The sequence below is a fragment of the Anguilla anguilla genome, chromosome 8 (genome assembly GCF_013347855.1).
Source record: "Anguilla anguilla isolate fAngAng1 chromosome 8, fAngAng1.pri, whole genome shotgun sequence".
Taxonomy (NCBI): Eukaryota; Metazoa; Chordata; class Actinopteri; order Anguilliformes; family Anguillidae; genus Anguilla; species Anguilla anguilla.
In genome coordinates, this window is record NC_049208.1 from 31,606,536 (window position 1) to 31,678,624 (window position 72,089).

The 72,089-nt window shown below is 39.1% G+C and overlaps 2 protein-coding genes across 3 annotated transcripts; one reads left to right on the forward strand and one right to left on the reverse strand.

Annotated features, from left to right (window-relative positions):
• Positions 1-28,329: 28,329 nt before the first annotated feature.
• Positions 28,330-32,820, reverse strand: nrsn1l (neurensin 1-like). Its single transcript, XM_035430537.1, has 3 exons — positions 32,674-32,820; positions 30,268-30,456; positions 28,330-29,496 (listed from the first exon to the last, which is right to left on the reverse strand). Exons 2-3 carry the CDS (start codon positions 30,448-30,450, stop codon positions 29,101-29,103), a joined length of 579 nt encoding a protein of 192 aa, XP_035286428.1. The 5' UTR covers positions 30,451-30,456; positions 32,674-32,820; the 3' UTR covers positions 28,330-29,100.
• Positions 32,821-41,195: 8,375 nt separating this feature from the next.
• LOC118234151 lies at positions 41,196-49,660 on the forward strand. 2 transcript variants are annotated; one of them, XM_035430535.1, is made up of 11 exons: positions 41,196-41,475; positions 43,398-43,537; positions 43,815-43,968; positions 44,196-44,242; positions 44,710-44,760; positions 45,883-45,909; positions 46,391-46,420; positions 46,552-46,729; positions 47,417-47,516; positions 48,537-48,572; positions 49,138-49,660. In XM_035430535.1, exons 1-11 carry the CDS (start codon positions 41,325-41,327, stop codon positions 49,157-49,159), a joined length of 936 nt encoding a protein of 311 aa, XP_035286426.1. In that variant the 5' UTR covers positions 41,196-41,324; the 3' UTR covers positions 49,160-49,660. The 2 variants fall into 2 exon arrangements, with proteins under 2 accessions (XP_035286426.1, XP_035286427.1); XM_035430536.1 differs by having other exon boundaries at positions 41,475-41,604; positions 49,138-49,251.
• The last annotated feature ends 22,429 nt before the right edge of the window (positions 49,661-72,089 follow it).

Consider the following 72,089-nt stretch of genomic DNA (forward strand, 5'->3'; position numbering starts at 1 on the left):
ACACTTGCTTAAATGCGAGAATTGCTTAAGGGGCAAAGCACATTATGGTTAATTGGATACAAGTGCAAATATATTAAGTGATTAGTGATGCAGATTTGCTGATTTTTTTTTAATGACTGAACTGTTGTGGACCAAAAAAAAACAAAAAACAGAACACTGGCTAAATGAATGAACAAACAGTGACAGGAGATCTTATATCTGAGACAGTTATGAGTTATGACGATGACATTTGATTTTTTAAGAGATCCCTATCCAAGTATGTTTTTTTTAATTGTCGTTTTTTTCATCAGCAAGATAAACGTCTGCTTAAAAGTTTGACGTGTCACATGTAGGGTGGAAACGGTCTTTTGCCTGCCTTTTTCTACATGTTGTTTTACGGTTTTAAATGAATGATTTTTTCACATTGCTGGAGCTCAAACTCAGATTATAATAAAAAATAATGGTGTTTAAAACGTTTTGGAGAGGCCTGTGAAACGGCAGTTAATTTTTCTCCCCTTTCTGATTCTTACACGTGAACTGCTACAACTATAACAATGCCAGGAAATCTACTGATAGAAGTTTCTATTATAATGTCTTCCAGTTTTAATTTTTAGATGTGGTTTATAGTGATTGTTATCTTTGGACAAAATAGTGAGGGAGAAAGGCCCATGAGTCTGGCTTTTAAGCAACATTTTTACCTTTAGTATTAAATAAGCTTTGCACCTTTGTTTAGATTGGCACCTTTTTAATGCATAATGCTTTATTTTAAACCCTGTGTGAATAGCCCCCTTGATCAAATGGGTCTTTTCTTTGAATTGATCTCTCTGAACGTTTTCCCAAATTTATAAAAGTATTAATTGGTAAATAACTTTTTTTTGTATTTGTGGTTTAGAATTTTGAATATTTAAATGTAAATTAAATAAGGAAGAAAAAAGAAACAAAGGTAGGATTCCATTTCCCTGTCAGCTTCTGATATTGAAAATGTATTCTATCTTCGGCTACCGGTGCAGACAGTTAATTTTTTTCCTCCATGAATTTTTGCTCTTCTGAACATGGTATTATCTACATTTTGACCAAATGGCAAGCAGACGAACATTTAAAGATGATAATTTTACCATGTCCGCCCTTTTAGATATTTAATACAGAGGTAATTTGATTTATGTATTATTATTATTATTTGAAATAGAGATGAGATGAACGCCCAGGGGTTTCAGATTGTAAACTTGTGTTCTTTTTCTTAACGTTATTTATTTTTAGCACAAGCTAAACTGATTAAATCTAATGGCTGGTGTTTTTACCTTTACATATAAATACATAGCTGTGTAAAGTTTGGGTGCAGCAGCACCAGTTGTGGTTAACATTTGGTTCAGGGAGTCAAATTTAGTCTGTTCTGTTTAGATGCCCCCAAAACATATTTCTAAAACGGCCGCAAGTAAAACACTTTAAAAGCTCAAGTCTGCACTAGCAGGGAATTGGAATCACACTATTTTGGCGTTAGCCGCAGGACAGACGGACCAGGCACCGAACCTGCCTTTACACTACCCCATTGAGCACGGACGTCAAGCTCAAGTCCTGGAAGGCCACGGTGTCTGCAGGAATTTAGAGTTTCATTCCATTCAGCAGAAAATGAAGGCCTTGAGAACCAGGTGTGTGGATTCTTTAGCCAATCAAACACTGGTGCTGAAGTGCACCGGAAGCCAGCACACACTGTGGCCTCCTGGGTAGTATCCTGAGACGCGTGCCCATGGAAACCATGCTCAAAATATGTACAAATGAATGCTTAGTAGCATATCTGATTAAGTCAAATGATGGAAAAATTATGTTTCAAAACTGATGCAAGACCTCGAAAATCATCTTCCAATTCCTAATAACTACCTGTGAATTCTCCTGGCTTGTTTATAACTTACACATGTTGCTCATTGTTTTCATGACACGATGCTATATATCCATGAAGCTGCATTGACATACTGTAGGTGGTATAGAAAGCATGCTTTTATTTTTTTCTCTTGTAAACCTGACAGTACTCCTGTCTTATGGACCTAAATGTCCAATTCATGTTTGTTGGTGCATTGAATAGTATTCAGAAGAAAGAATAAACGTACCATTTCAAAGCTCACATTACAGTAAAAATATATTTTAACTTTTTTTTTTTTTTTTTGCTTTGACACTTCTTAAGAGATTCTTTCAGTGTGTCATTTTAAATTTGAGTGATGTGTATTCCGAACATTCCAGCTGCAAGACATTCTGTGAATTTTAATGTTTATGAATGGACCTAGATTGTATCTCCCTCCACCCCACTGCCATGGCGATAGATCGTTAAGTGGAGTGAGCAGTGAGCTTATTTGATATGTGCTGCTCGTTGGAACATAATGCTTCCCTCACGATGACCTTTGTGAGATATTGCAGAAACTGCATTTTCTTGCGTATTCAGCTGTATGAACTGTACATTGTTACTATTGATATTATTCCAGTTACCATTACTTCTCATTGTCTTTGCCATTCCCGTGTATAGTGTTGTGGTTCTTTTAAGTTGTTAATGATAGCAGTGCTACTAGCAATATACAAAATCTCCTGTGGGTGGAAATGAGGCTATAACTGCAAGATACTGGGGATTTTTTCCCAATCATTGCTGCCAGTGATTTGATAAACAACATTTTCTTTTTATACCCAGCCTATTTGATCTTAATAAATCTCTTCTACATGGAAGAAGTTGTCAATGGAGTACTAATAGCATTTCAGAAACACTGAACCGTACCTTAAACATTGTGTAACTTGTGTTATTGTAAGAGGAATGTATCCAATATGCAATCAATGTCAGTCACAATCAACACTTGTTGGGGTAACAAAGATATTTAAATAGCATTGTAAATGTTTTTTTCCCCTTTTCTTTTTCATATTTCACTCTCCTGTTCTCTTGGTTTATCGTATATGTGCCTCGTGGAGGTACCTGCAGAAAAAAAAGATGTCATTTTGGCCTGGAGTGTTTTTTTCTCGCTTAAATGAACGGTTGAATTAAATGATTGTCTGGCCAGTGGTCCTTGAGGAGCAGCTGCTTTGCGTATGATGGGACCGAACCCTGGCTTTCAGTGTGTGCGCACCTGTTGGTAATTCTTCACTATTTGCCTCTTGTGTCCAGTAGTATGCATCTTGCTGACACGTGGACCTTTTTTTTTTTTTTTTTTTTTCTTGCTTTTCATTTTTCCCTGTGAAATGTGACAGAGAATGTTATCTAGCATGTGAAGGCCTAGGATTATTGTAGACAAAAAAAACTGAACATGAATGGTTTACCTGCATTCATTGAGTATGTGAACGTGTAACTATCTGAATCAAGGGGTTTTATTTTTGTTTCGTTTTTTAAAGGGAGTGTTTTCATGTGTAACTAACCATGTAGTCTTGTGCTCTATCAATTCTTTAGTGAGTGCATTGTCTCAGGATTATATTCAAGTGAGTTTATCACGGGAGGAATGCAGATTTAAATATCCAGGAGTTGTTTGGTGTTGATGAATTTGACTCTCAGTGTACCGCAAGGCTTCGGCTACCTGCCTGGACCAGACAGTCTGGGGTTGTGGTTGTGCTTTCTACTGCACAATGTCAGAATATAGCATTATGCAAAGCTGCCATCTAAAAAGAGAAACCAGGGCAAGACACGATATGAAAGACTTAATTCCAAAATGGTTGACTGCACAAAGACTCCTCGTTTAATAGAGCTTAAATTTAGACATTTATTGAGGGATACTTGATAGGGTCTGGAGCATGTGGCCGTTGAGGTCGGGTTGGGGGTCCACTGAATGGATTTCCATGTTTACACATTGTTTCATTGAGTTTTTTTCCAGTCATTTTGTGGCCAGAGGGCACAGGGATCTATTTTATTTTTGCTGTAACACTTGCATTTCTGGATAGAAATTTATCATGGATGACATCGATTGTTGTTCCACAAACAGAATGATATTTGGGAGGTCTGTTTCACTCCCCCCCCCATCCTGAGACCATCTCTCTTGACAGTGCGTCAGGTCAAGACAGTTTTACCCTCTGAAACGCAGACATTTAGACAGTCAATCCAACCCCTTCATCTGTGATGTCTCTTCCATTTATATACCTCATGAGAAGGAGCTCTCGTTCTTGCTGTTTTTATTTTTATTTTTAAACTTTATAAAAAACAGATGTGTTCTTATTTATTCTACTGTTGCCTGCTTCCTGTTATGTCCTACTGTAAGCTGAACTTAAGACGAAAGAAATGCTGTCTGCTCCTCTTGCTCGGAGCACTCTCTGTCTTTCTGATGGTTCACACTGAGGACCAAATCGCAGAATTTATCCTTACTCCTCCCCCGCCCCCAAATTATATTTTTGATGTATTGAAATGAGCTCTTCAACAAACGAAAAAATATGATTTGATACGTTGTTTCTTACCTTAAAAGAGAGAGCAAAAAAAATAAAAAATCTCCCATGTTTTAATTGATCCCTCGCACCCCTCTAAACAGATTGTGTTTAGGGTCTGAGGTACAAGGAATGATTTGAGACATGATTGTTTTCTATTATTTTTTAGGTATGGTAACATCAAATTATAGTTTTTGAAGAAGTTTTAAGAGTCATTGCTCAAGCTATCTTGAATTGTCTGGTGAGGACTGCTATGATTTAACTTGTTATTGTGAAACTTAATAATAAAAAAAATTGAATCAAACGTTTTTTTATTTGCCTTGAGTTTTTCCGCCCAATCTGCTGTCCAATGTGGCATTTTACTGTGTTTGTTTAAAAAAAATAAAAAAAAATACATGAAAAGTATTAAAAAAAGTAAATAAAATTGTGTATGAAGTATTGCAGAAGGATGACGATGGTTATATTGTGAAACCAAACCATTGCCCTGAAGAGAATGCACTATCTCTTGGGTGTGTGCGCGCGTGTGCGTGTGCATGTATGTATACAATTTGCATAGGGATATTTGCAGGGAATATACAATGATCTGAACTCAATAACATTTCGGACAAAGACATTTCTTTCCTTATTTGGCTGTGTAAGTCTGTATTACTCAATTTTAGATTTGTAATCAAACAATTCACGTGTGGTTAAAGTGCAGAGTCTCAGCTTTTATTGAAGGGTATCTTTAAACATTTTTCTTTCGCCATGCAGAAATTACAGAAGTTTTTATACATGGTCACATTTCAGGGCACCATAATGTTTGGCACAAATGGTTTCACAGGTGTTTCTGATTAGTCCGATGTGGCCAATTGCTTCCTTGGCATAGGTGTAAGAGAGCTTCCAGTATCTAGTCTTGATTCTAGGCTTTTGATTGCCTTTGGAGTCTGTTATTGGCGTTTGTCAAGGAAGCCATTATGAGGCTGAGAAATAAGAAAAAAGAGAATTAAGCAAAACTTTACGCTTATCAAAATCAACTGTTTAGAACATCATTATAAGGAAAGAGAGAACTGGAGAGCTCAGTAATTGCAAAGGAGCCCCCCCCCCCCCAACTCATCTGTGAAACATGGTTGGTGGGGTTATGGTTCGGGCATGTATAGCTGCCACAGGTGCTGGCTCAGTTTTCTTCAGTGACGATATAGCTCCAGCAGCAGAAATAATTTTATAGAATTAATGAAGTGTACAGAAGCAACTTATCTGCTCAAATTCAACCAAACAGCTCCAAACTCTTTGGACAGCGCTTTATCCTACCTCAAGACGATGATCCAAAACATACTGCTAAAACAACAAAGTATTTTTTCAAAGCACCAAAACTGGAAAATTCTTTACTGGCCGAGTCATTCTCCTGATCTAAATCCAATTGAACACGCATTTCATATGCTGAAGAGAAAACTTGAAGCAACTAGACCCCGAAGAAAGCTGGAAATGAAGACTTGCAGTACAGACCTGGCAGAACATCACCAGAGAAAATACTTAGCATCATCGGTTGATGTCTGTGGGCCTGAGATGGGTCATTTCTACCTGGTGAAACCAAATTGCATAAAAATATCCTTTAATTAAAACTGAGAATCTTCACAATATACAGATCACTATTTTTCTTCTTCTACTTCTCCTTCTGCTCCTTCTTCTCCTGCAGCTCCTCCTTTTTCTCCCTCTCCACTGTGGCTTACATAATACTGATAAGGTACCTTGCTTAAGGGTATAACAGTTCTATCCCACTTGCGTTCAGAAGGCCTGTTCCTGAACAGCTATATCCTGCTGCCACCTCTGTTCAGACTTACTGAAGATCCGTTATGTGAGAGGAGTAAATATTATATTTTTAAATTGTTAAATGCCTGCGTGCTTCTTTTGTTGGACTGCATGTGGGAGGACTAAATATAATATTTTAAAATTGTGTCAGATTGGTATCTGGTGTGCAGCACTGCTTAGGAGTGCAGTGATGAGAAGCATTTCGGTCGTCCGCCCACACATTGAAGTGGCTCGCCAGGTGCAGGACATGGCAGCAGAAATAAAAATAATAACAGTTTCGTAGCACTCGCAGAGCGTACAGCACATCAAAATTCAGCTGGATTTCAGCGTCACTGTTGACTTAACACTGAAGGTTACAGGGATGCATGCGGAGCCCTACCTCTCGATAAATGTAACAATATGCACGCTTCTGAAGAACTGACACATCACTGTGCACTGATGCAGTGGCCATTTTGTGCCTGATGAGTTCACCGCTACAGCAGGACAGTAAATCTTTACAGTCTTAAAGGTCACCGGGGAGAGGCAAATTGCCTCCGTAAGCACCTGGTAATCGCAGAACACGAGATGCTGAAGGCTATTAGCCGTACTTCCCTCCACTCCCTGCCTGTATCCAAACTGAAAAACCTATAAAAGGATGCAATCTGACTGGCAGTACAAAAGACTGATGTTCGCCATAATGTTATTCATCACCCACTGGTTTTCCAATACTGTACAGCAGGTGGCTTGGGTTTCAGCTTGAGTTTTATGACTAATTAACGTGCTGGATTTACGTTTTATGTGGTTCTGCACACTTCTGTTGCGCTGACCTCTAGGAAAATCCCCCCAAAACACCAATTTTCCAGGTTTCCTTACATATACTATAAAAGCATCTGAAAGCATGAAGCAGAACCGGGGAAAACATATCTAGCATCCATCCTGCTGAGAAGGAAGAGAAAGAACCTATATGTGTTTTTTTCTGCCTATAATATGTGCCTATTGACATTTGAATATGAAAATAGGTGTTTGCATTGCAAGATGGAGTCTGGTTTCTGAGGTATTCTGTTTCCATATGCCATTGGGCAGGTGCTGAAAGGACGGAACTGAGTAAGAAATGTTTCGGTGTTTCCCAGCCGAAGGCAATGTCTCCTTTTCAGCAAGTAACACTGGTACAGGTGTAGCCATGTTAAACGTATCTGTGGGCAAGCTTTTCCATGTAAATGACTGCAGGAGTAGTGTAAAGGATTATGGGATCTTTGTGCATTTATTTCTTGTTTTTATAATTTTATAGTGAATATTCATTTTTGTCCCTTCGGTTACTCTCTAAAGGTAAAGGTGTCATATCTGTGAGAGTATAAGGACAGCAGAAAAATGAACATAGTGCCTTGATTTTATGTAACGTTAAACTTTATAAGCTGTTCCATGAATAATGGAGAATAGAGTCTAAATTATCTATTCAAATGGCTTAAGCAATATAATTTCAATTTTAAATCCATTTTGATTGTGTCAATCAGTCATTTAGTCTCATTTATTGGACACCAACTGTTTACATGCACTACATGGCCAAAAGTATGCGGACACCCAAACATCACGCCCATATGTACTTGTGTACAAAGTTGGAAGCACACAATTCTCCAAAATGTCATTGTATGCTGGAGCATGAAGATTAAGGGGGTCTAGCCCAAACCATGGAAAACAGTCCCAGACCATTATTCCTCCTCCACCAAACTTTACAGTTGGCACTATGCATTTGGGCAGGTATCGTTTTCCTGGCAATTGCCAAACCCAGATTTGTTTGCCAGACTGGCAGATAGTGAAGTGTGCTTTAAACCACTCCAGCCAACGCTTGGCATTGCACATGGTGTTCTTAGGCTTGTGTGTGGCTCCACGGCCATGGAAACCCATTTCGTAAAGCTCCCAACAAACAGTCGTTGTGCTGATGTTGCTTCCAGAGGCAATCTGGAACTCAGTAGTGAGTGCTGCAACCAAGGACAGACAATTTCTACGCAATACACGCTTCAGCACTTGGTGATCCCATTCTGTGAGTTTGTGCGGCCTACCACTTCGTAGCGGAGCTGTTGTTACTCGTAGACGTTTCCACTTCACAATAACAGCGCTTACATTTGACCGGGACAGCTCTAGCAGGGCATAAATTTGATGAACTGACTTGTTGGAAAAGTGGCATCCTATGACAGTACCATGATGAATGTCACTGAGCTCTTCAGTACGACCCATTCTACTATTCTGTTCTTCAATATGACCCATTCTACTATCTATGTTTGTATATTGTCTATTGATTTTATGCACCTGTTAGCAATGGTTGTGGCTGAGGTAGCCAAACCCACTAATTAGAAGGGTTGTCCACATACGTTTGGCCATGTAGTCATAGTAAATTAGGTCTATGCGAAGCACATTTAAGTTGTGGGTTTCTGCTTTTGTGGTTTACAAATAAAGACAAACATTTACGTTGTATGTACTTAACTGGGTTTGATTTGGGTGAATATTTTACACAAATGTGAAATTTGGCATGGGCATGGTTTTGTTCTAAATGATGAAATAAATGTTGTTCTGGAAAAGGATCCTCAGTCATATTATCAGTGATTTTTCATGTGACATATTAGCCTTAATTAAGCCCTTTCCTGCCTTGGCTGCATTAGAAAGCATACGCGGAAAGCCAGGACAGCTGGGCAACAATGCACATCAAAAAAAATAATAAAGGAGATTACAATTGGACACGTTTGCAATGGCTCTTTCATGAAATTATCCCACATTCAGCAAACAGTGTGTCTGTCATCTTTGCATCGAGAGTGGTTATTTTGGCTAATAACAGCTATTTTCCTCCATCTTTTGAGCCAATCCCTGGGTGTTTTGGACCTTTGGATAGAGTCTGCCAATCATATCTGCGTGGGAGTTTGGTTTTGCATGCAGCAGTTGTAGCTTTTTCCAAGTGCTAAATATAGCTACCGCAAAACGGCAAACTGCTAGAGATTATACAAAGTCCTTATCCGAGATTCTAATTTGGCAGCCGTCACTTTGTGTGTGTTCATTATTTGCAACGCACACCGATGGCAATTTCACCACAAGGTCAAAATCAACTGTTGTTTTTCCCCTGAAAAACACACACCCACACAAAATGTCGTCTATATCTTATCTGAAGTAGCCCAATCTATTTTTTAATCTTTTTTTTGCGTTCAACTATGCTGCAATGGAAACTATGGATGTTCCAAGGGCCTGACAGACAGAAGTGCTCAAAAAATATTAGACCGTGGGATTTTCTGGGGTGGTGGGCCCCAACATGAGGTCTTTTCATGGGGCCCTTAAATCTCTGGTGGCACCTGTGTGTGTGTGTGTCTCTATGTGTATGTATGTGTACAATGAATGTTGAAGTAATCCATATGTACATTTACCTTACAGTCACTTAATTTTGTTATCTGGTTTTGCAATCCAGATTCCATGGAATCTGTTAATACACAACACAGTAGCCTATCCATAGTAATGACATACCATTCAAATTAATTCAAGCCAAATTTGTCCCTCAGTTTGGGATACATTACAAAAATCAACAATGCTCATGTGCAAAATATAAATTAAATGTTCCCTGCCCCGGAACAACACAGCTTAAATCACGTGGAACATTTTTTCCAGACAAACAGCCATCTAGAGTTTCTCACAAGTTGGCCGTTGTTAGCAACACTGTCAATTTTTGCCAGACATTCTAATTCCAATTGTATTTATCTATGCAAATAAATCTATTCCTTGTTTCAGAATTAGTGATGCCTTCGTCGAAACTGACAGGAAATCTACAATGGGCTAATATTGTGCAGGGGATGCAAGCAGTTTTGAGAAATTTGAGACAAAAATGAAAGAAAAAGATGATATTGAAAGACCACAGTAGTACATACTGTATATCACCGTGTACAGTGCACTTTCAGTTATGGACTACTTGTAATAAAACATTCTCTTTCCTTTTGGAATAAATTGTCACAGTGCCATCTTGTGGTAGTAGAATAAAGTAAGTTATGTGAGACCTTAAGTGAACACAATTAGGACTAAAACACAGAAATGCAGCCAATCACATGCAATCACTTACCTGAAATGCACAAGTGTTTTAAACCCACAACCTTAAATGGAGTACGCAAGTCTGAACACATTTACCTGCTTGTAATCTTTGAGTCACACTGACAGCTCTTTGTCGTTAAACTTCAACGACATCATTTTAATCAAATATATCAATATTCAATTCAATCCAAATAACCAGCATGATATTCTGGGTTCCATTTTTGTATGGGTAGTTCAGTGTGTGAATCACCTTTGACATTAGCTGTGCACACAACAGACATTTAATGAGAATCTGTGTAAGCAGCCCTTTTTAAAATTTTAAATTATTTGAATCCATTCACTGCACTTGGGGTATAAATACATGGCAAACAAAAGTACAAATATTGTGCTAATTAAATCCAGTCTGTATTTATTGTAGCAAAATAAAACGTAAAACCAATAACAGCATTTTTGCACTTGGTGCACATTCGTAAATGAATCCATAGAGGGCGATATTAACAAGCAAATTGAAATAAAATGTACACATGCACACAGATATTTCCACAAACAGTTTTAAACTATTACAATGATCATCATTATCCATATGGATTATCTTTTATGTTTTGCTGCAATTTGTTACAACTGAAACTAATTATTTCAAGACACAAATGCAGATTTGACATTAGACAGTTATTGAATCCACATTGACATTGTTTTTGACATTATTATTATTATTATTATTATGAGTATTTAATAAAATACTAATAGACTATACCAGGGTGAATTAATGAATGAATGAAAATGCTCTTATCTCTCAGAAGGGATGGAGAAAATCTTTAAACCTTGGTAGGCTTATTAGGGATGTGTGAAATTGCAATCTACTAGAAAATGGCAGCAATTGACCTTGTAGTGGTACAAAAGCACTTATTTAGCATTGTCAGCCAGTGCTCCATCTGAAAAAATAATACTTAAAAATGTTCTTCTCATGAAGCATAAGTCTGATCAGCATGCCATTTGGAATATGAACACTTTGTTCAAATGCCTACGTGAATTGTGAAGAAAAAGTTTCTATGTTCAAACATGGTAAAATGACAGTCATATTTCAGTACATGACAATTAGCATAGGATGCTAAGTCGCAGCTTTAATTCTTGGTCTGGTCTGTTTAATTCCAGACTTTGCAGCAATATTTATTATAATGATAATAAAAATACCAATACCGCTACTACTACTACTACTACTACTACTACTACTACTACTACTACTACTAATAATAATAATAATAATAATAATAATTATTATTATTATTATTATTAATATTTCTCTTCTTTCCTCAGCTTAAAATACATCCAGGGCAGAACGGTTGTGCAGTGGGTAGCACTGGGTTCGAATCCTGGCCTGGGCCTTTCAGTGGGACATTTGCATGTTCTCCCCGTGTTGTGTGGGTTTCCTCCCACAGTCCAAAGACATGCAGGTAGGCTAATTGGAGATCCTAAATTGCCCATAGAAGTATGAGTGTGTGCGTGAATGGTGAGTGAATGGTGTGTGTGTGCCCTGTGACCAATCCAGCGACCAATTCAGGGTGTGTTCCTGCCTCTCGCCCAATGCAAGCTAGGATAGGCTCCACACCTCAACCCCAACAAGTCCATATAGAAATGGTTTTGTCACGCTTGGTATAGAAGAACTTGACTGGCCTGCACAGAGCCCTGACCTAAACTCCATCCAACACCTTTCGATCAAATGGAAAGCCAAATGTGAGCCAGGCCTAATTGCCCATTCAGTGCCCGACCTCACTAATGCTCTTCTGGCTGAATCACAGCAAATCCCTGCAGCAATGCTCCAACATCTAGTATAAAGCTTTCCCAGAAGAGTGGAGACTGGTGTCCGCATGCTTTTGGCTATGCAGTGTATTTTTTTATTAAAGCGTGTTTTGGTGTCTTTTTTCAGCAGATACAGATGGACCTGTCCAGATTATATTTAAACTGACCATTTCAGATCCATTAACAACAAGTTTCCAAAAACCTAGAACATCAGTTTGCACTGTCTGTCTCTGGAGTTCAATTAGCATCAATAAAAAGAAGACTGAGCACATCCTACACTTTGAACCAAGAATTCCACAACTGAGCACTCTATTTGAGCATTCAACATAGCCTGTGGTTGTCTTTGTGCTCCAGTTCTGAAAACATTATGGAAATTTCAATGCCAAAACACTTTAGTTCTGCTTCATTTATTCTCTTGGGGGAATTTGATGTAAGAATGCCCCAATAATATGTATCATTTAGCCAGCCACTGAGATGCCCCCTTTACAATTCAGACAATTTTCATAAATGCTGTCAAAACAGATGTTTCCTGTTTTAAGAGTCTGGGGCAGCAAGAAATAAACAGCATGGGTCATTTAATTAAATCCAAGGACAAGATACAAATCTGTTATTTATTGTGTCCTTGCTCATGAACACCAAACAGAATAGCAAATTGCTTTTTGGTGGCTAATGGTGTTTTCGTACTTATAAAATAATAAATTCACATTCCTAAAGCATGGTCGTTGTTCTTATGCAAAGATTGAATTAACCTGCATAACTCTTAAAGGTAATTTGTGATATATCATATGTAAATGGAAAGCAAATTAACCTTCCCACCAACAACAAAAGATTCAAATGTTCTGGAAAACTGTTCTGAAATGAAGGATTAAATATTGAATTATTCCCCTCTACAGTGAGGGCTGGAAACACGTTATGATGGGGGGGTGGGGGGGGGGGTGGGGGGGGGGGGGGTGGGTGGGTTGCACTCAGTTTCTTTGCAGAGGTAATGTTGTAATAAATGTGCTATTTCAATGAATCGCAAACACATCATTCTAGATTACCTTTTTTTCTAGTGCATTTATATCAACTACATCAATGCAGCAGATACATCTGTTCTCAGAATGAAAATGTTTTATGACCATAGTCATGAATATGTTTGAGTTTAGGGGGCACGGTCATCTAGGCTAATGGTTCAGTGAGGGTCGAGCTCTAGTTTTAGAGGGCATGGTTCAGAGTGTTTAATCACGCTCGTAAGGTACATATCATAAAACATGTCAAATTTTAATTTCTAACCAGAGATGTTGTCTCACGGGAGAAAGGGCCTGGTGGAGTCAGTAGCTTGTAAAAAATGTAATCAGGAAAAAAATAATAATAATAAATTGCAAGGACAATAACAACCCAGCATAGCACAGCAATCCAAACGCAATTTCTATTTATTTATTTTTTTAACCAGACCAGAATCTTAGTGGAGCAGGGAAAATGTGTCAAGCGAGAATGTCAACCACGTGATTACTCATGAAACCGCAGTGCAATGTGCTAAGAGACATAACTTAAAGCCAGTGGTTAATGTCCCATCTGGTAATTTTACCACAAGTGAAGTAAAAGCTGGTTTTATTAGCAAAGGACCTGATTAAAGTTTACCTTCTCCTCTAGTAAAAGATTATGCTTTCTTTGGGAATGACCAGACTGCTGGTTGCTGCATAGTAGGTTGCGTCTTGGGGGGGTGTGATATAAAACATAATCAAACACCAGTGTTTCTTCATTGCGTTTAAAAAGGGTATTCAGACAACCAACAGTTATCCCACCTTCCGTCGCCTCCAGGATTTTACAAGTAGGCTATTTTGTTTTGCTAACCTCAGAAAGTGGCTTATTGGATTCATTAGAGAAACAGCATTAATCTTAAAAAGCATGCTTCACAGTGCTATGGGCAACATGAAATGAATGTGAAGGCTTGTGCTTATTACGATTGTTGATCTGTGTGTAGCCTATGTTGATTGCAGTGTTTGTTGCTCTCGGAGAAAAGTGAAATGAATGGCCACAATCGAGGTCAGAGCAGCACAGTGACCTCAGAACAGCTGTGCATCAACTTGAAGTGAAAGTTCAGGGTACTGGGATGGCATATCATGGCAGGTGTGCCATCCGGCAAGTTACGGCCTGGCAGCGTGTGCCCCATACTTATACAGCACTGAGAGTTTGGCACTTATCAGGGTTTCATACAGAAATAACCACAATGACTATAGACTCTCAGCCCTTAAGAACATTAAACTTCTGTACCTTCTGTCCTCATGTAAACACACATAATTGAGATACAACTTCACATGTCGACATAATAAAGCTTCGAACTTGGGATATTTTGCGATTTTTTATTTATATTATTTTATTTATTCATCACAAATGCTGCAGTCCCACGCATAATAATTCTCCCTATTAACCATTTAGCTTCAACCTCTGTCAATAACAACGTCATAACATCGAAGTAGTCTGATCAATGTAGTCAATTACAGGACACTCGGATACATGCAAAATGACATCAAATGAAGTGCACATGTGATGCTATTTCAGCCAATGGAACACGTTTTTAAAAACTTGGTGATCGCTTCGCCATCTTTATTTGTGTGGAAGAGCTTGCTTGACAACTTTAATTAGCTAGCTTGCTAACTGTACCTGCTCTCACTGATTTAGTCAACAGAGCGTGTGTAACGTTCGTGAAGACGGCACCGAAATGAAGCACCGTAACATGTGTTGCAATTCAGTCTGGGTAGGTAGAATACCGGTTGTATGTGAACATACATTGTATGTGTGTGCGTGCGTGCGTGTGATTTGAACCAGCTATATTGAGCTTCGATCTACACGCTGAAGTGGTTACTCACGCTCACCGCCTTGACATCCAAGCCCGCTGCTCCCTCCCACCCGTGGCTAATGGAACCGGAGTGCTGTGACCCAGGGGTGGCCTCCTGCTTCATTTCACTCAAGAAAAGCTGTTATTTATATAGCTCGCGTCAGTCCCGTACAATTTGTAGAGCTAAAGTTACCAAGATAAATTAGCACCGACCGTAGCATTCGCAATTACGTTTGGCCTGTTGTCCTGTTGTGTGCATTTCTGAAATGGGCCCACTCCCCAGCCATTGTCCGTGTCCATCTGGAACGGTAAAATATCAATGGTACTTCAATGCTTTTATCTCTGACATATTTGGCGTTGTGCAAATGGAGAAAAGCACTGTCGCCTGGACGATCGATAATGTTTGGTACGGAAGTATAAAGAGTCGTTTTGTTTAGTTACAGCTACCAGGAGAATATAAATTTCTGGGCTGTGCTTAGGTCTATGCTCAGCAAAACAACGTAGTTGACAGAATCAGCGCATTTTGGAACTAACTAATGAATCATACCGTATTCATTTAATTTGTATTGGTTGTTGTGGATAGGGAAGTCCAACTTAATTTGGGTAGGGATAGGGTGGGAATGTGGAGTACGCTAAATGTGGCATTCTTATAGCCTATATTCTGTGGTAACAAGGTGAATTGTAAGCTAATTCATTATCAGGGATAATAGTATTATCATATTGTAAAAATGGAAATTTGATTTATAATGTTACAGAAGCCCTGGGTCCTAGGGTACTATGTGTTACCACAACCCAAGATTCACACACAACCTTCTGGATACTGGCTTAGCTCCCCACCTCCTATACCCCAATGCCACCTGTGAAATGGTCTGATTTTACCCAAGGGTGTGCTCAAGCACTGCAGCATTAGGTAGTCAGAAGTGTATCTCAAACGGCAATTAAAATTCACAGTAGGCTGCCGTATTAGTTTTACTAACACCCAAATGCATAGTTTTAAGAGATTTAGGCTGTAGTGAGGCTTGGGATGTTTCGCCTTTATGGACCCTGCTTGGCAGTGACGTATTTTCCTCATGCCGTGGACTGGTATCAGATCTTTCATCCTGGTTATAGTGTTCAAGTATGCATAAGTGACTTGTGCGTAGCGTGATAAGCTATCCTTATACAGCACTCATTACATTGTGGGGATATCTCCATACTTGCCCGTGGTCTTCCAGCTTGCTTGTCACCTGACTATGAAATGAACCCAATAAACCACTGTAACGATAAGAGTTTTTCCCTGAATATAGAAATAATATCACCAGTGCAGTTAATGCGTTTATCTGTCACAGAGTGAAATTTGATGGGTTTGTGTCAGTTGTGTTTAATAACATTGTAGCAAAGGTAATACGGGTAGCAATAAGCATATATTAAGGCGTGAAAGATCCTTTGGATTAATTTCCCATGTGGAATATTGCTTTTTGGCATGATTTTGACTTGTGGTGTTTTATGCTAATAAGCTGTCTCTTTAGCATTTTTATATATGTAACAGAAATGACAGCAAGGGTGAAGGAACACATTTTAAGACTTATTTTGTGTTGGTGTGCGTCTGTCTGTCTATCTGCATTTGTGAAAAGAGTAATTATTTTGTTGTTGATTTTAACAGTGACGAAATAAACCATAAATATTGGGTTTAATTTAGTAAACAGAATGTATCTGCATATGCTTTGAGTCATCCAGGAATCCTGTGAACCATTACTATAAAAAATTGAAATTGCCCTTTTTCTGTGCTCAAAGGAATATTCAAACTCAGCTAGAATATTTGGAAAATGTATTTACTTCTGAGATATCAGACTGGAAATATTCAAATGAGAACGTTTGATGCTGAAGCAATAAGTACAGTATGAACTCTGTGTTTTATGTCTGGGGTAGATATGGAGCCCACATTTTCCTTGGGAGCAGACACAAAATATATTGAATTTGTTAGTGAACAGATAATTACTTTATAAATTGGCCGTTGGGAGACACTACTGATGACACTATCTCCGGAAATTGTGTTTCAGAGGGACAAACATAAAACAACCAGTCATTCTATTTGGAAAAAGTAATCCGTCAGATTTAATGAAGGCAAGATTTTTCATTTTCTATCTTGATTTAGCATTTTTATTTGGCCAGCTCCGTGCTAAATCACATTAACAATGTTTATAGTTGCATAAACATTTCTGCTTGCATTTGCACTCACATTTAATATATGCAGCTGATTTCCATTGTGAAAAATGATCAAGGAACCCATTATTGCCATGAAATGACAGCCATGCAAAAATATATTAAGTGTATTGGTAAAAAGTTGAGGGGTTTCAGGGAACTTTATGGAAACTGAACAGCATTGAACCCATTGTTTAGCTTGATTTACAGTCTCCTTAAAAATGATTGGCACCCTTGATAAGACAAACAAAAATATTATAAAATAGCCTAATACTAGTGCCAACCTATATTGTAATTTTCCAACATGTAGAATATATTTTACTTACTGATGATTATTTTATGACATATGATGACATTTGATGGAGTCAACCAAAATTACACTTTTATAATTATTTCCTAAATGTCACAATTATTGGCACCCCTGTTTTTAGTAGTACTTTATGCTGGGTGGACCTTCTCCTTGCAAGGATAATGGCACTGGGCCCTTTTGTAATGTCTTATGAGATTTAAGAACACATTGGGAGGGAACTTAAACCATTTTTTCCATACAGAATATTTCGAGTTCCTCGATATCATTTGGCCTGCTCATCAGACCATGGATCATTGTCTTTCTGCAAGGTCCACTTGCTGGCCTGTTTCAGCCTCCTGGCAGAGTCAACCAGGTTTTTGACTAAAATGTCTAATGTTGACTTAAACATGTAGTCACATCAAAAATTATTGTTAATCACACTTCTCATTTTAAATTGTAGCTCATTTAAATACAAACATTCTTTTTTTGTTGCATGTTGGAAAATGCATGGGTTAAATGTGGACTTAAATCTTAATGTCAAGCATCAGGAATCACATATGATAACTTTTTCAGTGACATTTCCTCCAGCATCTTCCAGATCATAGGGAATTTAGCATTGAATGTGTTGAATAGGAATTTTCATTTTTATCAGACAGAAATTTAATTAAAACCGTTCTAAGATACAGACGGGTGACAAATTAAAGAAAAACCCAACTTAAACTGTCTTAGTAAGGTGTTGGGCCACCACAAGCCACCAGAACAGCTTCAGTGCACCTTGGCATAGATTCTACAAGTCTCTGGAACTGTACTGGAGGGATGGAGCACCATTATTCCAAAGGATATTCCCATATTTTGTGTTTTGATGATGATGGTGGTGGAGAGCACGTGGGTCCAAAATCTCCCATAGGTGTTCAATTGGGTTGAGATCTGAAAACTGCGAAGGCCATTTTTATTTCACATGCCTGGACACACTAATACAATAGTGTGGTTGCATTGCTTTAATTTAGGGTCTATTTTGTATTCTTTCATTTTAACATTATTAAATGCAATATTTAAGCTATCGGTCCTGAATATCAAACGGGACGAACAGGAGGAACATAGTTAAGTTGAAGACATGTTTCATATTTTTATCTGTAATGATTAAATGGCAATAATATTTGGATTCAGACGATGTATAGCAGGTGTCAGCTGGTAAATGGAAAGATGATTCCAAAAAAAAAAAGAAAAGGATATCAGCCCATTCTGATGGAGGAACCGGATCCATAGTCAGTGCTCATCATGAACAGTCGTCCAGTTCCATCATCCTCACACCCAAGAATATGAAGATGGCAGTGTAAGCTGGAACATGTGCGCACCGCAGCCTGGCATGCAGAGGCATCAGTGTAATCCTGTTACGGTGCCACCGGAGGCTGGCGTTTTGCACACTTGATGAGCGGAGGTCTGATGCTCCACACCGGGATTATTTCGCGAGCTGTTTAGCGGAGCGTCTCTGAAGTCGGTTTATGGCGGCTGAGCCGGGTTCACACGTCCGCTGCTTCCTCTGAAGCCTGGAATCTGCGGTTGTAGATTTGCCTCTTAGGCCGGAGGGGGATATGCTCAGCATGGCTTCGGAACAAAGACGAGCAGAATCCTCCGTAATGGGAGAGTGGAGTCGCAGCAGGGGACCGCCACTCTGTCAGTCATCCGGAAGGCTGGGACAGGCCATGTGTTCCGTAAAACACGCTTACACCCTCCTCTCTTCCAATAGACGCAGTACTGTAATGTTCACCAAATATGAAACACTGAGCAATGGCAATTTTAGAATTAATAGCACTTGCTACTACTACTATATTATTGTTATTATTATTATTGTTATCCGGCCTGGGCCTGTCTAGGTGGAGTTTGCATGTTCTCCCCGTGTCTGCTGGGTTTCCTTCGCGTACTCCGGTTTCCTCCCACAGTCCAAAGACATGCTAAATTGCCCATATGAGTGTATGAGTATGAGTGTGTGAGTGAATGGTGTGTGTGCCCTACGATAGATTGGCAGCCTGTCCAGGGTGTCCCTGCCCAGGATAAGCGGGTATAGATACTGGATGAATGGATTAATAATAATAATAATAATAATAATAATAATAATAATATTACTATTATAGCACTTGTATAGAACCTTTTCTTTCATCATCATAAAATGCTTTACAGTGAAGGGGGTGGGGGTGTGATCTAATAACACAATGAACTCATTCATTTAGCCGAGGTGAGAGGGGGATTCATTTAGCCATTTATAATGGGAGATGATGATTAGATGGCCAAATTGAGAGAGTCGTATTGGGAATTTGGCCAGGACACCAGGATCTTTAATTTGGCCAGTATCACCTTGGGATCTTTAATGACCACACTGAGTCAATACCTCGGTTTAAATTAGCTTCTGGCTGTGAGCCTGTTCATATCTAATACCTACATAGAATTTTAACTACTTATTTTGAAAATAATTATTTGAAATATATTTCGACACTGGTTGTCCAATTACTATTATATATGTATTTTCCGAACAGCATGTTTGGCCAAATAAATGCATTCAATTTCTTAAATGTTTTTCTTAGTTTCAAGTAGAAAAGTGCAAATTTAATAGATAAAGAAGCAAGAATCAGACCTGTAATAATTCTGTTCTTTGTAAAACATGTTTGTATTGATCTTTGCCATTCCATTTGAAACTACTGATTGACCAAATGTATGTGACTATCTCAGACTGAATATGACAAAATATTTATATATTTCAGATTGTGGATTAGACACACCATATGCAGGTCTGACAGAATGTACATATGACAGACTGTTTGCATTTGTCTGAAGTACAGTGAATTTTCGAACTATGTATATGGAGCAAAAATGTGTTTTTCTTTCATTTTTGTGTGCTTTTAGAACTATAGAATACAAAGGTTTTGTGAATGTTTGGTTAACTGGTCTGTCACAGCCAGTTGTGATGCACTCAAAGAAACTGCCACTGCAGCATTAGCCCTGCATGACCTTATTATTCAGAAAGTGATGAAGTGAATGAACCTGTCAGTGTCAAGCAGAGACAGAGAGAGAGAGAGAGGAAAGTCCAGCTTTCTCTCTACTGTTTTATTCATTTAATTAAATTCATTCGTGCAACCTCAACATTTTTCAAATGAGTAAACGACTGTACTTCTGTGCTGCTGTACCCACATTGCCTTTCCTTCCTTGAGAGAGAGATTGTGTGTGCTCAGTTCATGTTGCTATCAGTAAGGGAGCGAGACCACTGCCGTTCTCAGTGTACCTGACAGGCTGCCTGGGTAACGGCCAGGCTTCAACATGCGTTGCTGACGTTTCTTGTTTTTCACCACAAAGTGTCAGTGTTGTGCTGCTGTTTACCACGACGGCTTTCCTCCTCCAACCACACACATACACACATGTGCCCTGCTGAAGGCTGGTGAGGGTAACGTTCAGGACAACCCCAGCGAGAACCCTATCCTTTCTTACTGACTTAAGTGATGGAATCGTTTCACAGGAAATCGCAACCACTTTGAACTATTTCCAAAATGTGTTTAACTATTAATGTATTCACTGCGTTATGTTTATTTATGTGATCATTTTTACAGAAGCATTGCTTGAATTTTTAAAGATGTTTATGAATATTATGCATTAGTAGGATTATTAATAAGTTGTTTTATATCCTAATGGATTCTAGTTTAACTCAACTGCCCAATTATGTTTTGTTTAGTTTTTTTTTTCCCCCAACCTAAGAACTTCCCCACTGAGATGTGCTCTGTGACAAATATATTGTAAATGATGCTATGACAAATTAAATATTTCATATTTGGCATTACACTAAAAGGATTCAGGGTTCACCATTCACAAAAATGTATTTATTTATTTGTTTGTCCGTTAGTGAGCCACCCAAGGTTACAACTGGCTTCTAAATGATGTCGGTAATAGAAACTTCTCAACGAGACAGGAAATCTGGTATACTGCGCTTGCGTTAATATACTTTAAATGGGGATTCATATAAATGTTGCTAAATCTCTCATAGATATCTGCCATGTGTATCAGTGATTGAACTGCAACATAGTAATGTAGTAACATGCGTTATTGTTCAATTATGTTTTTTTTATCCTGTCCTATACAACAAGTTAGCATGATTAAAAAAGCCCGTTCACTGTGCCTTTCCTTGAAAGGACAGGATCAAGTCAATATGAAAATATGTGAAGTTCAGTCTTCTGCAATTTTACATTATCTTCATGGTGGGTATTCAGGAAAAGAGGTGCCACGAGAGCCAATCAACTTCACTTTACTCTCGTTCACATTCACCAAGGTATTCATACAGCAAGGTTTTTGCCTTTTAGTAGTACACGTCCTTCAATAGTGTACTAAATGTGCGGCTTCCTCAAATGAAAGCTTTACAGGAGAGTTTTATGAATGACGTTTCCTCTTCCATTTGCTTATTCCGTGAATAGCTGTTTCTTGAGTGACCTTGTTATTTTCATCATTTTTGTTCTCACTGTGTTTCCAAGACCGTGTACACTTTTCTGGGTAACCTATGCGTACAATATTCAAGGTAAAAACACAGGTGCGGTGAAAAACAATCTCATATTTTATTTTTTATATTACCATTTGAATGTAGGATATAAACAGTATGCATGCATATCGTTTTGGAAATGTAGTTCACAGAAGTAGTGGCAGTTTTTATACCTGGCCATGTGTCCATGTTTATAATCTTTATGCCATATGAATGCATAACTTTATATTATTCAATACTTCAAACATATTTCAAGCATGTGCGTTATCTTGTTTGAGTGGAGGACAGTGTATAAGTAACAGCTAATTTAACATAGTCGGGTTTTATTAAAATTCTACATAGTCAGGATTTAGTCTAAGTTAAAACCACGACACAATTGACACGACACGAAGGTGAGGAAGAGTGCATTCTGTGTGAATATCATTGTGAAGTGATGGCTGTCAGAATCCTTCAAACCATGTATAGGGCTCACTGTCCAACATTTTCACGATGCCACATGCAACACAATACCAGTGTGTTATAATTGGCATGGTAACAGGAATGCCTATTGGCTTCTGAAATATCCTTTCAGACACATTTGTAAAATCATATTTCCGTACCGACATCTCAAGCTTTCAGAACACAGTACGTTGTACTGTAAGTCATAAAACATCAGGGGGATTCTGGGAAAGAAGCCAACCCAAGCCTTTTATTCACACTTTAACCAATTTATCTGTATATGTAATCACAATAACATATCAGATCAGTGGTCTATGTTTTATTAGTCTAGTGTGTGAAGCTCATTAGCATAACTTCAACAAATGAGCTGAACTCATTTGTTCAATTGTGCATTGTGGAAATACTTACCAAACAGTGTTTTGTTGTGGTTGCTGCAGTTTATTTGCAAACATTTATTACCATTAATAAAAATATTAGAATTGACTGATTCAAATCTTCTTATGGTTTTAGCTTATATATATATATATACTTACACTCAGTGGTCACTTTATTTGGTACTCCTGCTTGTTAATGCAAAAAGCCTGCTCCGAATAGTGAATCATGTGTCTGTCTGAAACTCAATATGTAGAGCATGCAGACATGGCGAGGGCAACATGAATACATGGATCCATCCTGCCTTTCGTCATCGATGTAGGCTGATGATGGTGTAATGGTGTGGGTAATGTCTTCTTGGCACACATTAGACCTCTTAATACCACTTGAGTGCCATTTGAATGCTACAGCATGCCTAAGTGTTGCTGCTGACCATGTGCAGTCTACCCTTTTTCCAATGGATAGGTCCAGCAGGATAGTGCACCATGTCAAAGCACATATCACCTGAAGCTGATTCCACAAAGCTGACGGTGACTTCTGTTCACTCCAGTGGCTTGCACAGTCCCCAGTTCTCAGATGTTCGCAGCACGAGCGTGTGGCCAAGCGCAGGAATGTGTCTCCAACATCATGAATCCTTGCCTCAAATAATTAAGGCTGTTCAGTAGGCAAATATGGGCCCTGCCAGATACCCAATATAGGTGTACCTAATAAAGTGGCCACTGAGTGTATATGTGAATAGTGACACGTACCAATTTAACTGACGGATAACCCCACATATTCCAAGCCCGCCCTTATTTTATTAACAGACATGCTGTATTAGACAGACATTGCAACAGAAGCTAATCTAAGATAGAACAGTGGATGGACAGGCATGTTATTGGAGCATGAAAGCATTACACTACACAGCCCTTTTTGGCTTGTCATTTTGCATCTATTTATAATAACAAAGCTCGGCTTTGTTTACACAGCTCTGAACATGCATTAAAAGCATAAAAACACGGCGCTTCTCACGCATTAAAAAATGTACACTTGACATTCGAAAATAGAGATTTTCATGAGGATAATCTTTTAACTTTGTGCAGTTAGAGAATCAAACAAAGCTATTATTTTTTTTCCCTGCATGAAAGCCTCACTGCTGTCCCCAACGTTATCTCTCTGTCAGGCATAATGTGCCACATTGCGGATGTATGGAAATGTGTTAATACAAAACGGTGATAATGGGAGAGTGGGCGAGAAACACTCGTGTGATATTTCTTTGACACTTTTCCCCCAAGAGTGAGTCGAGTCACAGTCGGCTTTGGTATTTGGAACCACCATCGATGGACCGTGCAAGTCCTTATTAATCAGCTCTACAGTATGTTTCGCCCCAACTCCAACCCCAAAAGATTTGCTGTTTGTATCAATATTCGGCCAGCCAAAAATCTCAGCAATATACAAAAATATGTTGCACTGGCACTGATATTTATTTCAAACCAATTGTTGCTGGATATCTTATGGTTGTGCAGCAACAGAGTAATTTGAAATGCCATTGATGTATTATGAAACAGTGCTGCCATAGCTTGTAAGAGGTAAAAACAATAATTCACTTGAGCTCATATGAAACGGCTTTGGTCTATTGCATATCATACACCCTGTCACTAGGGATGCACATGCGGAGTATGATGTACAGACATGGAGGCTGCTGGGCCATGCAGAATAAAGAGTGTCATTTAATATGCAGCCCCAGCGTGTATAATCTCACTCCTGTCTCTCTTGCTTTCACAGCAGCATGCAATGGCAGCATGCAATGGCAGCGCAACACGCAGGCTGCCACAGGATGAGGATGCTGATGCCTTCCTCAGGTAGGATTTTGAGTCCTGGCAGTGAGCCAGGGAACACAAGGTACAGAGGAGAGACGGGCATAAAAACATAAGCCCCATAGAGGGACTCTCAAGAGGTAATCAAAAATAGCCTACCTCCAAATAAATAAATAACTACAGCAGTGAGTCATCCGTTGCAATAGAGGTATTTTCAGGGTACCAATGTTCCCAGAACTTTTTTTTTTTGTTGCTTAATCAGTGAACAGAAAGTCATAGAATCCTGCAATAACAGCTTGTGAGTGTTACATGAAAAGAAAGGGAAGCTGTAAATGAGGGTTTTCAGGACCCAGATTCAGCACGGAAGCCTTGCGATTTACTGCACATAGCCCCTCTGTTGTTTGCTAGCCTGAGAACGGGATGGTGACTCACTGCAGATCTGGTGTGACACATTACATCATCTTCTGAATGTGTTTTGAGACTATATGCAGCTCCCAGGACCAGGCCTCGGAGACATACAAAACAGGAAGTCCTGCATCCTAAAACATACAGCTCCATGTTACACTAATACAGCATATAAAGGTTTACAGGGGTGTAGAACCCCTCATAAACTAATATTCTACAGAGACCCATTTTATAACCAGTTTTACTGTATAGAAGATTACACCTGTATTATTTCAAATGAAGCATTACTTTTTTGGTTGTAAGTATGATCATGCTATTGCATCAGACAACTTTCCTTTAAAAAGAAACTGATTGGTTGTTTGCTTACCCCACTTTGAAATTGTCAGTTGTGCCATACTTCTTATTTTCATCTCTACAAGCCATAGAGTGCAAAAGGAGAGCTAGCTCCACTCAGAGGACATGCATATCTCTATGACAGAGCCTGTGGGTGACTAGAACCTTGTAGGCTCTTGGGAAGTACCTCGACTGACTGGAACATTCAGTGTACGTACTTTAAGCAATTGGTGTTACATTTTATGTGATTGCAGCAGTAATTTGCAAATGCATTCTATACTTGAGGATCGCAGGAGAAGAATCATACTGCATTGCATTAAGTTCATGATAGGTTTGGTCTTTTGGAGTCCAATTTCAATTTGAAGTACTTAATGGAGTAGGTCAAAAAATGGAACACAAATTGAATAAAATTAGAGCATCAAAAAGCTCTATGGCTTTGCTTTGAGATATTTCGAACAAAATGCAATAAATCAGCACGTATGTCCCCGCTTGCAAAATGTACATGCATCATCATTATAATTTTGCTTTTTGTAACTTGTGACATATTATTTCTGAAAATCTTCTTTTTATCTGTGCTTAAAAATATGTGTTAATATACAACAAGAAACAAACAGAATCAGTTTTGTGCGCAGATATCAATTTAATAATAATTAAATCCATTGAAAAATAAACAGTTACCTTAATGCTGGGTTACATTTGTTTTTTGTTTTTTTTTCCTCTAGTTTGCATTTCTTTTACAATGAGTAACATGAATTTCATTAATGGTCAACTGGTTTTCTGTATGACTTCTCAGCTCAAGATTGCTACTCTTTCCAAAACGGTTCAGCTGTGCAAGATTCATGCCGGGAACGGAACCATTGTGTGAAAACAATGTACTGTGTTTTTTTTATTCTTTGTCCTAACCATTAAAGCATAATTAAAACAAGCTACCAAACAATAACATAACTCGACTATGTGCCTAACTGACATCAACACATAGAGTGGCCCTTATATTCTGCAGGGTAAATCTATCATAGTAATTAGGATTACCTAGAATCTCTGTCAGTCATATAGGGGGAGGTCTTTTCTTGGGAAAGGCATATTGGATCAGATTCACATGTATAGGCATAAATGGAGTTACACTGGCACTGTAGTGCAGTTTCAATACCAAATCTAAATTTGCCCATATTTAGTCTCTAATAGAATCCATTCTGCTGATGTACTTGTAGCTGCTGTAGCGAGAGAGAGAGAGTCTTGTATATGTTATAGAATAATAGCTTTCTCTCCACCAGAATAATGTCTTCAACAGGAGTTTAATTTCAAGTCTTGTGCTCTTACAGTAATTCCGGATTTTAATCCTTATCAACCTAACATATAACATTTCCTATATGGATCAGCTGATTTTCACATATAAATTCATGTTTGATATTAAGATTCATAGTCAATAATTGTCAAAGGAGTCCCATTAGAGAGTCTCATTAATTTATATTTTGCTCTTAATTTCCTTCAGTTTTTATATGAGATTTGGTTTAGAGTTAGTCTGTGTGTGTGTGTGTATGTGTGTGTGTGTATTGAATGAATCATTTAGGTAGTGTAAAACGATCATGACACCTGTATGACAATTAAAGTATAAATAGAACAACATCTGCCAGATGTTATTCTATCTGTATATCTATCGAGTTGGTAGGTTTGAATAGTATGAATGAGGTCAGCTTACATGGTTACATAATTTTGATGTATTTCATACAGTTATTACAAATCAATGTTCTGAGAGCCTAATGTCTTTTTGAATAAAAAAAATAATGTACCCAGTACAGTTAAAATGAGGTAAAGTCTTTGCTGTGTGAAGCCTAGCTTAGTCACCAAGATATTTACCCATTTCTTTGGGCTGAGCTTGGTTCTATCTGACTGTTAGCTTGCTATGCACTTGGGATGTTTTACCATCATTCTAAAAGTATTGCAGTGCCACAATTTCAGTGATGCCACACAGCCTTGGTAAGAAACCCTAAGAGAGACAAATGAGAATAAAATGTATTTGTGTCACACATTATTTTTTATCTATTTGAAACAAAAAATGAGTCTAGTATCCGACACTAATGACTTATTTCAGCTTGTGGTTTCCACGAACCTTTATGGTGGTGGTCATGCATTGCCTTTCCAGTGACATCAGTTATTTTGTGTGGAATTATTCATTTTGGGGACATTTATGTATTTATTTATTTGTTTGTCTGTTGGTTTTTGTAGTATCTCTGAAGACAACAATGTAGGTGCTCAGTATTTAAAGAATGATCTTTTGAACACATGGAACATTTGTATCCAAGAGTCCCTTTTGTAAATATTTTCCTAAATAAATTCAAATTCAGTTAATGACTCGTGGATGAATGAATGACATATGAATCTGCATTATCTGTACTGAAGGTATTATCTACGCACAGGCACATATTCAGAGAGCTGGTATTTGAACTGCACCTCCTGCTGTGTGGTATTCAGCGGTACTTTGTAGCTCCAACGTCAACTCAACACAGATCCCTTTATTAATGACGTATCTAGTATGATCTAGCTTCACACCGAGACAAAAAACAGGCACTGTTTCATTTGAATTTAATTGGATATGGGCACTGGCATTATGGATCTGATAACATGTTAAAGAAGACAGGACGTTATTTCATATTCTGCTTCACGATTTCTAATCGAAACGGATGATGCCGACGCCGCTGAGCTTTTCGGCTGTTCGGTACTACTCTGCAGTCATTATTGAAGCCGTGGATCAGCAGCAGATGACAGGAAATGCACCATACATACTGGCCTAATGGGCTAGGGTTGGGTTTAATAAGCCTGCTGCTCTGTCAGTTTCCTTTTCTTTAATAAGGAACTCACGGGGAGAAAATAAGCATGGATTTCATACACGGGAGACGCGGGAGAGATTTCGTTCGGCTGGTATTATTATTAGTAATATGTCCCTCAGCATAAAAAGATGGCCGAGATCAGTGGTAACCAACCCTGTTCCTGGAGATCTACCATCCTGTAGGTTTTCATTCCAACCCTAATTTGGCTCACCTGACTCTACTGATTAGAACCTCAACAAGATGTCTATCTCTTGAATGAGGTGTGCTTTCTTAGGGTTGGAGTGAAAACCTACAGGATGGTAGATCTCCAGGAACATGGTTGGTTACCACTGGCCTAGATTGTAGGTCGCTATTTTGCTGTACTTCAGTTTAGGCGACCAAGTGCAGAAATGCTGTAATATTCTGCCTTATCTATATTGTCTATATTGTACTGTTGATTGCTTGGTTTCATTCTGCAAGACGCCTGTGCGCTATTTGGCTCGTCAGCAAAGCGGGACGTGGGAAAAACTAAATAAATAAATGAGATCTGGCCTGGACGTTGTTCGGCAGTGTTATAATGTTTTCCGAAAATCAATAGCCCATTTATCAAGGTGTCTCTGGCAGTCCAGTCGCATCGATTGCCAAGATAAACGCAAAAACAAACTATTTTCTCCTGTCCACGAAACTCTAGAACATGATGGCTGTTGGCCAGCTTTCGTAGTGTTTGAGCCTCAATTTTGGAAAATGGATAATACTCAGTTTCAGGTATTTTCTGCCATTCAGGTATTAACTGCCTTGGTGCCAAGAGTATAGAGGGATGCTCCTTGGATCCTGGAAAGCCAGATTAGCTGTGAAACTTGCTGATCTATTCACCTACAAAATAGCTTAATTACCTTTCCCCCCCCCAAGACTTATGAGCAACCACATCTACTCATCTCTTCAAGTAAACTTGATAACGGAAAAGGAAATAAATAAATATGCAACTGGGAGGCCTGTTCTTGGATGTTGAAATCTACCAAACTCTACGTTGTGCTGCTCCTGTCCAGCAGCATCCAATGAATGTCTGGTGGCTAACGGGTTATGGACTGTATGTTTTTCCTACCTAATCATGTAAGCTGACCTTAAAACGTTTAGGAAATGATCCAGTGGTGTGGCAGCTGCTGCACGTGCTCTGTCTGACTTCAGGAGGTGGGCTGAACGTTTTGCACTTTGGACAGTGTGACAGGGATCTTACTCTCTCCCGGTGTGGGCGCTTTAGTGATCGGGTGGGCGGCGGCAGCGTGCATGTCTGCTATTGTCTCCTTGAACTTGTGCTGCAGGTAGGCCTCGTCCTTGGAGTGGCTCTTGGCGAAGGCGGAGAGCAGGAGGCCCACGGCCATCAGGATCCCTCCCGCGCAGAAGAGCGCCGCCCCGGCCAGCTTGCTGAGGTGGAGCCCCTGGTTGAAGCGCACGGCTTGGCTATCCACGAACACCATCTCCCCCTCCCCGAAGGCTTCTATTTTGGACGGCACGGCATAGCCCACGGTCAGTGTGATCAGCCCGGCGATCAGCATCAACGTCCCAAACGCGAGAGAGACCTGAATGGGGGGGGGGGGGGGGGGGGGAGAAGCCGAGTATGCTTGAGATCAGGGTACACATTGTTTTAAAAAAACACCATCAGGGTTGTTTCTTAGGTTGGTCGTACTGAAATGCTCTTTATCTTGATTTATCAATGCTCAATCCTTAGAGTCAAATATTTTGCCTGGCTTTGAAATTGTTACATCTGCAATGTGATGACTGCTTGCAGAAAAATACAATATTCTCTGGGTTTCATATTGACCATTTTGGTCTGTCAGGACTTTATCGGTGCAAAATATGCTCACTTGTTATATCTCCACTCTCAAAAAAGCAGCCAAAATAATGACTAATGCTTTCATATGATGTTACTATGGCATGCCAGCTGAGTCTACCCTGGTTCTGAAGAGCAAGGTCATGCAAGGTTGAGAGTTTCCCTTCAGTGGGGAATGGATCAAACCCTGAAAAAATATCATTCAAATTACTATTCTTTCAATGTCTCCAGTTACATTATTGAGTCCTGCATGGGAATAAAACTGAAAAATCTGGCAATTTACAGTGGGCACTATTGCTGAGTACCACAGCACACAGAAACACAGATTCTTGCATTTAAAAAATGGTCTTAGTCAACCATTAGTCATAACATGTCCGTGGAACATGTCTGATGATGCTAACATTGTTTTCAGGTGCAGAAGAGATTGAGCAACCATAGTGCCGGTCCCTCAGTTTAACAGACACATATGACTCGGCCTTCCCAGAATTCCACGCAGCCCGACACCAGAAGATCACCCCACCTTCCAGAGGACAGAGCTCCACCTGCTCGGCGATCTCTGAACCTGAAAATCCTCGTCGCGCTCCCAGATGGAGGCCGTGCACTCCTCGTAGAAGTGGTGGAGGTAGGAGCGGACGCCGTAGCGCTGGCAGCTGTCGTGGGCCGGGCCCTGCCCCGACCCGCACATCTCCGAGCAGGAAGCCATCTTTCACTGTGAACACGTAAAAAAAAAGAGCGCGCTCAACGCGGCCGCAGCTGCACGCCACCGATCGCCGCTGGAGCCGGTTCATCCTAGCCTCGCCGCGCCGACCCGGCTCATTTCCTCTGCCTGATGGAGCCCGCCGGCCGCCAAAGACGAGCGGAGTCATCAGGCAGTCGGTTCCCTGTTGTTTCCGTTCTTACGGCCTCGGCTTCCATCAACCCTTTGCCCACACAAACACTTCATTGTGTTTTTGTGAGTGCGGAGGTGACAAATGTCTACAGTGACACGGTTGTCAATTAAATTACACGACTGGTGAATACTGGGCCGCACTAAGTGGACACGTGCAAAATCTCTCAAAAAAACACGTCAGCCTCTTCAAGCCCGAACCGAGAGGTAAACAAACGTCACATTGCAAATCCCACACCTTTTCAACCGTGGATTCTGCCCACCCGGTGTCAGGCAGCTATTTACATCTGGCTTCCCTCTGCCGAGAGGTCTTAGCCGCCCATGCATGAGTCACCCTGTGAGTTAGCTGTGTGCGTCCGTGAGCCACCAAGGCCTGGAGGACAGGCACGTCCACAGATGATCTGCTGTCGTACGCATGCACGCAGAATGCTTCAGCATTTCCCTGGTTAGCAGGATTATGTAAGTGTTGGGCCATAATTCAGCATTCGATTAATTAATTAATCTCAGTTAAGGTGAGGGTAGATTTCAAGGACACCCTTTCTGCACACACAACAATGATTCTTGTGTTTCAGGTTCAGATCTTGGGCTGGCTGTTGCTGTGGCACCCCTGGACAACAATGAGACCAAAATGGCTACAGTCAATATTCAGTGAAATATAGGATCTGTTAAAGGTTTTTTTTTTCTTCCATAACTGGGAAATAATGGCTATGTTCATTTTCAATTCTATTGCTCTATGGTTGAAATTTTATAATGCTTTAGTACATTGTTGCATATATTACTGTTGTCCATTTATTATCCAGAAAGACTTTCATGCATTCAACGCAGCAGACTCATCTCTTCGTAATATAACCCAACTGCGTTGGTTTGAATCAATTAGCCTATTGAACAACGTCCAAGCCACAAGCGGACTTTAAAATGAACACTAACATTCCTAGTCATATGTAAACGGTGGTGCATTAAATTCTACGGATGTGTAAACAATAAGGATCGACAGACACCTCGTGTTTATTAATTAGCCAATTATTTCACACTATTCGTCAAACTCGTGGACAGCTGAACAGCTAAACTTCAACAAAAATGTTGTTCATTAAATAAACCACACTTTAGTTGGTTTACTGAAATATGGAAAATCATATGTGCGTGGAAATTATTTAATTGGTAACGCTGTCTTCATATGGGTAGAATTTCCCTGTTCCATCATTGTGATGTATGATAGTAATGCATTTATGAAATAAAAAAATAAAAATAATAATAAAAAACGGCATGAAGAATGATATGTGATGTTAAAGATACATTAAAATCCCAATTTATTGTACAAAGCACTTATTCCAAATTGTCAATACTATTGCAGGCTTTAGAAACAAATAAAAATATAACGGAACCTTTCGCGCATGTTATTTATGACAAAATAAATTATAAATAAAATTATTTACAAAACATATTCGTGACAAAACAAGGGTATCCATAGGGAAAAGACCGATGCTATCCATTTTACACGATATCATGTCATTTGATGAGCAAGGTCAGTTGATATTTAGGTTACCAATCCGGTAAACACACCAAAGCTTCCTCCGAACGGAGCGCTGTCCAAGGTTCTGAATCCTCAGTTGCAACTAATACAGAACGTTGACGCCACAATAATGGGCAGATCACTAAAGCCACGATTACACCGTTAAAAACAGTGGCAGCCTACCTATGGAAGGTAAAATACATCTCGAACGACTACCAAGATCGATAGAGGCACATAGCCTCTCTGTAAATTGCATTTAGATTCGTTTTCAGTACAGGTGAAACAGTGATGTTCGGGTCAGTTTGCTACATAAAAGTTGTATTGTTGTATTTCGTGGAATATGACACATAATTCAGTTGCATTTCACAGCGGTTTCACTACACATCAGCTGGTACCTCTGCCTGGAAAGAAATTAAAAATAAAATATCGCCTTTGTCTCTCACGAAATCTGTTACTTTGCTTCAGTATAAACCGATTGCAGTTGTACATAGCATAATCCCGTGTTCTGAGAATAATAATATATCTCTTACCCAGCCCTGGACAGTGATCGCGCGCTCCTGCTCCTTCACTTAAGACCCATTGCTCTGCGCGTCTCTTCGTAGGCAAACAGATGATTTACGTTCCCCAACTCATGTTCCGTGGTGCGCAGGCGCCATCTTCCATTGCTATCATCAGGGTCAGCCTCGTGCTGGCGGAACAACTTGTTGTCAAGGACCTTTCTATCACCATTTTGACTGTTCTCCCTGTGGATTTGAGTAGAGGTTACCGCGACAACGTCGAACATTCCTGCTTGATAATGGAAAAAGATTTTGATATGTACTGATTTAATTAGCAAATAATTTGCTTTCAGTGATTCTGATGTTACTGTGATATTTTAAAGTGTTTTATTATTAGAGTAAATCACTGAACTTTCTACATCAGCACTGCTTATTCTGTTCTGTTCAGTTGAATTTTATTTGTATTGTGCTTTGTACAGGTGCTATCAGAGAGATGCTTTGCGGGAAAACAGGAAGTTTAGAGTAAATTTAGTAGAGGACCCACCGATGCCCTTTACAGTTTCCAGATATATTCATCCTCTCTTCAGTTGAATGTTGTTCTAGAAATATTGTAAAATTTATTGTTAAATCTTCTCCATAACTGAGTATTTAAGTTCTGATGTCTGTCACGTTGGCAGGAAAATAGATCCTCATCCTGGATTCTGTATCTCTCTCCACATCAAAGGTTTTAAAAATAAAAGATTAAAAATAATGGCTTCAAAAAGATAAATGTAACCTAAAATACCCAGTGCCAGGTAACGTAAGGACTTCATCCTTTTTTAAGCAATATACTTCACGAGCAGCAAAACAAACAGCTCTTTCAGGGCCATTGATAAATTGAGACTGCTATTCTACCAGTAGAGAGTTGCTCTAATGGAAAATTGATATATTCGGTTTTCAGTGATGTTAATAATAAGTACTCTCAGAGTGAATGCGAAGATAATTGCTGATGGACAATAATGGTTCGATATAATTTCAGTGCACTTTATGCTGAATTTTGCTACTATTATAATTTTGTGGAATGAATGTACAATTCCGGTTCACTTAAATGTGGCACACAATCACATAGGGCGACACAAGCCATAGATAGGACAGGATGTACTTACATTACGAAGCGGCACTGCCTTACATTACCTCCTGTTTGCTTCCTGTTAGGCTATGCTAATGTTTTATTACACCCTAAGCAGATGCCTAAACAGATACAGATAGTGTGTTTTTAAATTCAATGACTAACACAGCTTTATTCATGTTTCCAAATGCTATTCTACATTTACAAAATACGTATCATTTAAAACATTCAAGGAAAGAATAAGGAATGAACAAGTGAAAGAACAGAGCGCGATTTGGAATTCCATCAAGATTTTACGGCACAAGCTATTTTTAGATCCACCATTGACGCACTGTGTGAGGCAGCATTGCTCACGGGTTCTTTACGTATGGAGGAAGGCGGGGGGTGAGAGAGAGAGAGGGAGGGGGGTGGGGATATGTGTGTGTGTGTGTGTGTAGTGTTTGAATGTGTCTGTGTGTGAGTGTGTAGATGCAGTGAATGCCTTAATATCAGTCACATTTTCACAATTTTTTCAAGATGGAGAATACAGGCTTAGCTAGCTCAGTGGTTTTAGAGCGGGTGTAACAGTTGACTGATTCATTGCCATGGTACATTTTTCTGGGCCATTGAGTGGACAGCGTCATCCAGGGTGACTGACCATAGCAGTGTGTACGTAATTACGTAATGCGTCGTCATTGAGAAGTGTTTAGTGTCATGATTCAGGATTTCTTCATGCATGCCTGTATGGTGAACCAAAATAAAACAAGCGTTGTGTGTGCGGCATATATAACAGCTGCGTAATGGCCTTCCAACTGAGCTGACACGGAATGGATTCAGCGAAAGGCAGTACCTCCGTTAGAATCCAACAGTGTGTGGATGCACAGCCCACACGTTATGCTGATGTGTGTTCGCCAGCTGCCTTGAGAATGAAAGTCTAATGTTCATTCACGTCATGTGGCGGAGAGGGGGAGAGACAGAGGACTCGTCCCCGAGGCGTCTGGCTGTTTCGCGGGAGCTGTGTTTCTGAACCGTAGCGTGAGTCATGAGATTGACTCAGACACCTACAACGTCTACATCCTGTTGGAGATGTGCTCTCATTTCATAGTGAGTAGTGTGAAAAGAACTGCCAGAAAAGTAGAATGAACTAAATCTGTTCTTCATATATATATATATATATGATTTCATTCTACTCTTCTACAAACATGGTAGCGGTAATGTTATGGCTTGGCCAGGTATGGCTGCCACAGGAACTGGCTTACTTTTCTTTACTGCAGACCACGCTATATATGCATTTAGCATATTTGCAATACTTCACTGAAATTGGGCAGACAGGATTGCCTGGGGCTTAACGTATGCTGCCCTTTCCTGTCTGGGGTGTAAAAGCTTTGGAAAGCAATTAAGTTTGAATCTAAGAAACAATTTTATCAAAGCAGATTCCGGAATGATTCTTGCATACTAAATACGTTAGGATCACTCATGCCGAGCAGAACTGATTTTATCTTCAATAATAGATAAGGAAATGCCTGCAGAGGCTGACCCATAAGGCAATGTCTGCTGACAGACTGCTTCAGAGAATGAACCGGAGTTTAAAATGAGTTAACACATTTCAATCTGCATGTCACCCTGAATTTCGTCAATGACTAAGTGAACAACCCTGTGTCTGTGAACGAGCCTGTAAAACAATTTAGGTTAATTCACAGCATAATGTACCATTGTAATCAAATTATACATTGGATGTATACAAATGTATTTAACAGCCGAATTGAACAGCCCACATTACTACAGTAATAAAATTATTACTTCAACAAATCTACAGGGAGCTCCTTAATGTTTGGGACAAAAACATTTTTTTTAAATTGATTTGGCTCTGCACTCCACAATTTTAGATTTGTAATAAAACAGTCCATGTGGTTGAAGTTCACATTCGCAACTTATATTTAAGAGTATTTTTATACATTTTGGTTTCATATAAATGATAGAACTTACATCACTGTTTATAAATAGTCCCCCCACTTCAGAGCATCATAATGTTTTGGACAACTGGCTTCACAGGTGTTTCTGATTAGTCAGTTGTGTCCAATTGCTTCCTTAGTGCCTATATGGGAGCTTTCAGTATCTAGTTTTGATTCTAACATTTGATTGCCTTTGGAGTATGTCATTGGCCTTTGTCAACACAAGGACTTCTCAAGAGAACACACCAGATTAATCAGAAACACCTGTGACTCCATTTGTCCCAAACATTATGACACCCTGATATGGGGGGACTATTTACAAAATGTTCTGTAAGTTCTACATGGTGAAACCAAAATATATAAAAATGTCCTTAAACAAAAGCTGAGAATGTGCACTTAAACCGCATGTGTTTGATTATTTAGCTAAAATTGTGGACTACAGAGCCAAATCAATAAAAAAAGAAGTCTTTGCCCCAAACATTATGGCGCTCACTGTATGTTACCCAGCAACAGGAACATTGAGTGGATCAGGCGTTATTGGCTGGTTCTCTCTATTCTCTGATATCAAGAGAAAGGGATTTTAACCCACATGCTAGGCCTAGTTTCTGAGCTCATATATTTCTGTGTTGTAGTGATTCATTTTCTGGGAAAGAGATTAATGGATTAAGCTTGTTCCCAGAATGCCATTGTTCTGTTTGTTCGGGAGAGATGTTTCTAGCACGTTGCTTAAAAAAGCCAGTTCCTCAGCCATAGTTTGCATTAGCTTTGTTTGTAAAACTGGTATTTGGTTTTAATATTTCTGATATATGTCTCATCATGTTAAACAAAGAATGTGTCAGGTGATCTCAAGATATCTTTAAGCTTTGGAGGCACATAAAAGTGGAAACAAGAGTCATCTAATATACGTACGAATAATAATAAATATTCACTCATCGAAAATGCACCCAGCCAAGAAATGTGGATTCAAGGCAGCAATACTGATCTATTTGTCCAGACCTTGTCCCTGCTATTACTTCACACGTGCAATCCCACCACAAGCAATAGGAGTTTTATTTCAATCCGATTACAAAGAGGTTGACTTGCCAAAACCTTTCAGTTGTGTACAAACATACTATGACAAAATTATGTTTGGAGTGTGTTGACTAGAAGTTTATATTGTCACATTCAATCTTGCAAGAACAAGAAAATGAACACATTCTCCTGTTTTTTGACTGTTAGAGACTATACCAGGTCCCCAGCCTTGTCACCATGCAAAGGTACTTTCTAACTGACCAGGATTTTCTCTACTAGGGCTAAAAAAAGATACAACAAACACATTTAATATTTTATTCAGAGAGACACTGTATAAATTATTATATGTAAGTATAGCCCTTTCCACCATCATAGATCTAATTAAGATTGGAAAGTACTGACCATTGTTATTCATATAATTAAAGTTTTAATATTGCTTGTTTTTTTCATTTCTTGAGAAAGGTCTTTAATGGAGTTTTCCTAAAAATGAACAATAATGTGCAGAAATGAAACTGGATGTAGCCATAGCAACTATATCAACACTGATTGAATGTGCACAGTGCTTTTCATTAAAAGCAAGTATAATAAGCTGGATACATTTAACAGAATTGAAAATATTTATTTGGCTCAATTAACCATTTAATGTAGAATGAATTAAGCCCATTAAATGTTTCATAAGGATTCAAATATTTGATAAACAATACCTGGCCAGAAACTGCAATACTTTTCCAACTCATCTTGGTGCAAGTTTGACATGCTAGCTGACTGTGTGTGTGTGTTTGTGTGTGTGTGTGTGTGTGTGCACGTGTGTGTGTGCGTGTGTGCATGTTACAGTATGTGAGAAATATGAGTATTTGTATATTGCAGTTGGAATGTGTGTATTGCAGTGTGTGTGTGTGTGTGTTACAGCATGAACAGTATGTATATGTACTGCAATGTGTGAACAGCACAGGGTGTGTATACTATTGTATATGAGTAGTTTGTGATATGTAATCATTATCTGTGCAATTCTGCAGTGTAATTTTCTCTCTCTCTCACTCTGTCTGTTGCCTCACGTACTCGCTTTTTCCTGGTACAAACTGTGAACAGCAGAAGGGGGTGATTTCATTTCCATGGTTACAGTCATCAGGCAGTGACCCTCAGGAAGTTACCTCGGCGTGCTGAACGATCACTGGGTAATGACACTTCCTGTATAAACTGATAAAAGAGACTTGATCATGCTGTTGTGATGGATTCTTCCTCTGGTAATTAATTTAGAGAGGGCTAGTACAATGTGTATTCATAATGAGAGACAGGACCCCCCCCCCCCCCCCCCGCCCCGACTTCTTTACATTTTCGGTATTATTTATACTAATGGCTTTTCTAATGAAAAGAATAACACTGAGGCCCTCAAGAGATGTAAAAAAATACATATTTTTAATTGTTTACCAACATTTTTTCTTTGTTCTTATAGGATATTGCACAGCTTCATGGGCTAAATAGATGCTTGTATAGTTTTTGTATTTTGTTCAACAAAACACTGACCATGCTCTTGCCACCAGCTATTTATAACATAAGAGAAAATTAGGTTTGGTTTGTGCAGGTATGTGTATGTGAATAAATGTGTCAATATTGGTGTATGCATATGTATGCGATTATGTGTGTAATTGTTTGACAGAGAGTATGAGTGGCTTTGTTTTGGGAGAATGTTTCTGTGTGTGTGTGTTTATCAGTAAGTCTTAGAGTGTGTCTATGTGTTTGCATGTGTTACATACCTGAACCCAATGCCCTCATCTCTAAGTGAATTCAGGCCAGGTCATGCACATCAATGATGTGACACCATTCTGTCATGACAAATGTTAGATCACTGTAAGTGCACCCACATGGTGATTCCCAATATACCTCCTAGCTCAGTATATTCCTTACACTGCATTACAGTCGCTTTGCATGTATTCCTGATGGGTGTGTGTGTGTATTCTGTCCCGCTCAGCATTGTGTGCAGTGCACAATAGGACTTGTGTGTGTAATAGTTTAGAGGTGTTTACGGGTTGTAAGAGAATAGGTACGCACAACCTAACCTGATTAGGGAAACAGAAGGAACTGTTTAACACAACACAGTGATAAAGAGTAACTGATATTTAATATATTAATGTGGTTCTTTGGTCATTCTCCTCTTTCATTATTTAAAATGTGAAATGACAATAGAGATATAATATTTGTATGCATTGTGAAAATAACTTGGGTTTTTCAGATATAATATTTATATGCATTGTGAAGATAAGCTGTACCTTTCATATATATATTTTTTAATGCTTTGGGAAAATAAATGGAGTGATATCTTTTAATGAATTGTAAAAACTAGTCACATTTCAGAGTTATGTTTATGAACTATAAGATGTTGCAAATATGTTTTATATGTGAAAGTCATTGATAGCTAACAGTTAATGCAGGCTAATTATTCCCCTATTTCAGGGTACTTCAGTGTACTTTAAACATTATTTAACAGCATATTAGGATGGCAGGTATGGCCATATTCGGGGCATACTCCATATCTATACAGAACAGAGAGTTTAGCACTTTTCGGAGTTTCCTACAGAAATAACCACAATGACCACAGACCAACTTCTGTACTTTTTGACCTCATGTAAATACATCTGCACGCGTCCAGTCGATAAAGCCCCAGACTTAGGTTATTTCACATTTTCTTCTTTTTCCCACCGATTTTATCATCACAAATGCTCCAGTCCCACAATCAATAATTCTCTTAATTGGACATTTGCCTACCTCTGCTAATAACAACATCCCATCAAAGTAGTCCGATGAAAGTAGCCAATTGCAGGATATTCAGATAGGTTACACAGGCAAAAATATAAGATGCACATGTGATGCTATTTCAGCCAATAGTATGTTTTTGAAAACTTGGTGGTTGCCATCTTTGTTTTGTGCGGAGTCGAGCTTGCCTGCTGAATAATAATTGGCAAAAAATATATAAAACATATCGCTTTTACCATATAATCTTATATTTTATTTAAATGCATTCTCTATCATTCCACATGAAACCCCCACATAATATTGTTCCATGACTCAGATAACTACATGACTACAAGGTAGGGCATAAAAGACTGCATTTGTAACCGTTACTCTTTAACCAAAACATAATGCAGCCAGCTACATTGCCATAGTTTTTTTTTTTCATTCAAACAGCTGGCTGGCTACCTAGCTACACAGTTTCATCAAACCAGCTGCATGGCTAGCTAGTTTGCTGCTTCAGCTCAGCTTGAAAGTAACATTACTGAAGTGTAGCTAGCTAGCTAGCACTGGCATATGGCATACATGAAATCATTAAAGTTTACTGAACGACTAACTAGATGCCTGCTTAAAAACAAATTGCATCCGATTGGCGCAATTTGCGTCAAAAAGCACTGTCCTATTTCTGAATGTAGGATTGTTTTCTTTGTTGTTGTTATGCGTGAAAGACCTGCGACTCAAATATCTCAAATCAGCTATCAAAACCAGGGTTGCGTTTGAAAACTATGCCTCCCTTTCGATAAGTTTTGCTTGTTTCATCACTACCAGTAGTAGATTTTGAAAATACAGAGTGTCAAGAAGATACTGCACTATCTGTAATGCTTCAGAAATATGCCTCCAAAATAAACTTTATCAGAAGAATTGCCACTTCATGCCATACATCATTATAGTAATGAAGACGATGGTTCAGGAGATTAAAGTGCACTTACTGGGGGATGAGGATGTTTATTTCTAGGCAATTAGTGACAAAGTGAAACTGAAACCTGTGTGAAAAGTCCTGTTCTTTGGTTACGTGTTTAAAAAAAAAAAAAATTTTTTTACTGTTTGTGTAATAAAATACAAACATTACTATATATTATACTACTATATTTACCATTAAAACTACTGGAATGTATGTTTGCGTACATGTATGCACGTCTCTCGAGATTAAATTCCTTATGGTTCATAAATTTATATGCATTATCATTAACTCATAACAAACACAGTACAAAAAGAAATTGTATCTCAACCAGAACAATGCATTCAACATACAAAAATTTAAATTTACTCGTGCACACTAAGCACTGTCCATAAGTCATTAATTAAAACTTGAAAAATCTAGGCCCGCTGTTAAATATTGACATCAAAATTATCTTCTAATGCTAAAATGAAAAACACGAGGCCAATTTACATTAAATTATTTTGGAAACACTGATTTGCATTGCTTTGGAATAAAGCTTGTTCATATTGTGCGAGCTAAGATAGCCAATATTGTTTGTTGTAACTTGGCCTGATTTTGATATCTACTTTTTACGGCAGGGCTAGATTTTGCAAGTTTCATTTAATGACTTACAGATAATGTTTTGTATGCGTACGTAACGTGGCGTTTTTTAAAATTTATTTTTACATTAAAACTAACTCTGTTCAAAATGTCACTGAAGCAAAAGAAGGCAAACCACGGTTCATTCAGACAACTGAAGCGAGAATTTCTGAGGTTTCGAACTAACCGGAAGTAAACAGACGGAAGTAATAATCCCTGCACAGCTGTTGGAAGCGTACGCTCTATGGTTGGAACTTGGAAGTGGACCTGGAGAAGCAGAAGGGCCAAGGAGATGGACCGTTATGTGCTCATTTTCGTATAGAGACCAATGAAACCAGTATTAGTTAAAGATTTGCGGAAAATAAAAAAAATGTTGCTAGATAACGAACTAGTTGGACTTGTGGATCATGGCTCGGCAACCCAAAAACCACCCAAACATGGATGGAAAATGTACCCTGCTAGAGTATTGACTGTAAACGGTCAGTAAATTGTGTCGTTGTTAACAACAGCGATATTATTAACTACATCATCGTTAATAATGATTAACCTTAAAACTTAAGGTTACTAGCACATTTTCAAATTTTTCAATGTTTGACTGATGGTGACAGGTAAGTTAGCTAACGTTGACAAGCTAGGTTAACCTATGTAACCTAAAGTTGACAATACGATGACACTAACAGTGCGGATGCACTTCAACATTCTGTTTCACGGAAAAGGTCGGTCACAAAATTGTTTTTATCCAAAGTAACAGTTTTTGCATTTATGAGTAATCAATGTTGTCGTAAAACGAATTGTTACCGTGAAGAATCACCGACTTGTTTACATTCTGGACAAATGTGACTGCAAAGGGAATCTGTCGCTGTTTTCGTCGCAGCACTTCCGACACAAGAGATCCTGGAAGCGCTGTCCAAAATGTATTCTTACCGTGAAGAGTGCCTGACCCTTAAGCGTAGACATGTGTTATCACGGCGGCACAATTATATCGAGAAATACCATACCACCAAAAAAAGAAAGTATGTTATATTAGCGTGTGCTTATAAGACTTCGTAACGTCCACCTAACGTTCTTTTTAGGCTAAAACTGTTTATTCAAGTGGTTGGCCTATCATATGATACAGTATCATGGAAGACATCCCAACACAGCTCCATCATGCAATTCAGGGGAGAATCCATAGTAGTACACGAGAAAACTGTGAGCCTCAGCCATGTGTTTGGGTTAATGAAACTAACTGCACAGGCAAAGATGTTGTTATTGAGAAATCATTGAAAATGCATGGAAATTGCACAGTACCTTATTACTGAACTCCCCTTAGTGCCAGAAGAAGAATATCAAACAACACAAAAATGCATCCTAGTTCAAGTGAGCTTTGTGTATTCATGCCTCTTTGGATATAAAGTTACCAATATTTAATTGTCCACTCCTAAATCTTTTAGAACTGCTCTGTCTGAACAATTTGTACATGAGTGTCATGATTTACTAAAAAAATACAGTGTGAATAGACATGTCCACTGAAGTCTAAGCAAGCTGAAGATTTAACATTCATTATGGAATTTGTCTATGGGTTTGGGCTTATGGGTTAAACAGATTGTCACAGACAATTCCTGAATACAGGAATAATATGTTGTGCAGTTATCATGAATTTTCAATAATTTCTCAATAATAACATCTTTGCTTGTGCAGCCATTTTGTTTCTTATGGTCTAACTACAGATTCTCCCTGGAATTTTATGATGGAGTGGTGCTTGGGATGTCTTTTATGATATCACACGATACTCCTACTACTTGAATAACCAGTTTTAGGCTGAAGGGAACTTTTACAAGATGGACAATGTAAAGTCCACCTTGTCACTAATACAGCATACTTTCTCAAAATAAGAAAGTGTGTTTGGTTAACTTATGAACTATTATACACTTAAGGAAAATGTACTTAGGGTTATACTTGCTCACAGGATGTTTAAGTTACGTTTGAGTTCTTTTAACTAAAATGTCAGCCGGTTCAGTCCCAACGTTGTCAGTCAGACTATATTTAAAGCCTATAGTTTTTCTTCTTTTTTTTGTAAAGTGGTGCAGCGCTGTATTTAGACACTCCGTGCTATGATGGCTTAACAGATTGAGTGGGTGATTGACTGGTGTTTTTTGTATGTATGGTAGCTTTGATCTAAATGCAGTGACAGTATATAGCCTTTTTTTTTCCAAAGATGGTATTTCATGATATAATAGTAACACCATGGTAACACACTTCTATGCTTATGGGTCAGGCACTCTTGATGGTAAGAATAAGTTTTAAAACAGCACTTCGATATTGCTTGTATCTAAAGTGCGGCGACAGAAACAACAATAGATTAATGCAATATTTATTCTAATTCATCTTTCATTAACTTGCCTAAATGAAACATTTCCAGATGATTTAGAGACAATTAAAGCAGAAATGGAGTGGCTGGAAGGTGTGGATCCAGAAGACCATCTAGGGATTACACCAAGGAGGAGGAAAGTTGGCAAAGATGAAGTGGTGGATGATGATGAGCCAAGGAAAGCCAAAGAGGTTAGCTCAATGTATCAGTTGGCTTGACGATAAGTAATTGTCATTTGGAGAAAGATTGTTGAAAAGGGGTTTTGCTTCTTAAAGCCCCAGTTTCCCATTTGTGGGGAATTGACACCAATACCTTTCGCTCATGTTCTTAAATATTGATAGTGATGTCCTAGGCGATTATAATAATATTTATATGAATTCATAAATTGGGTGGCATTTTTGTTTAATTGTATCCAATTTTCTATAGAATTTGTTGATAGTGAACTTAACTGCAGTTTTTTTTTTTAAGAAAAGAAAAAATGTAGAGCTGGACTCGGTTTTACAAGAATATGAAGAGGAGCGGAGAAAGGACAAGGCAACAATACAAAAGCTGAGAGAACAGGTGGATTCTCAACAGAATGAAATAAGAAGACTGCAGAACCTCATCCTCAATTTGCAGGATGGTAAGTAATTGTAGTTAGTTCTCCATATATACGAATGCACCCACTGCACATGAAAACTTCATGGCTTGTAACGATTGCTGCGGTATGCTGCACTATTTTGTGAAAGAGAAGTGTTCTCTAAAATGCCGGCGTAAGGAGTTTTTCAGATATCCTAAGCTCCTTATATTTCACACTGACTGGATTGTATTCATGTATTTATATTAAAACGGTTGTTTTTTTATGTGCAGGCGTCTCGTCCCTCATAAAGGACACAATAGAAAAATCAACGCAACAGGTAATGTACACTGGGTAAATCACAATTGTAAAGATAAGTACGCTGGTCAAAAAAATAAAAAATAAAAGAGGTCAAACAGGGACACAGATGCAAAGCATTTGTCATGACATAAAGACTCATGCCACTATAGCTTCTTTACGACTGCCCAGGCCGCACAAAGTCGTCAAACCGGCCACACCAACCCACGAACAAACCCATAGAATGCAGTGGTGCTGCAAACACTTAATAACATGCAAATGGAAGGGTACCAATTGCACGTGCACATACACATGCGCATGTACACACAGACACACGTTCCATGCATGTGAGGCAACACCAGGGGCAGCGCGGTGAACCGCGAGTGAGTGAATGTGTGAGTGAGGCTGTGACTTTGCCGGTTGTAGAGGTGCTCCACATCCAAAAAAAAAAAGGATAACAAAAAAAAACGTGTTGCTTCTAGTGATTATTCTGTAAATTTCTCATTGCAGTTTGCTCCAAGGCACTCTGTTAAGATGACAGATCTGCAGGCATCACCATCTGTGAGTTTGTTCTCTTTTTGTGTTTTTGACCTTTGCAGAAATTACTGAATAAATGTCCTTGATTTAATAAATAATATTGAGATTGCTTACTCACTCTTTCACAAAGAGAGGAGGGCAAAGAGTGAAATAATGCCCAGACTTAAGACTGACAGGTTCCCATTTCCTACTTCTGCAACATTGTTAGAAACGTGTGCAGATACTTTTGAAAGCAGTGTCTTCTTGCATATAATCAATTAGAATTAGCAACAGGTGTCATCTGAAATTTTGCATATTCTATTTGCTGAACCTGAAGGGCCAGCCTACTGTATTCTGATGGGCTGTGCTGATTAAGGTTGCACTGTGATCTTTTGGCATTTTACCTGAGAGGTAATTTACCTTGCACAATGTTCTTGGAGTAATGACACCTAGCAGTGTAAGTTACCAATTTTAATTGATGGCAGTGAACATGGCAGCTGCCGTGGCACATGGACTGTGCTACATAGAATTAAATAGCTCAGTCTAAGCCTATGAAACAGTTTAAAGCCTCTTTGTGCGGAAGCAAAATTGTGATACTGATTTGGAGAGGGACTGACTAAAAAAGCTGTAATGTATGGTCAACATGGCCGCCCGTAAAGACTTGCAGCATAACTTCTTATATTGACCTACTTAGCTTGCTTACTGTAGGCCCTGCATGAACACCCATTTGAAAACGTAACTATAGACGGGGCTAATGTCATTATAGTTCTGAAGACATATTAGTGAATCACAGCTTGACAAACACTAACGTTAGCTAGCTAGCTATTGCTGGCTAGGTATGTCAGCAAGATGTTTTTTTGTGGAACGTCACTGTGGGACGTAACTTCAGCTCGGGCTGTATTCAATAAATGTGCTAATTAGCAAGCTAACTAGTTCATTATACACAGTTGTAACTAGCAAACTGCAGACTGATGCCGGGATTGTTTACCCATTTACAGCATGATACTCAAGTGTTGTAACGTTTCAGCCAATAGCTGCATGTAGTTTTTGGATTCATCTGTACTAGGAATGATTAATGCTGTTCAAGGTGGATTTACACTAGTATAATGGCTGCTCTCTGATGTCAAACAAGCAGATGTTCATTTTTTGTATCTTTCTGGCTCGCAGTTTCCAGCAGCCAGTGCTGACAACAAGGTATGTGCAGAGCTACACTGTATTTATTTATTTATTTATTTATTTATTTATTTATTTATTTATTTATTTATTTATTTATTTATTTATTTATTTATTTATTTATTTATTTATTTGTTTGTTTGTTTGTTTGTTTGTTTGTTTGTTTGTTTATGTTACCACCAACAAGGAGGTTATGTTTTTTCCCATTTCTCTGTCAGTTTGTTCTTCTCTCTCTGATCAAGATATCTCAAAAAGTAATGGCTGGATTGCCATAGCATTTGCTGTGAACATACAGTATGTGGATGTCCTGGGTTTTTCCCTCCTGATTCTCAGAAAACTTGGGAGCATCATCTGCCGGACCCAGTCACATTTAACATAAATGCATGTAACCGGGAAATTATGTGTGAATGCTTTGTTCGATTTGCACCAAACTTGACACAATTGTTTTAGGCCACTGTAATGCCTAATGTCGGCTCAGTGCTAATTGTTAGTATCATTCTAGGCGGAGGTGCAAGAAGCCATGACTGTCAAGGTAAATGGAAAATTTGTCATTATTCATATTATACTCAATTCAAAGTGTACTGTACATCATCTAACATTATAATCATTATGTTTCGAGGTGCATTTACTGTCTCACTTAACTTATGTTTGGCCATTGAGAAGAACCTGAACGCGAGGTTGGCTGTCAAAAAGGCATTGACGTACAAGAAGATGACCAGGACACTAATGACGGCCATGTTTCCTCTGGAAACTCTCCTGAAGAGTTCCGTCACTGGGAAAAAGCTTCAGAATGGCGAGCCCAGGCCCGCATTAGACCCAGCCAAAGTAAAATCAATCATCGGTAAGAAAATACATGCTCTGTGCCAATTAGTCAAATGTTATAGATATGTACTTGCACCCATCTATAATCCTCTGTAGACCTGAGGGTTGAAAGGTAAAATTTAATTATGACCATTCCCATGCTCAGTTATGCCTAATAGGTCACTGCAGCAATTTTTGGGTTGATAACATTAGTTCCGTAGTTTTGGTGTAAAACGGAAACATTTTTTACCACTAGAGAATTGGGAAGAAATTACCAAAAAACTCTCAAAAGTACCACATTGAGACCACAAGACCTTGAAAAACACTTCAGAAAAGTTCATACTCTGATTTGGTATCAATAACTTTTCGTATCTGCCCAGTTCTGGCAGTGTTGCGGCCACGTAGCGGAAATGTTATAATATCGACAGAACATTCCAGTAACATTGTGAGAAAGTTTTGTGTTAGCTGTGTGGAGACTCAGCCATTTTGGCGATTGTATGGGCGGCCCTTTCTTAGAATCTTTCTGAGAAACTCACTTAATGGCAGTGTACATAGGCAAATAATACATGCCTATATCTAGTTTCTGGATGTAGAGTTTCATGAGGCTATGATTGTCCCAGAGGTCACAATGGGTCAAGTTTAAGTGTTTGAGTGTATTGTCGTCAATATGTTGGTCTCTAGAGGGTTAATTGTAAACATTGATTATGTTTTCTTATTCTTTTGACAGACGAAGTTAAGAAAAGGTTTGTGCACGCGAATGACACCGACATCAAAGCTTGCATGGCCCAGAAGTTGAAGGACCTGCGCCAGTGCGGTCGCAGTGATGGGTAGGTTTCTGGTCATCTGGGCAGTGGTCACAACTCTCTCGAAGCTGTGACTAAACTATGTGATGGACAGACTGTAGAAATGACTAACAGGAACTGGCATACAAAATGCATAATGTTATGTTGAGTAATGTGTTATAAAAGTCATGTTATTATGCAATCATTGAAAGTTTTTTGAGAATTCCCATCATCATTCAAAGTGATGAATAGTCACAAACCTCCATCCGCCACCATGAACATAATTCTCTTAAAGGAAACCACCGGCATAATTTTACACTTGCCACATTTCCAGCCTCACACAGACGCAACATGCATTGACATACTGTCTTGCTTCAGATGTGTAATGCATCATTGCAAACAAAGAGAATAGAATGAACGTACCAAACATTGAGTAGTGCTGAAGTTTGTCTTCTAAAGTGGGGACCATTTTACCTGTGCACTCTTGCGCTAAAAGTCGTCAGTCAGATGTCAGTGTTTTAACACTGGGCGGGACGGTGTAAGCCCTGTATCGGCCCCTAGTTTGGCCATACCTTCATTTTGTCATCCATATCACCTGTCAGTTAACATGCTTACTGTAACATGTAATGAGTGACAGGCCTCTCCAAGCTGGCTTAGATGCCCTACTTGTCACAAACTTGATGTCAGGTGTTTGTGACATCACAAATGAGTTGCCTGGAAAATCTGGATATGAAATGTGGTGGATACTAGCTTGTTTTTGATTGAGTTATATATGTAGGAAGGAATTAATAAAGCAAATCAACTGACTTCTGGAAATGCAACAGAAGATCCTCAGAAAGGAGATATATTTAATATATGGAATCACTTTTATTCACCAAGTACAATTACACATAAAAGGATATTGAAATGTACGTAAGTCAGCACAACAATTTAAGCTTGTGCAGTCTGATGCTAGCAGTGATCCAAATGCAAAATGATAAGAGTGGTATCCTTTGTTACATTGTGATGAGTTTTGTAGATCTGTTGAAGATTTCTATTATGATGGGTATGTTTCTCTTTTGACAGATCTGCACTGTACCTCTGTCAGTATGAAATTGAAAGGTAAGCCCCTCCCTGTTTTTATCACTGAAAGTAGATGGCTTTCTTGACCAGGGTCTGACATGAACACCAGCCAAACGTGGGTAAATTGTAGGCATTGGCGGGCAAAATTATCAAGTCACCCACCATGTTGGCAGGTAGATTTTTTTTTGTTTGTTTTGTTTTAATTCATATTTGGGTTGACTGGTTGGGTTATGAATGCACAAGCCTGTTCTGCATTGTTTGCTGGATGCTATCCTCCAACAAGAGCAGGCAAAGTCAGTAAAGGCCTGTGTATGTAATTCTCATGTTTTCTGCATGGTTTTCAGAAGCGGCAGATATAAATCTTGAGTAGCAGGTAGAAATGTTCCCTTTTCTGCCATTAGTGGCTGGTGGGGAAAAAAGTGAATTTCATACCTTCTTGAAAATAGAAAATATTGACTGGAGTCGATTCATGGGTGTGCTGTTGTACTCTATTGTGATATTGATTAAATATTTCTCCACTTGGATTAAACCAAATGTGTACCTATGCATGAGCTTTGTGCATCAGTTAAGAATTTGTCTAAAGAGGATGTTTCTGTTTTGACAGATTTACGCAGCTTGAGGATTAAGGACAAAAGTGATGGACTAATAGGTAGACTTTCTGTTTTTCTCACTCACACACACACACACACACACACACACACACACACACAATATTATTGACACTTTTTCATTGGTTTTTTATTTTTTCGGCATTTGCCTATTTTTTTTTTTACCATATACAATGTCAGGCTATTACCATAGCCTGCTTCTTGAAACTTGCCCTATTGTTGTTCCTTCAATAAAGGACATGGTTTAGAAGCATTATCTTGCGCAATTGTTGATTTTTGGTTTGTGGAATGTAATTTAATGAGGATCATTTTCAGAACTAAAATCATGTGACTTTTAAATTCTTGTCAGTGAGTTCATTTTTTATGTTAGTGCTTTGCTTTTAAAAACATTTATCTTTACGAAAGGAATGTGTGATTGCAGTTCACGTGAAAAAATGAACACAAAAACCAATGCATGCAGTTCATGTTGTTCACGTTAATCATGTGGAAAAGATCAACATAAAAAACGTTTTCAAAAAACTGCATGTATTTTCAGTTCTCATGTGTACTCTGAACATGTTTGGTGTTTACATGTAATTATTTTTGCAAGGGTTGGTCCACTGGACCCAGATATGATCAGATCAGATGTAGAGCTTTTAAAAAAATAAAAAAAGAGCTCTCAAAATAGAGCTTTTTAGTCCCCTGCCTGCTCTGGGCTTGACATCAAAGGAAGGATTATTTTGTTGAAAAAGATTCCATACCTGAAATGAAATATGGTGGTGAATCTTTGATGTTATGGGGTTTTTCCCATCTACTTGTCCTGGGGCTCTTGTTAAGGCTAATCAATAACTTCAGCGAGGACCAAGCAAGCCCAAAAACCTGGTACACCTCCCCCTCTACCCCCCAGCAGAACCACAAACCTGGTACCCCCCCTAATGCGGATGTTATAACCACTCACAAATTCTGTGGTCCTCTTCTTAGCTGCAGCTGCCAACCGCTCAAAGCAAATTCATCTTTGTTGTTTGCCAGATACCTGTTAACAGAAGACGAGAGGGGAACCTTCAGGGGCCTCAGAGGAAAGGGGGGAGAAATGAAAAACATTTTTGTCTTTGTGGTGCAGTCTTACTGAAGGTTCTCGGCACATTATAGTGAATGGGTACTAAACTGGTATCATTCGTTGAATGATTTTATATCACTTTCTGTGTGTTCAGCTTCATGTATTGTTCTCATCTGTGCATCTGTGTTAGTGAACTCCCCAACATATTCCAGGCAGGTTTGACTGCTACTAACGTGTGATGCTTGAAGGGCTGGCTTGAAAAGTTTGAAAAAAGTGACATTTTGGGCACTTCGGATTCATGACTAAGGATCATTTGGTGCGTCATATGTCTGTTCAACCTCAAGCAAATTGACTCATTCAGTTTCCATGCAGATTAAGCTCAGCCAAAGGTTTCTGGGTACCTGCTCAAAGACATGAGATGCAGCCCTCAACCCAGTCAATATTTGCCCTTAACTTGCCTCACATTAAACGCTAGTGTTAATTGTTTTCTTCACAAACAGTTTGAGACTCAGTGATCAATTAAACTTGTTGTAAAGGATCTAAATCTGAATCAAAGTTAAGGATACATGCTGATTTTAATCTGGCCAAAAAAATAGAAAACAAATAGAAAAATTTAACTGAGGAACTTGTACATGTCGGTGTTTATGGTTAATCTTTCTTCATCAACAAACTATGAATTAATTCCCATTTAAAATAACATACAGTATCTATGGATTATCAATGGACTTTTTATGGGCATTGAGCATTTTGTATTTTTTGTTTTTAGATTTATTAAATATGCATTTTGTGAAATGTTTATTTTTTATATAAATTAAACGTAAAATAGAATACAGAGTGAAATCTTTTATTAAACAATTTTGGCCATTTATTTATTTATTTATTTACCCAAAAGTAAATGTGGAAAATATATTACTCAATTAAATTTAATAGGAAAGCATTACAATTTTATTTTGCTTCGAGGCTTTTAAAATTGGCAATTGGAAAGAAGAAAGAAAGAAAAAAAAACAGTGCGCTGTCAGATGCCTCCAGGGTTTCACAATAAGAGCTGCTAATGGAACTTTATTAATGCGATCCCTGGAATGACCATTACAGAATAGATTTTCAGAGGCAGACGTGCGCTTCGATCACTCACCAGATGAATTATCAGTGGTCAGGCCCAGGACATGAACCCGCTTCAACCCTTTTATTTTGAATATGATGACGTGAACACTGCCGGGTACTCAGAACCCCACCATTAACGCTCAGCACATCGTACAGGCTCTGCACTGTGATTGGTGTGATTCAGCTTTGTGTGCGCACATTCCGACGGGTTAAATGAAAGTTGAAAGACCAATTACACTGCAGTATGCTCTGCCTTAATGGTTAGTCTTTTGTAAGTTTTTTATCATTCTAATGAACAAAGGTAATACAGTTTTGTTGAGGGGGAAATTATAGTTATAGGCTTTTCTCTTTATATAATTTTGCATACGGATGTAACTGAGGAGGGCGGCCCGGTGGTGCAGTGGGTAGCACTGTCGCCTCAGAGCAAGAAGGTTGTGGGTTCGAATCTTGGCTTGGGGCCATTCTATGTGGAGTTTTCCCCATGTCTGCGTGGGTTTCCTCCGGGTACCCCGGTTTTCTCCCACAGTCCAAAGACATGCAGGTAGGCTGATTGGAGACTCTGAATTTCCCATAGGTATGAGTGTGGGAGTGAATGGTGTGTGTGCCCTGTGTGTGTGTATTCCTGCCTCTCGCCCAATGCACACTGAGATAGGCTCCAGCACCCCTCTGTGACCCTGCTCAGGGTATAGATAATGCGAGTATAGATAATGGATGGATGTGAGACGGACACCACTTGCAACAACCATCAAACAATAAAAAGAATTGGAAAAACGCCATTCCTGCTTTAACCAAAAAATAGTCATATTTATTGTCTGTATCCGCATACATAATTAAAAGCAACCCACAGCGACGTCTCTGGATTTTCCCGTCCCCATCCCATTAAGGTCGATGCCTGGAGCTACTCGGTGTCACTTATCTTAACAGCGGGGCTATAGGCTACGTTGTCAATCTCAGTGGACAGGGGCAGTTACTCCTGCACCGAACGGAAAGGGCAGAAGGAGTGTTTAACACATCCGGAGTAGGTGCTGATTATCCCCCTTCTGGGATAATAACCTAGAGAGATGAGACGGCGCGGCTCTCTGACGCTCACGTCGACCGGTGCTCCAGAGAGCGGGTAGGCTATGTCAAGTATTGAAATATAATTGCGAAGGTGAAGCCAGGCGCCGCGATATGAGAGCGTCTTTCATCACGTCTCATCGCCTCGCATTACCTCGGCAACAAGGATGAAATACGAGAACGCTGAACATCATCCTTGTTTTGCCTCCTCCTGCACGTTTGAAATACGAAGGAGGCCGCCTGAGCACGTCGGGTGGGCATGTTTTAAAAAAAATCCTTTTTGCGCAGGTACACAGGGAGGCCTTGCTGAACGCATGCTGTCAGCAAGTTAAGTGTTGTGCCGTTCTGGAGAACGTTGATGTACCGCCTTCACCTCTCACCGTTTTCACCCAGTGGCCGATCGGGAGTCCCCTCTTCCGTAGCCTACCCCCCTAGTCTCTCGTCCTTGCATAAAGTCACTCGTCCGCTTTGATTCTCCCTGCTCTGCTCTGAGCCATCTCTCCACGCTCCAGTGAGCGCGGCAGCGGCGAGCGTGTCCGCGGACGTCAGTGATGGACAGCTATCCAGATCCACGAACGCGGCGTATAAATAACGGGAATGGGGAAATGTCACGCTCGGCTGGCGCTGAACTCCGAGCGCGAATCTGTTGACAAGGTGACGCCTGTCACTTCCTGTATTATGAATAAATAAATAAATAAATAAAACCTACAGGTATGCAGTGTGGAACCCAGAATGGGGAAACCCGAATTCGGTTTATAAGGCAGTAATTTCTTAGAACGTATCAATTAACTTTTCACGCTCGTGTCCAAGTCCTCAAAATGATAACTGTGAGGGAAGTGAGCTGGAATCCCCTTTAACAGTTGTTTAGGGCTGTACGGAGGTGATACATTTTCAAGTGTCACCTTTATTGCAGGATAGCCTGAATTACACCACTGCCCTGACAATTGTCTCCTTAATTGGGGAGTTTCATGAAAATTGAAGAGCAAATGTACCCCCTGAAAGCATGTGAACTTAACAGTAGCTATTAAAGTAGGCTATGCAAGCCTACAGGTTATTTGCATGAATATTCAATTTGCCGAAGCCCGCTGGACGTTGATGGTGGAATTATGGCTGTTGTCATGGTGAATTCACTGTCCCTAAATTCATTTCTTGTTGTGTATGATCTTGAAAGGACAGGTTTAAATGAATGCTGCACTCTTTCTAGACTATATGCAGCACAGCTGCACTGCATTAGAGAGGACTTTTGAGGCAATTGTTAAATGAGGTCCAATCCCCACATAGAAATCATACGTGCAACATATTGCTTGCCGAACATCCTCTGATTTGAATCACAATTTTAAAATGTGTTGCCTGTGTTTTATTCCACTGTGGAACTGCTGGAATGGTGCTCTGCAAAAAAGTGTATTGCTATTATCAAATTATATTACATAATTTTTATCCAAGAGTACCCAGGTCTATGAATTGAACATTGTCACTGATACCAAGCCTCAGAAATTGAGTGTGAGCACATGTTTTTATAATTTTTTACATTTGTAATATCTCGAAAGAAGACATTGACAGATGCTGAACAGTTAATTGGTCAACATTGGGTACTTTCACACTGTGGGTCTACAACCCCGTTACAAACAAACGTAATTTAACTTCCCTCATTATTCAGGAAACGTTGTATATCCTGGGGCATATGCGATGAAGTTTATCGTGAAGATAAACTTGATTTAATCAGCAATACTCGAGTCTATTGATGAATCACAACGCAAAATGGAAGGTTTTATGGCCGCTTTGGGCGTAGTTTTCAAAGACAAGAGCACATCTATTTCTGATTTGCATGCCATAAAAGGATAGCCTAAAAGGACATCACCATTTTGTTTTTGTAATTTAACTTTTATTTTGCTGGGAAGTCCCATTAAGATATGGAATCTCTTTTACAAGGGAGACCTGGCAATGAAGGCGGCAAAAGCAGTACTGTTAAAATGGAACACGTGTCTTATTAATTAAGACATACACTTGCCATTTTTGCTCATATGCATCCCAGTTCACACTTAATTTTTCAATCTGCGGTAATTGGTTTTTCTTGGTTGAATAATAAAAACTGTGATTAAATTATAATACTATTAGGCCTTGTGTTATTACAGGCACACACAACGATGAAGACCATAACTGATGACGAAAACACTTTTGCATTCCCATATTGGGATCGTGTCGCAGTAGCTGTGATTTTGGTCATTTTTACCCCATCAGGTATAAAGTACTCTACGGAAACGTATTGGCAGGAAAGAAAGGGTTTTTAGCAGTGGGCCATGGGGTGACAAATCCTATATGAAGGTCCCCAGCTGTGGGTGGTCTGAATTAGACCCCACTGCATGCTGGGTCCAACAAACACCCAGCAGTGGAGCGTGTACTCCTCTAATGTAGCCCCCCTGATAGATTACACCAGCTTTCAATAATAAGAGCTACTCACTGCAGGCCTAATTTCCCCACAATCCTTTTTTTTTTTTTTTTTTTTTTTTTTTTTTTTTTAAACAGCCATTAGTGTCTGTTGCTAGCAGGGTGAGTTTTTATTTCTGTTATGGCATATTTGATTAAACCCCATTTCTCAGTCTCCACATTGATCAAGTTACACACACACACATGAACACACACACACACACACACACACACACACACACACACACAAAGTGATAAGCATGTGCTTAATTTGTTAGACTGATACACATTTGTTAACTGGATCCTTATGGAGGAAGATTCAGTTCACATAATCTAAAATTTGAATGCAGTGTTATTTTTTTAATATGGGGAAGATCAGTGAGCTCAGTGCCTGTGTCTTCCACAAGATGGCAGTATAATCCTGTTTCTCTTTTATCTAGTGCTTTCTAGTAGTGCATTGTATACTCTCTCAGCTGCTGAGGCAAGCAAATGTAACTGTCAGTTTCCTCAACTGTGGCTTTTATCAGTACAGCCTTGTCCTTGGGAGTGCAGTTATGACACAGGTACATGGCTGTCTTTGTGCGGGTAGCAAATTAAATGAAAAATTTTGCGTTGCTAAACCATCAGAGCCCTAGCACTGTGTTAACTGAATAAAAATATGGAACATGTATTGAGTCCAGGGATGTTACAAACATGCTAAGTACATACAATGATAATAATAATAATAATAATAATAACTTGATTTATATTGCACTTTTCAGAATATGGTGCTCAAAGCGCTTTCCTAAACAACAATACTAAAAGGTAAACCCCACACAAAGACCATTGACTTGAAGACATTTCAAGACATTTGCTCATAAGTGCCTTTTCACTGAATTAATTCAATATTATTTGTGATTAACATTAATTTACCTTCTTGTATATGTATATACATAAGGTTAATTAATATTAATCACAAATAATATTGAATTAATTCAATGAAAATGTGTTAAGGATGTCAGTTGAGTTCAACTTTATTTCTCTCCAAGGGGCAAATGTATCTCAGTCTTATTAAAACAACAACAACAACAACAATAATAATAATACTTGGAGAACTGGAGCAATGCTACCACACTTCCCACCGGCTATGAGAATAAGCTGGGCTTTCTTTCAAGCACACTAACTAGGGATGTGGAGGGGTCAAGTGTACCATTAGAGTCATTATTAATGCATTCATATTAATGAAATGTGCGGGGTCATCTGGTCATCTTCTCTCTTATTGGTTTACAGCTGACTTTCGGTGCACATAATTGTTTGTAAGCACACATATATACACCGATCAGCCACGACATTAAAACCACCTGCCTAATATTGTGTAGGTCCCCCTCGTGCCACCAAAACAGCTCTGACCTGTCAAGAGTTTTCAAAATCATTTGGAAATAATTCACCCTCTAACAATATGTTGACTTTTTATAGCCCTGTAGCAACTAATAATGTAATGAACTACCAATAGTGCAATAACTCCAAATAATGTAATCTATTTCAAATTTTTTATGTAATAAAAACCAATAATGTAATAAGTAGTAGTAGTAGTGTACTTTATTGATCCTTGGGGGGAATTTGCACTGTTGCAGCATCAAAGACAACAAAGTAACACAATCAGATACACATGTACAGTAGATACAAAATATCAGATACAAATATACAGTAGATACAAATATATACAAAAATCCAAATATACCAGAGGACGCCTTCAGAGGTGGAGTCCATGCCTCGACGGGTCAGAGCTGTTTTGGCAGCACGAGGGGGACCTTCACAATATTAGGCAGGTGGTTTTAATATTGTGGCTGATCGGAATAAATGTTACATACAATTACATAAAAATGTTGCATTTTGTCTGCACCCAGCCATCCTATTATGTTGCACATTCTATCCAGTAATATTATTAAATATTGTTTAAAACCTGTCTTGTCTGTTCTTTAAAGTTTGTAAAGAACAGTGATGTAATTTGCCTTTTACTTTAGACCAGCTAATACTCATCCCCCCACAACAAAATCTAATTTGGGGAATCTACAAACCTGCGACTGACACTGGGTAAAACATCTTGCGCAAGGATGCTGGTGCCTTTTCAGTATCACATGGCTTCTTTCCAGGTCAATTACTTCACTGGAGCAATCAAATGATCTTTTAAAATAAGTGTTCAAGTCCATTTATTTCACTAAAAGTTTTAAGTACCAACAAAAAAGCATCACTTTAAAAAAAATATTTGAGGTTCACTACATGGAGGTAAATACAGATAAATGGCTGAAACAGACATGCTGTCATTTGATATTTTATGGAGATGGGTTACATCAGTGTAGAATGTGTATTAAAAAAATATAATAATTAGGGCTCTGCTCTCCAGAACCAATTTCACATGGTGCATGAGCCCAGTCCGTGGCCAGTGGATGTGACTATTGAATGTTGGTATTTCCTTGAGGTGTGGAGCACACAGCTCAAGGCTAGTGGCGCAGGTGGAAAACGGGCTGGATTATGCAGAATATATTATCAGTGGGTGTGTTGCAGCTGGATTCATTCATAGTCAATCAAATGACCTCTTTTCATTCCCTTTAAGTGCGCTGCCGGTTTCCATGGTCTACCACTGCGATCGAAGACAAGGATAATGATATGCTAATCAGATGTTTCTAAGACCTTCTTTTGCAGCAGGGTTGAGCTGTGAAAAAAGTGACAGCTCAAAATCTCATAAATAAGAGAAATGTGTTTCTCCTTCAGAATTAAGATAAACCATTGCCTAAACATTTATTACGGGCCATGGGTTTTAATTCCCCATTAAACTTGCTAAATAGCTTAAATGTGCTATGCTATAATTAAGAAATAATGACAACAAGCATCTTGAAGTTTTATTAAACAAAATAAAACCAGGGAAGATCATACAATGTCAGTGATCGCATTCCCAGCAGTTTAATGTGTTTGCTCAAAATGAAAGAAAGAAAAATAACAATGCTCAAATCCAGAATTAATTCACAACTGTGACATAGCTTATTTGAACTAAGTGGGTTTGGATGAGTTGTGGTTTTGTCATGATACACATATTTTATCTCCTGGTTCCAAATCAGAATATACGTTTGACTATACGTTTCTCACGCACAGACATTGCTAAGCAACAAAACAGCAAGTCTATCCCATGGTTGTAACATCTATATATAAAATATAAATAGAACATACATATAGTAGGGTATAGGGTATAGAAAAGGTAAAACCTGGTTTCCACCTCACAAATTAGTAACTGGCCAACAAATGACATAACGCTGACAGGAAATTGGGATTGGCTGAAAAAGGTTTCTTTACTCTTCCCTATTGACATGACTACATTGACAAAATAAGTGCATTTTAAACATGACAAAACCACAACTCATCCAATCCTGTATGTACCATTGTTGACAATGAACTGAAAAAAACCATGACCTTCCTAATTGGTTGCTGGTTTAAACATCCATGCATTTTTGAACCAACTGTGTGTTGTCTGGAATTTTTGTGGATATTAACGACTTACGCAGTTATTTTTTGTTACAATTGCACCGTAGCTCCGTTACAACTGTACCGCCATTGAACTTTGTTAACATTTGTTTGAATTGTCCATGAGCCATTTGTGATCACCTCCAACTTAATGCGACTTATTGTAGCAGACAGGTGTGTGCTCTTTGTAGTGAAACTTCACAGCTTTTCATTGCATTACTTCTAAATAATTCAGTAATTAAGTAAAAATTGCTACAAATAAGAATTCAGTTCTGCCAGCGAGGGTGCCAGTAGCAGAATAGATCGACACAAAAATGACAATGAACTGCACTAAATTTACAATGAACTGCACTAAAATGACAATGAACTGCACTAAAATTGCAATGCACTGATTGCTCTTGACTGACGCATGCCCAACAGCAGCTCTTCTCCCACTTCAGCTCACGACGGGTCACAATATTTTCCAACGGCTCAGGCACATCAAGATCCATGGTAAAAATACCAGTTCGCCAAAGCAACGGGTCGCAACACACCATGCGCCAGCCGGAAAATACAGCTCCTAGTCTTCCCAAGGCCTCTATAGTTGAGAGAGAGTGCTTTTGGTAACTCACCCTCAGACATATAGTGTTCCTGTCCCCATGTTTGTACTTGCCATTGACTTTAAGATAGCTGTGTTGTTGGAGGCTACATGTATGAATCCAATCTACTGAACAACAAGAGTTGGACAATAAAAACATTACCATGAGACTCATATCTGTCTGTTACTTTAATGGTTCTGGGCCCAAGTATAGGGTTGAGGCCAGCAGCTAAAGACTCGAGATCAATGGCAATGTAAGAGAGTGACACTTATTCCCATGAAAAGAGAAAAGAGAGACCTTCAGGCATGGAAAGTAATATCAAGGTGTCTGGCCAGTGTGGGTTCATTTAATGCATTCTTTAATGTGCAAGTCCAGAGACAGGGGTAGGCGTGGAATGGATCTCCCGAGATCACTATGTCCAATAATCACAGTCATGGATCAATATAACTGCTTCTTGTGCTCAAAAACAGAAAACAAAAAAAAAAGAAAAAAAAATGGAACATGATACAGTAGAACCGTATTTATTAGTCAGGGCTTGCTGAGATGAAGCAATTTGTATTGTCCTGATTTTTTTGTGATCATAGACACTATTACACCCTGCAGACATGAGTGCACAGTATACATCAAGCTTATAACGAGGACATGGACACATATGGAATACTAACAGATCTGTAGGGTGTCCATGACGGTCTGGTCCTTTCGGCAAGATATTGCTGTTAGGACAAATCTATTACAGCCGCTAGTGCTGGGCTGCAGTGTGTCTGGCCTAACCCCATGACATTGATACAGCAGTAGGTTAAGTGTACCCAACATGCAACGCAAGCCAGTCAATACCCACCGCTTTACGGTGCGGTAGGGTCGTAGTGTGGCAGCGCATACAGTTTGACCCCCCCCCCCCCCCCCCCCACACACACACACACACACACACATGCAGACACTTTCAGTGCATCCGTTATGTTATTTTTTATGGCTTTTTCTTTACGGTTGCAAAGCGTGGCAGTCCTCGAGCAGCCACCGTAATGAAAATGAAGCGTACTCATGAATCCGCGGCACGCCGTCCCAGGGGTGATGGGTAATGAGACTGCGGTGTCACCGTTAGAAGCCTTTTAGTCATCAGAAGCGCGCCGTAGGTATTTTCAAGGAAACTCTGCATTCCTGAAGTTCAGATTTTGGCAGCGTTCATGCTGTGGGTTGTGGGAAAAAAAAGAAACATTTAAAATCTGTGACCGATGTTTGAAACGGTGTGTAAAGGCTCAGCTGAGGATGGTGCCGGCTGGGTTTGTCCAGCGCTGAGCGGACGGGATGCTCTCTGATCATGGATACAGCTTCCTGCCGCTGGTATTTTCAAATGACTGGGTATAGTGAAACTGATATCAAGGAGCTGCAGCCTTGAGCAGAGAGATCCAGACTTAAAACACGGTGAGCTCTCATTACATCCAATGCACTGTGCAAGACACAGTAATGTTCAATGCTGCAATGATTATAGAAAAAAATGTTATTGTGAAAAAGAGCACAGATTAAAGAAGTCCATTCAGACACATTTCAGGTTTGGTCCAAATAAGCCCATTTGTTTCACATAAAGAAACTTTCCTACTAAACAGAGATTTGTCAGGATCACATTGCACAGAAGTAATGATTAGTAAGCCCTCCTGTACACAAACTGTGTGAAGTAGTAACAGTCTGTGCGAAGTTAGAATGTTTACCAAATAATATCTGTCAATTCCAATAGATACCAATGTTTCAGAAATTGTTTATCTTATCCAAGTACTAGAAATACAGACTTTTTGCATGGTCACTACGTACACTTTGCAAGGAAGTTCCCAAGAGACTACAAGGAAAATGAAAACCAGGGTCTTCAAGTCAGGTTATAAACTGTTACTGACACATAGCTACAGACAGTACTGCCTGAGATTTATTATGAGGCAACCAAAATGCAAAAAGTTGCAATGGTTTAAACCATATTAAATCATCTAAATTCTCATCTAAATTTGTCCCCCATTCACCCTCAGCACTGACTGACTTGACTGCTTGTGAACAAAAAATGATATTATAATTAACCTACTGAAGCGACCTTTTAAATTGATATACGTTCATACTTATTTTTATCTACCTGACTGGCACAAATTGGCATTTAACTTTCTTTGGAATCATTAATATATGCAGAACTAATTGCAACATGAAGATGGCTCTTTTAAGTTGCAATAAGCCTTAAAATGCGCTCTTAGTTTAATGAGATAAGTACCATATTTGCATTTCAGCTATAAGATTGCACTCATCAGACAAAATAAGATGGAAATATGTTTCCTGGATACAAATTATCTTGAAAGAACATCCAGGAAAATTTTATGAAATGGTGTATATAATGTTTTACAAATACAACCCAAAACAAACTTTACTTTGTAAAGATATCCGCTTCATAGTGTCAAAGTAGGAAAAAGAAACTGCAGTCCAATGCTGTAATTTATTGAATGCAAGGCATGCTCCAGTAATTGTGCTTCCCATTCACATTCCAGCTGCATTCCTTCTTCATGCTATACCTGAACCATACCTAATACAGGACTCTGCATTTTTATGTTTTCCTGACATGAATCAAGGCAGCATATTATTTAAAGTGCACATACCGACAGAGAAGATGCCATTTGATGTAGCTGCTACATCAGAGTATCCATTTTGTGTGTATTTTTTATTCTTACAATCATGAGTTCAGCGGTAAACATAATGAATTTAATGCAAATCAACATGCATGTGTACAAAAAAGTAACACATCCAAATTGGGCTTTGTGCTATAACCAGTTATTACAAGCTGCTAGTGTCCTGCAATCTCTTACTATACTGTAACTCTCAAGTATTCTGAGCCATGGAAGTCTGCTGATTGTCTTAGCAGAGATTATCTGTCTGTGGAACACCAGCAGTGAGCAAAGATTGATTACCATACCCCATTTTGACAAAAGTACCCAGATGAGGTGATATATAATAGGAATGAATCACTCCACCTTCATGTAAGAGGGGGGTATGGTATGAGGAGGGAGGCAATTGGCATTTTACTAGCTGTAATTACAAGTCCAGCTACGGCAATAAAGAGAGCACTGTTCTCTGGGAGTGCAGGGCCAGCTTTTCAGTGCATCGTTATTTGTTTAAAAAAAAAAGAGGCTAGCATGGAAATTTGCCATTAGCAACAGCGATTTTCTGTACCTGTATCAATGTGATTTGTGTTTAAAAAAGCAAAAAAATTCAAATAAAAAAAAAAGAAACATCCCAGAAAGCAAATAACTCCTTTTGCATCAAATACTGTACTTGTCATGTAGTTAACCTACATGGTATCATAACTGCACCTTTTAAAGTGATTCTAAAGTGGCTTAAAATAGTTGAAATAACCATAAATATTCACAAAGGGATGTGTCCGCTGCACATCCACAAAATACCTATTCAAAATAATATCAATAACTGCAATAACACAAATTTCAAATCAGGCCTAAAGTCTGTATTGTATGAAAGAGATTGTATGGACGTGGTCAGGAGCACCCTGCCACCCTACCTCCCCACTGAACTCCTTCCAAACGGTCCCACCCACAAGTAAACAAACACACTGGAAATGTTTAGACTGATATAGGTCGATATTGCAATGCAATTGATTTCTCATACGGTCGCTGATGCTTAATGCACACCATAGTAATATGATGTAGTCTGAAGCCATTTATGGATTTATCGTTACAGTCACTTTAAGTGACTGTATGCGCAATGTGCAATGTCATACTTATACTAATATTGCTTCTACCACTACTGCTACAAATAGGAATTCACAATTTGTGAATAAACTGTGAGAATGGAACTGATGCAGGCCCTGGAGGTAATAACATTTTCCTACCATATGCCTCACACAGCAACACCAGCCTTCAAACAGAGCACTGGTGAAATCCATTAGTCATTCAAGGACAATGAGGTTAAGTGAATTTGTATTACCTTGTATTTCTGTGAGTGAGTAGCGTTTCAACATCCAGCACATACAAAATTATTCAGGAGCGATCTGCCCAGAATCGTTCCAATTACTCCAGCGCTGAACATAGACCCTTCATCACCTCTGTTTATATTTCATACACAAAATTTGTACAAATAGCTGTACAATGCATCTGTTGCTCTCTATTGACCATCTGAAATTGTTGAGTGGAAAAAAGGAGAGAAAGGGCATTGCTCAGGGTGCCCAGTGAACATATTCAGGCAATGATTCAACCAATATTTATTACACGGGCAAATTCAAAAGATAAAGACAAGGGTAATGTTTTTCCACTGAATTTTGGCGATTGATAAACTTAATGGCTTTCTCACTGAAAATAATATGCAATTATTAAATCATGAGTTGAGAAGAAATGTTGATTGAATGCAGGCCTCAAATCACATAGAAGAACAGGTGAAATGAAGGTCTAATAATAATAATAATAATAATAATAATAATAATAATAATAACAATAATAATAAATTTATTTTATATTGCGCTTTTCATGGTCTCAAAGTAATTATGTAGTAGCGAACACGTTTCCACGGTGCTGCCTAAGTTCTTCGTTGCTCCCTCAGCCGTATGGCTTGCTCCGTGCTGATTGGAGCTCAACAGATTGCCCCTAGGCCACAGCATGCATGTCCCAACATCCACTACTTTATATACGTCTACATTCAGGGGTTATGGTGCTTTGGTGCTGCTGCCACTAGCCTACATGCACTGGAGATGGCCTTTTTAATATGCCTACATTACAGTGGGCTGACATGCAATCTACAGTGTACAGCACAATTCTTTCTGGCACAGGGGTTCGAATTCTGGAGAGATATGTTTAGTGAATTCTTTGGACTAAGTTTAACATGAACAGGAATGGTAACTTTTTGGAACACACATCATTGTCATCTTCGGAGGATTGTAGCAGTACAGTGTAACTGCTGATGTCATTTCCTTCGTCGATGTTAAAAATACCCACAATGTACTGTGCCATGTTGTTTGTCTCCAGTATCTTAATTGTTAAAATTACCCTTTCCTTGCAGAAGGAAATAGCTCGCATTTGAGGATGTGAATGTGCTGCATCCTTTGGCCAACCACTCAGCACGCTTGACATTTTCAAGGTCACCTTATTTTACATCTTGGCAACATCCTGCCAGTGACTGAATGCATTAGTAATATTGACAGATATGCTCAGACTACAGCATTTGATCTCACACTTATTAACAGCACGGTAGATTATGTTCTTGCAGGGCTCTCCACGCTTATAAAATAAAGATACAGGATAAAAAAAACACAGAGGCTCTTGTTTTTTTATGTTTATTTCATTCGGTGTAACAATTCAGAATTGGAAATGTGGCTTCCTGTTTTTATTTATTTATTTATTTATTTATTTATCTTATTTTTTTCTAGTTAAGCTAAGGGCAGAGCTCGACACGAGAAGTCTCTGTTTCATCTCTTGGAGCGAATCAATAATGTATGGAACTCCTTGCATCTCAGAGGGAATGCTTACAACCAACTGGAGCCCTGACAGCACCACGGCAGTGTGGGGCTCTCCATGTATGAGGCTTCCAATTAAAGACAACATTTAGAGGATCTCCAGGAGAACATTTGGTGCGAGCCTCAAAGTACCACCCCCCGAGACTCTCTGACCTACTCCCCCGCATTTTATTGATCTTCAGGCAGATGTAAAAGTCTATTGAGGTCATCATTCATTTTTTATAATCCCAAGAAATGTCAAATGTGCCCTAAAAACATATTTATGTCAATTTTAAGCGTGTCAACACAAACACCGGAAAGGATTGATACGGTGTGTGCGAGGAGTTGATATTTCCTTTTGCCAATTGTGTATGTGAATCTTGATAATACATTTTCTGTAATATGTTTATTTGAGTAATACATGGGAATTGTAGTCATTCAGTTTGATTTTGTAGACTACAGTGAATTCAGCTGTCCTGATAGTATTTTGAATCCTGCTACCACTCTGCACCAGGAACCAAAGATGTTCAGGCTTTTTTTTTACTACAGCATGTATTTTTACTGATTGTTATGAGAGGTGACAGCCTTTTTAATGATTATTTCAAGTGTTTTCAGGAAAAGTGTATATAAACACTGCATCAATTTATGTATAAATAAATAGTATCGAATGCAACAAATTGGTAATGACGTACATCCGTATTCAGGAACTCCAGTGAGTTTTTGTGCCGTCTCTCCGCTGTTTTCCTCGTTTGAAATAACAATTGAATATGACACAGACCGGCTTATAGATTGCTCTGTTATAAAACATTCATTATGCCACCATGCGTGGCTGACCCTTGGCTGGGACTAATTGGATGCACTTAGTCCAGGGACTGGCCTCTTGCTGTGATAAATATTTAATCACAATGCGTCCCTCTGCTTTTTTTTTTATTCCTGAGCATTGTATATTAGCCATTCGCTTTGAGAGATCGCACGCAGGGCACAGCCACTGTACCTGACAGGAGATCGCCGGTGGCCCGCTCCAGTCGATGGAGATGGTGTCAATTATTTCTGGAAAGGGACACTCTTACCGTGTCTGTCAGCGACATGTCACCAGCCTCCAAAGCCGGTGGAAAGACACAAAGGGGACACCACGCTGCTCTTCTGAGGCTATCCGGAGAAAGACGGTCCCCAAAGTGGCCTGACACTGTAAAGCCACAACACGCAACCAAAGCAGGCCGACTGACCCGGGGCAAAGGGCCTCTGCAGGGACCATCCGCATATTTCAATTCCTTTCTTATAGTGTAAAATAGGACCACATGATGCCACCGACACCTACCGGAATATAAACTCTGTGGCCTTTCAGGGTTTTCCCATATATATTTACAGTTCTTCACAAAGAATGTAAATATCTTATCTCTCACATTGTCTGGGGAACTTCACTTGCTATCAATAGGTTGCCGTCTTGAATCCTAAGCAATGCGCTGGCGTTATATTACCTTGAGCAAGGTATCAGTAAATCAATATTGCTGAGGAAAGCTCAGTTTTCAACAATGTTCTACAGTAGGTAAAACTCTACCAGTTTATTGTAACTGGCTACTTGAAATGATTAGCCTAGACTTGTAGAAAGTAAGCTTGGCAACAGCAACAGAAATTGCATGTAATTAAATACTCAGTAACCTAAATATAACAAGACCAGGTCAAAACCTAGTATATGGCTGGATCGTGTATGGGTGTGCGAAATTGTCATCTGGGCGACCAATGGTGTAACTTCATAACTCGGCCGACCAATGGTGTAATTTCATCATTCACTCAGTCACTCAGTCACAGACATTCGCGTTTATAGGGCAGGCCCCGCTGTTGCAGTCGAGCCAAAAATAACATATAGGGCCTTCTTTAGAAATAATATATCAGGGCCTATTTTTGCAGTCACGGCACAACTGTCAAACTTTAGCAGTAACCCACAGCGGTGGCTAAGTAAGACATGTCCAACTCAATTAACAGAATTCCATGGCTACAGATGGTAGCATACCTGCAGTACAGTTATAGAAGAGGTAGGTTTAAGGGACATGCATTACCTGTGGGCGTGGAGGTTTGGTTTCATTATGACCAATTAGATTGGCTGCTTTCTTTTCCTTCAATACTGTTTCTTCATGTCTGATATACTTGGCTAGCAGATGAAAAGTGGGCAGATGTGGCTTGTGAACTAGAGGGGGAAAACCTGACACGTTAAGTTGTCTCGTTATGTCTCAGCACTTTTGCTAAAGACAACAATTTGGGAAAAAAAACTATATCATATAGAGAATCTTGTTAATGAGGCCTTTACCATTGATACATACTAGTTTCAATCTGTCACCAACAGATTTATCATAGTACCCAGAAATTATGCTTCTTCTTTTTAAAATGTTTATTGAATTTTCTTTTTTTTTAAATATCTTTCTTAGACATCATTATGAGTTTACCAGCTGTAGAAATGAACCAAAAATATATTCAAGAATCATCGTGTGTAAATACTGTAAATCAATCACGCACAACTGAGCTTACTGTATTTGATCGAACAGGGACCTTCTGTAAGTCACATGAGTGAAACACCCCTTATGCAAGCTGAACAGCCAGTGTAACAACAAATATAGACTACTCCACATAGCTGCTGTTTATCTGTATACACCAAACTGGAGCTTTGTGACCAATAACATGGCACTTTGAGGAAGGAGCAATTACTTGTATGAAATTTTGTATTGGCAAAGGGATAATGTTTTTTCTCTGAAACCGACTGCTTGAGAAACAGAGACACGAGTAGTGGTTTGAATAATGCGATCAACTTATGTCCCGTTCCCTGGAGGGTGGTGCCTAAGAAGGGAAAGAAGTAATCTGAGGTCTACATCTATATTAACCGTATCCCACAAATCACTGATATTAAAGAGGGAAACGGCTTTCAAGTTCTCCCCATGACTGGACCGGGGGACCCCGCGATTCAGAACAGAGTCCCATTCAGAATTTAGATTTACAGTTCTCCGTTTGAACAGTGCAGCTCTGTACGGGCTCCGCAACGGTTCAAAATCAAGTTACACAACTTCTGCTTACTTGGCTCCAGGCCCGCTCTTCATCACCCCTGCAAACTTTTCCATTTTTAAAAATGTTTTTCTTCAGATTGAGGTCATCATTAAAATGGAACCTTCACCGACGCCCAATGGGCTTAATTGTGTCCTCTGAAAAAGCGCCGAGTCTTTTTATAACTGACCATATTTCTAACTCAAAGATGAATGCCCGTAGAGTTAATTATTAATCCATTCCATACATACCCAAAGTGAAGAGGTAGCACAGAGAACAGTGTGAGAAAATGGCTTCTGTTAATGAAGGGAATTTTACACTGACTACACATATTGACTGGAAAGAAGCAACATACCCATGAGGCAACATGATAATTCCCCTCACCGTCTAATTCATGTTCCCATCCGTGTTTAATCAGTTTCAGATTTTAAACTGAGAACGGGATGACATTTTAACCTAAAGAAATAAAAACACATTACATTAATTGTAGCACAAAAGCAATAAGGAATAATGCAAAATATGATTTTCTTTCTGACTGCTGTGATTTAATTAACCGACTGCTCTACTCCCCACACTGAGTTTGTGAACAAAGAGACAAAGTCAAGGACAGTAATGGGTTGGAGAGAAGCATCTTAATTATGAAGACCATGATTTATACTCTTCTTTTTGAGAACTGATCTTTTATTTTAAAAAGCAGATATCTCGTGCCATCTATGCTCCCTCCGTGGTAACGCGTTTGCAGTGAAATGAATGAACGGGCTAAAATACACAGCGCCACAATGCAACAAAATGCTAATTTTGACAGGAGCAGATGTTGAGTTCTACACTGGAGGGAAGCCTTATAACACCTCTGCCGGTGTGCTAATTGGAACACCAGAACCCATTTGGGAGAGCTCTCTGAATTCAGAGGAACAAACTTGCGAGCAAGAGCAGCGGAGAATAATGCCATAATGTGTGCTGTGGAAATATTCGGAACACATCATTTGACACAGATGACATTTTTCAGTCTCTCAGTGTTCATTAAACTATTTACAGAGACCGTGTTGTGGGTTATATTAGTTTCTTGGAGGGCACTGAAGATAGAAGCACGTTGTTTATAAGAGGCTAATTGGCCTCACCATCTGACCAGTTGTAAAGCACTGAAGACCATCGGCAGAAGGCAGAATTGGTTTCTGTTGTACGGAAAGAGGGAGAAAGGGACAGAGGGTCAACATAATCCTTGTTTTGATGTTTGTTTTGAGAGATCCAAAGATTTGCTGCAATGCCTGACATATCTCAGTGGATTTCCCTTTTGTACTGGAGTCATATATGATTTATTAGCTGTAGTGTATGCGAGAGGGGGGGGAGAAAGAAAAAGAAAGAGAGAGAGGGGAAGAGAAGGACTTTAAAATGTCTGTGCACTTGTCATTCATTTTTGTTGTATAACACCAGCCAAGACCCTGGTGGCAGAGACTTTCCTTTTGTATCTAAGCAGGTTATTATACGCGAGAAAGGCTACACATTTCATACTTTGCCATGATTGTGAAAGCTTTTTCACCAGCATCCCATTTATGCTCAAAAAAAGAAAGATCTAAATGTGTTCAGAGGTTCACAGATGTTACGGCGTGTGCTGTCTAATGCATTTCTTTCAAATTGAGGCCCATCTTCATTTTAAATGGGCCGTTCTCCAGTTATAATTAGATTGTTTTATGCATCTTCATCCGAGGAAAAATAATACACAGCCCCCAAAAGAAGGGTGCTGGATTTTCCCAAGCTGTGACCATTTTATCAGGGCCGCAATCATTCAGATGTAATGTGCTTTGTGTTTATTTAAATGGTACTTCCATCACAGGGTAGTAAAAAAAAAAAAAAAAAAAGAAAAAAAAGAAGCAAGACATTGTGGCAATAAACAAGAACCCCATTCACTGATTTATGGTACATTAGGAGCAGGAAAGGCACTTTACTGCTCTAGAATAATATGCCCGTTATTGGCACTGTGCAGTGAAAACAGGGATATAATATTACATTGACTGAGGTAATAGGCCCTCTCAGCAATGGGTAGATGCAAGCTTTGGAGAATTCTGTGGCCTGAGGTATCATTTGCGGTGAGCTACAACACACGGCGGATACGCAGCAAACAGCCATCTTCAGGGACCGCCCGAGCTAATTCCCCGAAGGGATGATTAACATTTAGAAGTGGTGAGCTCGCCAGTCGCATTAGCCCAGCGAAGGTGTAGATAACCTTTCCAGACGCGTTGAACTTGGGAGTCAAACCGCTAAAGTGAAGCTGCGCTCTATTCCCCCGCTGTACATCATAATCTTTGGGATTATGAGAGTCAGATCATCATAATTATAATTACCACGATTAAAATGATTTATTTTCACATTTGACTGAATTATGTGGGAATAGACCACTTGTTTTAATACTAATAATAATTTTTTGTATTTTTCCTTGATGTTTGAGAAATGGATATGCAGAATTTATTTATTGACTTAGCACGTTTTTTTCTCTGTTTATTTCTGGTGTGCTTTATTTTGCTATAACCATCCAAGATAACACAATTCAAACACAGAAACATTTCTCCACTTGCGACTGAATGGAACAATGGAACAACAGTGCATGGGGAACATTTGTACTTCTTTGAGTTCATACATTTTTTCTGAAATTCTTTCTAGGATTAACAACAAATATATAGAACAAATTAAGTTGTTTGCGATTCAAGGGTTGACTACAATATGGCCATGCACGCTTAGTGAATTGAATTAACTATCACATTCAGCAGAATCCTTCACAGCAGTGGAAAAGAAAAAGAAGAAAAAACAGGCATGTAATATTGCTTGCAAGGGCATTTCTGAGAGTTGGAGCCATATGTGGCCTTCAGCACACCTGTGGTTCCATCGTACAGGCTAGAATGTCCGGAACAGAGAGGAACAGGAACAGCAAGTCAAGGGGACCATGACAACGGCAAGCGGAGAACATCCGCCACTCCGCAGTGCACTTCATTACAAGGAGATGGAACTTGATAGCCAAACATGTGGTGAAGGTCATGCAAAGTGAATGGAAGGATGTATCATCCAGTGCTCAAAATAGCCCGCATTCTTCAATTAGAACTGGGGATGGAAAATGATATAAATATCATCATCACCACCTCCTTCCCAATATCCGCCCCCCGAGATTACAGCACACAAAATTAGGCCTCCGTTTGACTTAACCTTACTGTCTAATTTACAACACATGGAAATACATTTGTATATGTTGAACAAAAGTAACTGGTTACTTCAAAATACAAGTTAGTCTGTCGGCATTACGTTTTGCTTAAAGTATCACCAAAGTGGACTGAGTGTATTTATTTTATTTATTTTTATTTTTTTTACTTCAACATCCAAACCAGTTGAGAGAAATCAAAGAAACAAGCTTTTCTTTGCTGTGTGCCAGAATGAAAAAGCTGACTCACAGCTTAAATGCAAGGCAAGCGAAAGGAGACCGCTGGGCCTCTGACATTACTGACTCCAGAATGGACTTCATCTTTACAATTCCATTCCATTGCCCCTGAAAATATTGGGTCTTATTTATTCCCAAGTTTGAGTACTTTTCCAACAGATCAAAAGTTTCCATTTCTAAAAGCCCAAATCAGTGCCTGCTCCCCAAGCGTGCGCGCACACACACACACGCATACACACACACATGCACACACAATCAATTCACTGGAGATCTCCACTAAATTTAAATGAAGAAAGCAGCACAACCCATCAGATCAGTGGCACCTGGAGCTACTGCCGTACAAGAAATGCTTGAGATTTTGCACATCACTACTGTTCTGCTGCTGTAGCCACGTGGTAGTCCAGCAGTTAAGTGGAAAAGCAGACTGTCCAGCTGAATCCCAGGTGGCACCGCTATGACCAAGCACAGTCCTGCAGAGAGGCAGTCATGCCTCACACTCGCGTAACGAATCGCACACTACTGTGAGTGACCCTTTCACACTGACTCGGCTGCTACAGAGTCAGCGGACTTTGAGCACAAAAATACAACATGCACAGCAAAACAGTTGGCCTTAACAAGTGTTTTCATTTTGTAATGAGACTTAAAATCGTATTTTTCTCTTTCAAGTGGATAATATTAGCTTGCGAAATTGTCTTTCCCCATTGGCAAATCTCGAAATGAGTAAGACTGTAAATATTTTTGTCTTATTTAGCAAAAATGTAACAGAAATAAGACAATGTCTAAATATAAAACTAAAATAGTGAAGTATTTGACTTATTTATTGAATTAAAATATTGACTGCTTTGAAATTGTGGAATCGTACTACGCATAACCACATATGGACATGGCAGCTTCTTTCAAGCCATACTATATAAACCCTGGTCACTGGTCAATGACACTGCTCTATAAAGTTACCAACCTAAAACGTAACTTTTGAACCAACAGAATCACAGTTTATGTCCCTTATTTTTATTCAGAAGATATTTATTGAGGCTTTTGAGGCTGAGAATCTTGCTCGAGGATACAACAGCAGTGCCCCAACGTCCAACCCTTTGGGTAAAAGCCCAGATCTTTATTCACTATTTCATGCAGCCAAGTAATTATTTTCCCTTGTATGCTAGCTGCACCTGTTTTCCCCCTGCTTACTACCCTGCCATTGTGTTCAGTGGTACTACTTGCAGCTACCCATTTCAAGATGGATACCACATCTCATCTCTTACCATGGCTTCTACCTCTGTGCATCATGTTTTCAGCCTGTTATTTTCCATTCGCTTATTTTTGTCTTGCTTCCTACTGTGATTCTATAAGAA

What these genes read in the sequence shown, in the direction of transcription:
- nrsn1l (XM_035430537.1), bottom strand. Translation starts at nt 30,450, where the DNA reads ATGGCTTCCTGCTCGGAGATGTGCGGGTCGGGGCAGGGCCCGGCCCAC. An exon ending in GGAGCTCTGTCCTCTGGAAG is followed by an intron (nt 29,497 to 30,267) that starts GTGGGGTGATCT and finishes CCCCCCATTCAG; the next exon opens with GTCTCTCTCGCGTTTGGGAC.
- LOC118234151 (XM_035430535.1), top strand. Translation starts at nt 41,325, where the DNA reads ATGAAACCAGTATTAGTTAAAGATTTGCGGAAAATAAAAAAAATGTTG. An exon ending in CAGTGCGGTCGCAGTGATGG is followed by an intron (nt 47,517 to 48,536) that starts GTAGGTTTCTGG and finishes CTCTTTTGACAG; the next exon opens with ATCTGCACTGTACCTCTGTC. An exon ending in TGTCAGTATGAAATTGAAAG is followed by an intron (nt 48,573 to 49,137) that starts GTAAGCCCCTCC and finishes CTGTTTTGACAG; the next exon opens with ATTTACGCAGCTTGAGGATT.